Genomic DNA, 72,089 nt, shown 5'->3' with positions numbered 1-72,089 from the left:
GCAAACGGACGGCCATGGTTCCATGATATCTTAGAATATATCAAGAATCAAAGCTATCCTGAACAAGCGAATGAGAACGACAAAAGAACAATCAGAAGAATGGCAGCGAGATTTGTTCTTGATGGGGATATCCTGTATAAAAGAGGAAATGATCAAGTACTTTTGAGATGCGTGGATGATGTTGAAGCCAGAAAGATACTTGAAGATGTCCATGAAGGAATCTGTGGGACACATGCCAATGGTTTCAGTATGGCCAGAAAGACTATGAGACTTGGTTACTACTGGTTGACTGTAATGCCCCCTTACCCGAGACCGTCGCCGGAGTCGAGCACGAGGCATTACTAAACTTATTTGAGCACTTAAACAAATTTGGACAAGCTGTCCAACTGCGTCATAGTTTCTTAAAAATTCATATCTCGAGTTTCGAAACTCGAAATCCAATTCCGTAAATTTTTCCTGAAACTAGACTCATATATCTATCTACTAATTTTTTTCTAGAATTTTTGGTTGGGCCAATTAGTACAGTTTATTAGTTAAAGTCTCCCCTGTTTCAGGGTTCAACTACTCTGACCTCTGTGTATTACAAATCAGATATCTCCCTGTACAGAGCTTAAATGACTATGCCATTTTTTTCTAATAAAATTAGACTCAATAAAGAATCTTTACATATAAAGCAGGACTTCTAATTATCTTTTTAAAATTTATGGTGAATTTCCAAATTTAGAACAGGGGATCCAGAAATTGCTCTGGCCCTGTTTCACAAAAATTTAAACATCTCATAAAATATAGATCATATACCTGTTTCGCTTCTTCCATATGAAAATAGACTCATCAAGCTTCGATTCCATAACTTATTCATTATTTAATTCCATTTCTACTATTTTTAGTTATTTTTCAAATTCTCATCTCTACTGCTGTCTGAATCTATTTTATGGTAAATTTTACCTATTTCATGGTTTCCATGGATTAGCTAGCAATTTGACATACATAACACCAAATATGATCATGATTAGCCATTCCAATGGCTAATCATTACCAAGCATTTCCATACCACTCAATAACCATATCATAAGACCATATATACAAAATGATTATAATGCTATACATGCCATACTCAAAATATACAAGCCATTATGCCAAGATGGTATACGGATAGTGTGAGTGGGCCTCCGACCGTTCCCGATTTCCGAGCTAGCTTGTCAAAACTATAAGGAATGAAAAGGAGGGAGTAAGCATAAATGCTTAGTAAGTCCATATGAAATTAATAAGCAATTACCAACATGCTTTTAAGATAAAACACCACAATTGTACAATTTTTAATGATTTTCTAAAATCAGAATAGGGGATCTCGAAGTCATTCAAACTCTGTCTCACAACAATTTAAATATCTTATAACATAAAATCCAATTGCATGCACCGTTTCCTCTATATGAAACTAGACTCATCAGGCTTTAATCTCATATTTTATTCAGCCCTTAACTCAATTTCCACAATTTATGGTGAATTTCAAAAGTTACACTACTGTAGTAATCCAAAACTGCCAAGGCCATATTTATTCATTCACCACTATTATTCACTAAATCCATACAATATCATTTCATCCATCATGGTAAGAACACATAATTATGCTTCATAAGCATAGATCCATAATCTCAATGTCATCAAGTATCAAGAACTTATTCCAAATCGTGTCATTTTCATAGTATTCATCAATTCTTAATCTTTTCGGGCCATTTTACATTTTCGTTCATAATCAAATTAGGGAACAACTACGGAATTGAGTACCTCATTATCACAATGCCATAGTAAAATTATGGTCTTGCACATAGTCACATATCACATACCGAGGCCATAGCCCAGCCATGGTCTTATATGGATCACATATCACACTGATACCATATCCCAGATATGGTCTTATACAGTAGCACATATCACATTTCTCTGAAGCCATAGCCCAGCTATGGTCTTATACGGAAGCACAAATCACATTTCTCCGAAGCCATAGCCCAGCTATGGTCTTATACGGAAATCACATTTCACATGCTGCCATGGTCCAACCATGGTCTTTTCCGTCGATTCGTCTTAGCCACTGAATGAAAGTACTCAAGTCCGTTCTTCCATTTAATTTGTACTTTTATTCAAATATCATTTTACAATTATCACAGTTTAATGACATTTTATATACAATAATATACTATATCATTCATGAAATTTTCATTTCAAAACATTAAATTACACATTGCATTATTAAAAATCATATGAACTTACCTCGATATAAAATATTAGCAATCGAGCCTATTCCTCGTAAACTTTATTTTTCCCTCGATCACGACTTGAATCTCGTTTCTCTTGATCTATAATATAAATTATTTCTACTCATTAGCATTTATTTGATTTCTACTTCACTTCACAATTTATGCTGTTCAAATTTTGAAATTACACTTTTACCCTAAAATTTACAGTTTTTACAATTTAGTCCCTTCTCAATTCACCCATCAATTGAACTAATTTTTTCTCAATTAACACTTTATTTTATCATTATAAATTATTTCAAAACCTTTGATATTCTCAATTTCAACACCAACATCTAATTCACAACTTTTTCACAATCAGGTCCTAAATACCATTTTCTATCAAAATGACTTAATAAAACAACCTTAATATGAAATTAGAACTTCAATTTCATAATAATTCATCATATACTACCCTTACTCAGCCAGGGTAACTTCCAATTTCACCCATCAAATCAAAAACTAATGAATTAGATGATTGGAGCTAATTGTAAAAGTCACCAAAACATAAAAATTACTAAGAAATAGTAAAAATTGAACTTACATGGTGTAAAAATATGAAAAACCAGCATAGGAGACCTGGTACGACGTTTCTGGCTGAGAAAGATGAAGAAAATGTCTAGATTTTTCAATTACATCATTATTTAATTACTAACTTTTATGCTATTTCCAATTTTGCCCCTTGTTCACATTGTTTTCTTGCTTATTTCATACCCAAACCGTCCAGCCATTAACCTTTGGGTCTAATTGCTCTTTAAATCCATCTTTTTAAATACTTAAGCTATTTAATCACATCTCACAATTTTACAATTAGTTCAATTTAGTCCTTTTCACCTAATTAACTACCGAAATCTTAAAATTTCTTGACGAAACTTTAATACTAACTTATTTACACTCCATAAATATTTTTAAAAATATTTATGGCTCGGTTTATGAATTCGAGGTCTCGATACCTCGTTTTAGACCCAATTTACTTATTAAATTCTTTTCTCTCTTTTTTTTACACAAAATTCACTAATTCAAAATTCTTCTAAATTCACACTTGACTCATAAGTATTAATTTATTAAATTTTTAAACATACTTGTCGGATTTAGTGATCTCAAATCACTGTTCCGATATCACTGAAATTTGGGCCGTTACATTGACGATGGAAAGCGACTGCATTAGTTTTGCCAGAAAATGCCACAAATGTCAAATCTACGGCGATAAAATTCATGTAGCCCCTTCGCCCCTTCACGTTATGACTTCTCCGTGGCCTTTTTCTATGTGGGGCATGGATGTCTAGGGCCTATTTTCCCGAAAGCTTCTAATGGACATCGATTCATTTTTGTGGTCATTGATTACTTCACAAAATGGATAGAAGCCGTTTCGTTTGCAAATGTGACCAAGACTGTAGTTTACAGGTTTTTGAAGAAGGAAATCATTTGTCGATATGGTTTGCCTGAAAGAATCATTTCAGATAACGCCATGAATCTGAATAACAAGATGATGAAGGAAGTATGCGAGCAATTCCAAATAAAGCATCATAACTCCTCGCCCTATCGCCCAAAGATGAACGGGGCTGTTGAAGCAGCCAATAAAAATATTAAGAGGATCATTGGGAAAATAACTGAGACATATAAAGACTGGCACGAGAAGCTATCATTTGCTTTGTATGCATATCGCACATCTGTACGGACATCTACGGGGGCAACTCCTTTCTCTCTGGTTTATGGAATGGAAGCTGTGCTACCTATCGAGGTTGAGATCCCTTCTCTACGAGTCTTAATGGAATCAAAGTTAGAAGAAGCAGAATGGGTACAAGCTCGATATGATCAGCTGAACCTCATTGAAGAAAAGCGTCTCAGGGCAATTTGTCACGGGCAGATGTACCAAAAAAGAATGATAGCAGCCCATGACAAGAAGGTACGACCAAGAGAATTCCATGAAGGAGAACTCGTGCTGAGAAAAATTCTCCCAATACAAAAAGATCTGCGAGGGAAATGGGCACCAAACTGGGAAGGACCGTACGTCGTAAAGAAGGCATTCTCAAGAGGAGCTTTGATCCTTACCGAGATGAATGGGAAAGAGTTGTCGAATCCAGTGAACTCAGATGCTGTGAAGAAATATTATGCTTAAGATGAAAACCCGAAAAGGGCATCTTAAAAAAAAAAGGGGGATCAAGGTGAAAACCCGAAAAGGGTGTCTTGTTTAGTACAAAAAGATTAGGATGAAAACCCGAGAGGGCGTCCTAATGAAACAAACCTGGCGGTCGAACGATAGGTCAAGCAGTGAGGCTACAGTATTTGAAGCATTTCTGAAAGCTCGAAATCTTCTACGCAAGAAGCCGCGCTCGAAAAGATTTTTGATTGAGGAACGGGGAAGAGTTCATGTGTTGAATATCTAGAGCATTTGTATCCGTTGAATACGATCCTTTCTTTCTTTTTGACATTTTCTACTCTCATTGTTTAACTTGCTTTGTTTGCCACATTTGAAATAGATGAATATGAAATATCATTTTTGTCCCTATCTGACATTTTTCATGCATCTCATTATTTACATGATAAATGGTGAAATGACATACTCTAAACAAAAGAAATGTTAAGCATTACCTGGATGAAAATTTGATAAGCACAAGAGTCTCAAAGTAAGAACAAAGTTCAATCGGGGGCAGAAGAGTGGTATCTGAGAAACGTCGATTACTCGTGAAGCTTGAAGACAGGTATAAGGCCTGAAGAGAAAGTCGAGAATCAAAGCAATGAACACAGATCCTCAACAAAATCGTGGCTAAATGGACATACGACAAACATGCTTAAGAAGCACTGCATAATCATGTAGGCATAAAAGCATTTAAAACAAACATGTGCATATCATGATAACATCATGCATGACATATACAGGTACTCCAGTAGAGCAAGAAGATGTGATGATAGCTGAAAAGACACATGAGTTCCACCAGATGACATGTTCTGGTATTCTGATGTTTTATTTCAAAATTCAATTCATATTGCGAGAGGTGAGTTGAGCCTCGGGACACGCTAAGGTATTGTCAATTTTTCGTATGTTTCAAAAATCAACTCATATTGCGAGAGGTAAGTTGAGCCTCAGGACGCACTGAGGTATTTTAAAAAATCAACTCATATTGCGAGAGGTGAGTTGAGCCTCAGGACACGCTGAGGTAATTTCAATTTCTGTTGTAAAAAAAAAATCAACTCGTATTGCGAGCGGCGAGTTGAGCATCAGGTCACACGCCGAGGTATTTTCAATTTCCGTTTTTCAATTTCTGCCTTTCAAAAAAAAATCGACTCATATTGCGAGGGGTGAGTTAAGCCTTGGCTCACGCACTGAGCTATTTTCAATTTCTGTCTTTCAAAAAAATCAACTCATATTGCGAGAGGTGAGTTGAGCCTCAGATCACACGCCGAGGTATTTTCAATTTCCGTTTTTCAATTTCTACCTTTCAAAAAAAATCGACTCATATTACGAGAGGTGAGTTGAGCTTTGGCTCACGCGCTGAGCTATTTTCAATTTCTGTCTTTCAAAAAATCAACTCATATTGCGAGAGGTGAGTTGAGCTTCAGATCACACACTGAGGTATTTTTTTTTTCAATTTATATTTTTCAAAAATCAACTCATATTGCGAGAGGTGAGTTGAGCCTTGAGTCACATATCGAGGTATTTTCAAAATCTGCTTTTCAAGTTAAGTTTCAAAAATCAACTCATATTGCGAGAGGTGAGTTGAGCCTCAAGACACGTTGAGGTATTTTCAATTTCTGTCTTTCAAAAAAAATCAGCTCATATTGCGAGAGGTGAGTTGAACCTCAAGACGTTGAGGTGTTTTCCATTTCTGTTCTTCAATTTCTGTGTTTCAAAAAAATCAGCTCATATTGCGAGTGGTGAGTTGAGCCTCAGGCCACACGCCGAGGTATTTTCAATTGATGTTTTTTTTTTAATTTATGCTTTGCAAAAATCAACTCATATTACGAGAGGTGAGTTGAGCTTCGGGTCACATATCGAGGTATTTTCATAATCTGTTTTACAAATTTTGTTTTAAAAATCAACTCATATTGCGAGAAGTGAGTTGAGCCTTGGCTCACGTGCTGAGCTATTTTCAATTTATGTTTTTAATGTCTAGTTTTAAAGAGTCAATTCATATTGCGAGAAATGAGTTAAGCTCAGGATCACATGCCGAGTAAAGAATAAAGACTGGAATTAATCGAAGACACAGATTTTATATCCCTAAAGTTACAGTGAAGCTAATTGAAGTTGCAGTGGAGCTGATCGAGGATATCAGATATTGCCTTTCTAAAGTGGCAGAAGAGAAAACCAAAACCTTATCTCACTGAAGCGATAGAAGAGCATATTGAAGTTGTAGATCTTATCTTTCTGAAGTTACAGTGAAGCGGATCAAAGCCACAAATCTCATATCCTTGAAGTTACATTGGAACAGATTGAAGCTACAAGGCATATCTCCGAATTTGCAGTGGATTGAACCAAAGCTACAAGATGCGGTGGACTGAAAAGGGACTAACTAAACAAGAAGAGTTCCAAAGCAAGTCAAGACCTAGCAAGACCGGGCAAATTTGGTCTTCCTTGAAATTCTTTACTCTATTATCGTTGCACGACAATGAGCAAAGAGGGGCAGCTGTAGAAGCCCAAATTGCCCGGGCCCGATTATATCAAAACCCAACCAAACCTCTAAACCCATTAAAACCCTTAATCCATGACCCATTTACATCTACCCAAACCCATTACAAAACCCAAATATTAAACCCAACTCAAAAGCCCATTAAGTCCCCCAAAAGAAAAAACCTAACCCCCCCCAAAAAAAAGGAAAAACCTAACCCCCCCCAAAAAACCAAGAAACCCTAGTCACCTAGCCACTTTCCCACTTGCCCCATTTTTCCTCCCATTTTTGATATCTATTGTCTACCACCACCACCTACAAAATAGAAAAAAAAATAGAAAATCATGTAAAAGATGGCTATAAAAAGCCATTCAAAAATCATGTCAAGGGGGGAAATTTTGATCAATACAAAGAATTTATCTTCAAAAAATACCTAAAGGTGATTTTATCTTCTTTATTATTTTACTCTTATTTTTATTTTTATTTTTTATTTTTTTCGTTTTTTCGAATCTATTAATCTATATATATACATCATAATAAAAAATATAATAAAAATATATATACAAAACAAATATAAAAAAAATTACATTTTTCGGCCATCGCGTGCGGTGGCAGGCGACGGCGACGGACGGCGGCCGACGGTCGGCCGTTGACCGGCCCCTGGCCTGATTCCCCTTCCCCCCTCCCTTCTCTCTTCCCTCTTTCTTCTTTTTCATTTATTTTTCGTATTTATCTTGGATTTCATATTATTTTGCTATTTAATTTAGCTTTAAATATTAATCATGTTATATATGTAATATTGTTATCACTATTATTTTTATATATTGTTATTATTATATTATATTTAGCTATATATATATTTTCTTTATGTTCCGTTTCTTACTATTATATGCATATATATCTATTATTATATTTATTATTAGTATTGTTAGCATTAGTACTTTTACTTAATGTGTATGTAGATATACATGTACATATTAATAGTTTTTTATCATATGTGTATATTGTATATATTATATTTATATTATATATATATTCTTAATGTTATTAGTTGTATACTTCTTGTATATTTCCATGTATATATTTTATATTGTCTCATGTACATACTCCGAAATACTATTATATATATACGTATTTTTAATACCATATTGAGTATATATTATTGTATTTATTTTTATTCCGATTATACTTATTATTAATGTTAGTACATATATTTCACCATAAGTGTATATATACCTTTTTGTGTATATAATATTATTTTCGTATATTTAATTATTATTCTAAAAAGGGTTATAATATGTACATATTTATGAAGTATTATTAATAGTATTATTTTTAAACATCATTGTTATTTCTAATATATATATATTATGTACACTTTTTATTTCTATTTTATTTTTTTATTTGTCAATATTAATTATTATTCTAATATTTTGATATTTTAATATTTTATATTATTCACATCACTATTCGCATTTTTTACAATAATATTCTTAGATTTTTTTTACTATCATTTTAGAAACTTTTTACATTTTAATTTTAAGAATAAGGCAATGTACCGATTTTAACATTAAGTCATTGATTTCATCGCTATGTTGGGTGAAGTTAGTCGGCTCATGTTAAAAACGGGATATCCTTCTAAAAAACCAAAAACTTACAACTTCTCATTTCCTTCAATCGGATCACACTTAAATGTCAAATTGAATTCATATTGTTGAAAATTAAGACAACACGTGTTTAATAAGATACCCATTTTGGGCATCGCGAGGGTGCTAATACCTTCCTCGCGTGTAACCGACTCCCGAACCCAACTTTACTTTGCCTTTTGACGTAGACCTAAATTCGGCCTTCATTTTTGTGCAAGAATAAGTTTTCTTTTCTAAAAAAAGATGATTTATTAGGTGTCCGGTCACACCTAGAAAAAAGATCGGTGGCGACTCCTTTTTTAATAAAATCGAAAGTCGATTTTTAAATTTTCAAATAATCGCCTCAATTAGCGACCGAAAGAGAATTTTTTACGTCGCTACAATTTCAACCATAAATAAAACAATTAATAGATGTGTAATGTATTTATTTTAAAAGCTGAAAGCTTTAGTTAGGAAATTTGAGGATCACATTAAAAGAGTTTGTAAATGTGAAGAGTTAAATTTATTGAATTATTTAGAATTAAGATCAATTTGATAGAATATGTAAGGATTGAGGGCCAAATGTGTTATGATACCAGTTAGAAAAAGGTTTTTTGTTATCAATTTAATAGCGGATGACCAAAACAGGAACAAATTCAAACATTAGTGCCTAAATTGAATTTTTTTAAAGTTTGGTGACCAAAACAGAAACACGGGCATCTGACATGACAGCCGGCAATTAAAAGGAAATATTTTCTCAATTTTTGTTATAGCTATTGCAGCCGCTGAAGCAGCTATTAGATCAGCTATTGTGTCATCGATTTATCGTAATAAAAAATCAACGCGTATCAATCAATCAACTTTGTTGAATAAGTAATATTAATAATATTAAATTATAAGATTCACCAATTTGAATTAGCATGTACAATATGTTGGAATTTACATCATGTTTTCGAAAACGTAAGAAATCAAAGTATCTTGGTCCTTTCTTATGAGTTGATCCCGAAGGAAATTGATTAGAAAATATCTGGTAAATAGTTGATTCATCTGGTGTTTAACTATATTTATTTACAAGTTTACTAGATTGAAATTTTATGATGTTAAAAAATTTATAGATCCGATGTCACATTCAGTAAAAATTTATGATACATGTATTGGGTGTACTCAATGTGTCCGAGTCTGCCTCACCGATGTGTTAGAAATGATACCTTGAGATGGATGTAAAGCTAAGCAAATTGCTTCCGCTTCAAGAACAGAAGATTGTGTTGGTTGTAAGATATGTGAATCCGCTTGTCCAACGGATTTCTTGAGCTTTCGAGTTTATTTATGGCATGAAACAACTCGAAATATAGGTCTATCTTATTAATACGGTCCAGAAAACCCTAGTTGAATATATTTTGAATCCATTTGATTTTTTTTTTACTGAAAAAGCCCATGCTCAAAAATCATTTCAAACTAAAATTTTAGGTTAAATTATACTATTGGTCCAATATTTTTTCTTTTTGAGCAATTTAATTTTTTTTCTTTTATGTTCTTTTAACTTTCTTTTTTTTTTCATTCTCTTTTGCTTCTTTCTCTGTTTTCCTCCCTTCTTCATCTCTTTTAATATAGTTTTTCTATATTTTCCTTTTGTTAAAATTTTTTTATGTTTATGAAAAAAGAAAAGACGAAAACTGAAACCAAAATAAAACTTGTTTCGCATGTTCTCACCCCACAAGTACAAACTCTCATCATCTATCATAGTTTTAACGAACTAATTTGGATCTCGATCTCAATGACCTAGTCCCCAAGCTTGCCTCATTCGAAGACCTCGTCAGTCATGACTTATGGTAGTCCACCCTCAACAAAACTTCCTGAGCCCTTTCCTTTAACCTCCTAACCAACCCCCACGACCAACTTATTTATCTTACCTACAACATTCTTGCCCTCTTGAAACTACATTATTTCACAAATTCTTCAAATGAGCTCTACACGCTCAATGACTAAAATGACCACCATACGAAACTTTCTCCCAACTTTACCCAAACCAATTTGGTTCCGTACTCCCTTTCTCTCTTCGGTTCATACATGCTCTGCTTCAAATAAAGCTTGCTTGTGATATTCAAGAAAGTTTAGATCAATTTTATCATTTGCTTAATTTTATTCATTAGAAAATAAAAGAAAATGAAAGAAATAATCTATACGATTTTGTAAAAGTTTAGAAATGGAAAAAAAATTGTTTTGAATATAAAGAATTTAACTTATGTTTAGATTTGCTTAAGGATGTGGTTTTTTATATTGATTAGTTAGATCCAGTTTTATTTTTAAAATTAGGTTATATTCAAGTCGAGATTTAATTAAGAATGATTGATATTCGGTTTTAAGTGAAATTCAATTTAGGAATCATGTGAAAGAAATAAGGACTTGATTTATTTGTTGGGCAAATATTTTGTTTCTGCACTGAAGAATATGAGGAGAGAGAAAAATAAAAGGAAAGAAAAAAAGGAAAATAAAGAAATAAAAAAGAAAAAAATTAAATTGCTGAAAAAATAAAAGTATATAGACTAGTTTTAGCAAATGAAAAACATAGAAAAATTACGTTAAAAGAAATGAAGAAGGGAGGAAAATAGCGGGAGAAAGAGAAGAGAATGGAAGATAAAGAAAAAAAAGTTCAAAGAAAACAAATAAAATTACTCAAAACGAAAAAAAATATAGGGACCAATTGTATAATTTAACCTAAAATTTTTATTTAGAACGATGATTTAATGTGTCACGTCAACTTAATGTTACACTACTAACGATAATTAATTCTCAATGATTAAATGTTACAATACGATAATGTAAGTAATTAAAACGTAACATTTTAAGCATTAATAAAATCATTAATAAAATAAAAATAATTAATAAAATATTTTTTAACTTTGATTCTTTTATTAGGTTAGATATAAATTTTAAATGGACTCTTGAGTTATCATATAGATAACTATAAAATTTAAATACAGCAGTCAAACATCTTAAAAAGTAAAAATTAATCATATAAATAAAATAACTAATCAATAAAATAATATTTTAGAATGTTCTAATAATACATATCTTAATCAACTCATAAGTTAACATCTTTTAAAAACATCATTTAAAAATTAAATAAAATAGTTGAAAACTTTTTAAAAGATAAAATACTTAGAATCTTCTAAATTAAAAAAAATAGTTAATAAAATAAAACAATTTAATTTAATTTTCTAGGTCAAATACCATACTCAACAATCCAATTAGAAACACCAAGTAATAATAAATTAACAATTATTCTTTTTATTTTATTTTCAGTCAAATTAAATATGAATCTTATAAGATAACATATAAATAATTCTTTTTAAATACCATAAAAAGTAAAATAAATTATTAAAACTTAAAATTTAAAGTAAAAACTAAAAAGTAGTAATTTAGGTAATAAAAAAAGTCATGTATTTAGCGAGTAATGTGTTTTTCATGTTTGTTGCAACACCTCCTACCAGTATTCCGAGCTTAGAATAGGGTACGAGGCATTACCGAACTTAATATGATCAATCATGTAAAAATCAGCCATAAAATTTTTTCTAAATTAAAAACTTTCATACATATGTTTAACGTCCTTTATATGGGCCTATGTGGCCCAAAACATACATTCAGGGTGGTTCGGGACCAAACCGTAAACATATGAAACTTTTGCAACATTTAGAAAATCTTCACACTTTGGAGAGTCACACGCCCGTGTTTTCAACCCGTGTAACTCTCTGTTTATAACTTCATCACCCTTGTCAGTCGTACACTTCATATAAATAACAAGAAACGTGTATGGGCTCATTTCTCATTAAATTTCTCATATATATACACAATTTCACGTTATGTAATCATACAACATATGTCAGCCATAGCTCTGTAATCTAAATATATTTTTATAACAACTTATCTTGATTTCATACTGTTTCATATTTAAGCTTAAATAACCAAAGTATTTGAAATATCATCTTTATGCAAATAGTACACATGAGGTATATAATTCCATAATTATGAATAAACACATTTATCAAACATTTTCCATATTCATATACCAATGTCTCATGTCTCCATATATCAATAACCGTCATTTTCATGAGTTCCGAGTTCAATTTCATAATTATTTGTCTCGTGTTCAATTTATTCCATGTCGGAACTTTATTCATTAATACGTTTGAATTATCAATACATATGGACAGTACATTCAAGATGAACAATTATATAATAACAAATGAATTCATTTATCAACCAAGTTCTATACTCATATCTTATCAACTCGTACTTCCTGTATCACATAATTCCATGTAACACTTACCAAACTTTGTCAAATTAGTGAACGTCTTACGGAATTGAGTACTTCGTTTACTCGATGTCATAGTTCAACTATGGTCTTACACATCTTCATTTATCGATGTCATAGCCCAGTCATGGTCTTACACGAATCACATATCTCAATGATGCCATATCCCAGACATGGTCTTATACAGTAGCATATATCACACCGATGCCATATCCCAGATATGGTCTTATACGGAAATCACTTGTCACTTGTAGCCGAAGCTACCACTATTCATTGATCATGTAGTTGGAGCTACCATTTTTCACTGATCAGGTAGTCGGAGCTACCATTTTTCACTGATCAGGTAGCAGAAGCTACCACTTTTCACTGATCAGGTAGCTGAAACTACCACTTTCACTTGTCATTTGTCCTTGATCAGATAAGTGTAGCCGAAGCTATTACTTATCACTTTCACTTATCCTTGATCAGATAAGTGTAGCCGAAGCTATCACTTATCACTTGTTGCCATGGTCCAACTATGGTCTTTTCCTTCAATTCTTCTTGTCACTGAACTGAAATGCTCAATTTATCATTTATTCAATTTTCATGCTTTTACATTATTCACGATTTTATCATCAATACATATGAAATAACACATCATGAAATTCATAAAATTAACAAATAATCACTAAAATTTAGCCATATAAACTCACAAGTACAAATTTTGTATTATAACGATAATCATAATTTCATAATAAATATTCCACATAAAACATTATATCATTTCTAATCCAACACTTATCGATTATAATCGGGCATGTGTTTAATTTATAAACGAGTCATTCATATATTTTTTGTATATTTTCCTCCTCCTCCTCTCCATCCACATCCTTAGTAAAAACAGCACACTTGTAGGTAACATTATCCATAATTTTCACTATCTACTTATGTGAATATTCAAGCTGTCCATCTGTGTCATAGTCACTAAATTATTTTTATCTTGAGCTAAAGAACTCAAAATTAAGATCCATAAATTTTCCCAGAAACTAGACTCATATGTCTTCTTATCATAAAAATTTAATAATTTTTGGTTGGGCCAATTAATACAGTTTATTCATTGAAGTCTCCCCTATTCTGCTGTCTGACAGTTCCGACCCTTCTTCACTAAAATTTAATTATCTCCTCGTACAGGATTCAAATGATATTCTCGTTTGTTTCTCTTGAAAATAGACTCATTCAGGATTCTAAAAATATAAATTTAAGCCCCTAATTATTTTTATCCAATTTTATATGATTTTATAAAGTCAGAACAGGGGAACCCGAAATCATTTTGACCTTGTCTCACAAAATTTATCATATCTCATGATTTACAATTCCATTGCTTACATCATTTCTTCTATAAGAAACTAGACTCAATAAGATTTAATTTCATATTTCATTCATCCTCCAATTCTATTTCTACAATTTTTGGTGATTTTTTCAAAGTTAGACTACTGCTGCTGTCCAAAACAGTTTTAGTGCAAAATGTTTATTTCCATTTTTCCCCAAAGTTCACAATTCATACAATTCAGTCCTTGCTCAATTAACCCCTCAATTAAGATAATTTTCTCAATTAATACTTTTCCTAGACATTATAAGTTATTTTATAACTATTGAAATTCATAATTTCTACATACAACTCTAACTTCAAACTCTTTTACAATTAGGTCCCAAACATTCACTTTCTATTCAATTCTTTCAATAAAATCAGCATATAAACAATATAAAGCTATAATTCGATGCCAAATCATCATATAATTCCAGCACATATTCATAGCAACTTTCAATTTCTTTCATAGAATCAAAAACTAATGAATTTAACAAGTGGACCTAGTTGTAAAAGTCACAAAAACACAAAAAATTCAAGAATAATCAAGAATTGAACTTACCTGAAGTAAAAATATGAAAAACCAGCTTAAGGGAACTCTTCCATGGTGTTTTTTCTGATGAGAATGCAGAAAAATAAAGAGAAATCTAGATAATTCCACTTTAGTCCTAGCTTTATTAAGTAAATTTTGCAATTTTATAATTTTGCCCTTAATTCTCCTTATTTTCTTGCTGATTTCATGCCATTTCCGTCCAGCCCAAAGAGACCTTGGGTCTATTTTTCTTTTAAACCCTCTTTCTTTTATCATTTAAGCTATTTAATCATTTCTCATAATTTTGCATTTAATACAATTTAGTCCTTTTTGTTCAATTAACTATCAGAACTTTAAAATTTCTTGACGAAACTTTAATACTGACTTATTAACACTCCATAAATATTTATAAAAATATTTATGGCTCGATTTAAAATTCTCGAGGTCTCGATACCTCGTTTTCGATTCTAATTATTTTAATATTTATTTTTAGTACACTATTCACTACTTCAAAATTTTTCCTAACTTCACATTTAACTTATACTCACTAAATTAATAATATTTCCGACTCATTTTTCTAATTTAGTGATCTCGAATCACTGTCCCGACACCACTGAAAATTAGGCTGTTACATTTGTTTTATAGTTCAGGAAGATATGGTTGTTGTTTTTTTTGGTGGTTTGTGGTCGTACCCTCCCAACAATGTCATTTTTTAAGTTTAAATTTAAATTTTTTTTCTTGAAAATGCAAATTAATTTATCATTATACTCACCATTTTTATAAAAATAATTTTTAATATATAATATAAATATAAATTATTTAACTATGTATAACACAAACCACAATGCTAAAAAGAAAACAATATAGGGTGAATGAAAATCATGTTCTAATTTAAATTAAACATTGTTGCACTTTTATCTAACTTAACTACAAAACATTAATCAATGACACTGCTTACTTGTACTAATATCATCATTTCAAATTTTAAATCAAGCAACCCCGATGCTTGAGGATAGCTTTTAATTATACTTATAGATTATAAACAAATTTAAGGGATAAATATTACAATTATATGTGATTTTGATTCAATATGTAATGTTATATATGGATTTTGATTTTGTACAATTTTATGCATGAAATTTTGATTTAATTCAATTTTCAAAAATTACCAACAACAATGTCGAATCGGCACCATTTTATATTGGATAATACATACATAAACAATTATATTAATCCAATATGAAAATAAATGTATGGTACACCTCATGAATCTCCCAATAGACCCATATGTGACTAGACACCTGTTTTCCAATGAAATCAATGACACTATAAACCTTGGGTTAGTTCACGAACCTCAACTCAACGAACTTTAACAAGAGACACCTCTATTAAGAATATATAAGGACCACGAGGATGTCAGGGAATTAATCGCTAATCACCCTAAAATGTCTCATCCTATGACGTAGCATCACTGTCACTACCAAAAGTATCAAATCAAACTTCCAAGTCAGTGACATTAGGACATGTATCCAAACCCCACTATAAAAGGACCATGCAAATAGCTTATATAGACACATGTAAACACTCATTCTTTCTGATCCCCCCAACTCTTCCCAAAACCAAAATTTCTCCCTAGCCTTCTCTCCACTCTCCTCCGTTCAGTCACCATCTTCCTCATTTCTTCACCTTACTGGTTAACAATATATGTATTCATGTAACGCCCCAAAAAATTTGAGTGTTTGATTGTTGGATTCTATTGTAATTGAGTCTCTATATCTGTGGGTATGTGCTCTGCTTATGTGTTTGAGGTCAAGGGTTCAAAATGTGGTTTTAGAGGTTTTGCTATTTAATTTGAACTAACCTTTATTCTTGAGCCATTGACTTAGATTTAATTTTGTCTTAATTGGTGTTAAGAATGAGATTGTTGGTTCAATGGTTAAGCATTTGTATACCCTATGGTCTTGAGTTCAAGTCTTAGTGTGTTCCTTCTTCTCCCTACCTTTCTATTTCTTTTCTTCTTTCTTTCTTCGCCTCTTTCTTTGAGTTCTTTTTCTATTTCATTCAATCATTACTTAGATTCATACATATTGTTTGCTACCATTTTCGGGTAAGTTTGCGTTCTGTTAATTTTATGCGCTCGGTTGTTCAACTTTGGAAAACATTAGTTGTTGCCTTCCTTGGCCAAGTGTAGTTTCTGCGTAAATGGTTCGAAACTTTTGATTATATGTTCGGTTGGTTGTCCTTAGAGGAAGGTCTAAAAAATAACGATCCCACTAATGTCCTAGATTCGTAATTATGGTGGTGCGTAGGTAATTTTACGCAATTTAGGATTTTCTTATGTCGAAATGTTTCAACGAGGTTGGTTGTGTGATGATCTTAGTATTTTTTTGAATTATTGCTTAATTGGTTATGGATTATTCATTTTAGGTCTCGGGAATCTTTTACGTTGTTCTGACTTCGAAACTACTTCAGGTGTGTACCGAAAACCCAAGTTTTTATGAATTTCAGACGCCAAAAAATATATGACTATCGACACCACACTGCCGTGTGGCTCAGACGGTCATGTGCCAGGGCGTGTGGTAGGCCATGTAACTCACTGTTCACCAGGTAAGAGCCACACAGGCAAGGGACACGGACGTATGTCCAAACCGTGTGTCGCCTTAATAGTGTAGGGTTCACATGAGCCAAGGACATGGGTGTGTGTCCAGACAGTATAGCTCACTGTTTACAAAATAATGAGCACACGGGCGGATGACACAGCCATGTGTTAGGCCATGTGAGACACACAGGCGTGTGCAGGCTGTGTGGGGTGAACGGACCTACTACCCAAGCCTTTTGAGACCACACGGGCATGTGGGCCAGTTCATGAAAATTTTCCATATCCCAAGCATCGCTCGAACCAAATACAAGCCTTCTATGAGGTTGTTTGAACTGAATTAGACTATATAAACTGATATTCTGTGATCTAAAACTTGAGTAATGATTATCAATGTGGGTATTTTGTTTGACTAATGTTAATGGAATTGATTTATTGTATTCGAGTATGAGCAGTATTTGAGTATTTGCATAAAACTCTGTATTAACTTTCATGTGAAGTTTGCATATACATTGGGTGGGAATTGAATCAGGAGGAAGTATTCTATTCTGAAATAGTGGTTAAATCACTGGTATTTGTGTTCTGATCTGGCAGCTAGACTACATTCTCTGAAACGTGTTAGACCGACACTGTGTGGTGTGTAGGGCTAGAAGGGTAATAAATACCTTATTTGATATGTTGGGTTGGTCAGAGATGGTGTGTAGCGACTGGTATTAAGTAATTGCACCTGTTCTGTTCTGCTCTACATCTGACTACAGTTTAAATTGTTATATGTCTGTATGATTCTGATCTGTAACTGAATGAACTGTTTCTTGATTCTGAGTCAACATCTGCACTTAGATATCTTGGTTTTACTGATATCCTATTGAATATGTACATAGTTGGTTCCTTTATGATATATTAATTCAATTATTGTTGAATGAATTTCAGGTAAATCACAGACTTGAACGGGTCGGTAGATGGGGAGCTCGGTTATGCATTTTACACCATTTAGTATTATTAATAATGTTAGTTGTTTCGTAGTTCTAGTTAGTTGAATGACAATCATGAATTACTGGTTTGTCTTTATTAAAACTTGATATGACTTTAAAAGAGTTTTCATATAAATTGTAGAGTGTGTTTTGATTGTTATTCGTTGTAACTCTTTAGGCTTGGCCTTGTTGTCTAGGTCAGTTATGGGGTATTACAATTCATTTTTTTAAATGTGTACGATTGAATCAAAATCAAAGTTTTATATATAAATATGAACAACAATACAAGTTTTATTTATAAAATTACACTAAATAAAAATTCATGTATCAAATTATACACTAAAAGAAAGTTCATATATAGATTTAATGTTTATCTCTATTTTTAATTAGATTGGTTTTATATTATTATATTCAATTTTATTTTAAACTTTTATATATTGAAAAGAAGTATAAAATCCTATCTTCATTTTGCAAAATATTAATAAAATATGTCGAACATCAAACATATGTAATAAATTACCAAAAAGAAAAAGTTTATATCATAAATTTTAAAATTTTCAGAAAGTAGCTTAATACTTTTAATAAGAGCACGCAAGAAGGATTGTCCAAACTCCAAATCATGCTTAATTATGAATAATCATTCCTTCCATTAATATTTATAGTTTTTGCCAAAGCCTTTTCTGTGTTATTGTTCTATTGAAGTAATTAAAAGAGATAATTTTCTTATTGGTCCCTATTGCATAATTTACTTGATATTGAGAAGATTTGAGAAAAAAATTTAAACCCGAAAAATAGACTTAGATAAAAAATTTAAACCTATTTAAAATATGGGGCAAATTTAAGCTTGAACATTCAAGATTTTGAGCTTGGCCCGGCCCAATCCATTTTTAAGTTAGTAATATTTTATGTTATGCTATTTTTATATATTATAAAAATTATAATACATAAAAGTTATCACTACTATGATGTAAACATTAAAATTTGTTAAAATCACTATATTTTAATAAATAAAAGTATACAGAATTATTAAATATTAAATTAAAAATAATATATATTTAAAATTTTTAAAAATAATATGAGGATGTTAACTATTTACAAATATAAATAAACTTTGACAAAATTTTATACCCGTAATTTAAATCTAACCGAACTTAAATAAATATAAAATACATAAATCCGAACCAAACCCACTCCTCTATTCCATTAATTTGCCTTTCCTTAACGTTGGGTAATTAAAATGATTGTAACGTATAAAATAAAATATTCACTAGTATCTTCCTTCTATGCCATGTATTACACTACTGGTTTAACAACCAGGGAAATTCTCCTACAAGAAAAAGAAGAACAAAACACTATATTTTTCCAACTAAAACCTGATAGAAACGTATATATGATTTATGAAATAAATATGAAAAAGAGAGGTCGTCAAGGGTTTGCTTTCTGGGTGTAGATATAATCAACGTGAGCTGCAAGTGTTCTTCTCATCAAGCATTCTTCTCCTTCTTCTTTAATTCCTCGGCAGATATCATCATCCACGTCACCCCTCTTTGTTTCCGTATCCTGACATGTTTTCACAAGCAATTCATGAGAAAAATGATATTATGAACCGAATCAAACTGAAAAAAAGGGTTTCTTTTAAAGCAGATTAAAAGATAAAAACATAGATACCGGATTCTGGGTTTGGATTGGGGTATTGGGATTGGGATGCTGAAGTGGGCGAGCGGCAGCAGCTGCAGAAGATAGTGTGAAGAAGAGAAGGAAGAGGATCATGCAGAAGGCGCTGACCTTGCAACTCATATTTTCTTTTCCTGCTTTGTTTCTCAGGTGAGTTTTTGGGGGAGAAAAGGATGGGTTGAAACGACTGTGCAGGGGTGGGTTAATTTATATACACAATCTCAACTTTCAAAGGCAAATAAGAAATGAAGGTTGAAGGGCAAGTGGGTAATAAAATACAATTATCAATATTATTATAGAAGATTCCCATTTGTACTTTGATAAAAATATTAAAAAATAATCATTTATTCTGGAAAAAGGTATCCTCATCTTAATTACTTAAATTTATGCATCCTTGAAAACTTTGGCACTTGCAGTTCTAGAAACTCCAATTTTCTTTTCTTTTCTTTTAAATATAAATATTCCGAATCAAGCGATACATATTATTATAATCTTAAACCGATATCAAATAGTCTATATTCTATTTTGATCAAAATTTCAATGTGTTTTGACCATTTCGGTGTGGTTCAACCCATTTTAGTCAATACCAACTTATACTAATACATACGGGTTGATACAAAGTTCTTTTTTTAAATCAGTTTTAAAATCTTTTATCTTAACCATTTTAATTTTTCTATAATTACATTTAAAACTAATAATTATTAAATGAAATTATTGAACAATTAATAATTTTAAAATATATATTTACATATAAATATATATTTATATTAATATAATTGAGATATATTTACATGTATATATAATATATAATTTATTTTTCGACCAAAAATATATAATATATTAAAAACTAAAAATTAAACTATGAATATATATTTGAAAATATTTAAAAACATCGTTAACTTAAAATAATACATTGAAACATATTGATACTAATATGTACAAGTATTAAACTAATACGATACTTACTACCTTAGTTTGGGTAAATAATATTTTTTAAAAAGTTTAAGCTAAATTTCATGAAAGTAATTATAAAAGAAGAATAATGATATTAAAATAAATCATATAAAAATATGTAATATAAATATGATTAGATTTGTAAAAATATATAAATATTTTTAACAATATAAAATATAATATTGGAATTAGAAAATTTTACATTTTGGAGTTTGTGTATTTTTATTGTATAGCAGGACTATATGTATTTAATGGAAGGTAATCCACCTTTTTAGGTGGAATTTAAATAAGGATTTAAAGATTATGTAAATGTTAATAAGGCATTGACTTGTTGGTTAATGCGAATATTTTGGATTATTGAGTACTTAAATTCGGGTCTTATTATATGCAATTATGATGTGTGATTTTAAATTTTACTATGTGCATATATTATGTTTGGGTTTAATCTAGTTCTTCCTAATTTAGTGTGGTTCCTATCGGTTATTCGTACGTTATGCTTTATATTAATTTGATTTTATATTATAATTGGTGAACTATATATATATTTGTATTGTACTTATGCATGCATTATATTTATAATAATAATAAATTCAAAAATAAATATGTAAATAAATAAAAGTGAAATTTTTTCTATAATAGCTCTTTTCATCTTAATACTACTATATTTTTCATGCTACAAATCTTGCTTTAGTTTATCCGTCAAGGAATTTTAATTGGCTAAATTAGTCATATATGTAAAAAAAAGATGTTAATTGACCAAATATGTCGTTTTTAGAGAATGTATGTGAAAGTGTGTCCAGTTGCATGTGCTTTCTTCACAATAGTGTAAAAACGCGTCTAGTTAGACGAACTTTTCTACTGACATGTCAAGGTAAGTGTGCTCAACTGAATGCGCTTTCTTTATAATTATCAAAAAACGTGTCCAACAAAAACACTCTTCCAGCTAAATTAAAAGAAAAACAATCTATTTAGCCAATTAACTTTTGTTTTGGGCATATTCAATTAATTTAACCCAATTAGTTTGGTTGTAATTATCTTAAATTAAACACAATCAAACCAATTGGCTGGAAAGAAGAAGCAATCAAAGGTTGACCAAATGATGATTAAAAAAAAAAACATGTAGTAGCTTTAGAAACATGTTTTGTTGAACGCCTTTTTTTTTCCTTTTCTTTTGTCTTATTGTCAACGCCTAGTTATTATTCTGAGGATTGTATCATTACACATGTGAAGGAGCATAATTATTAATCACTAAAGAATACTAAGATATTAAGGAAAAAAGAGTTGACTTTGCTCATTAATCATCTTCATTTATCTTTGGTTTAATTTTTAATTATACTTAGTTTTACTTATATTACCAGCTGCCATAGATATTTTTCTTTGGATGAAATTAGAATCTCAATAATAAATAATTTTTTTAAAAAATAAAAAATGTATCTTATATATTTATATTTTGTATAATGTATATGCAAAACCCAAACTAAAAAATATAGCTTAAAATGTAGCTTAAAATACGTATAAGAATCACAAATCTAGAATACAAAAATATCTGTTTAAAAATAAGATATAATAAATAATGAAACATATGGTTTAAAACTAATTAATAATAACATATGAAATATTTATGTTATTAAAATGAAAAAATAGATTAAATTGTTAATTATGGTGTTGTCATAAGTCTTGAGTTGATGTCGAGTTAACTTGTGACACCAGCTCAATCAAATACATTATTAATATATACAATTGATAGATATAGTAAAGTATGCATGATAAAATTAAAATGTATAGAAACGTCAAAATAAAACTTTAATTGAGTGATAAATTATAGGTTTTACTAATGTACTTGACGTGAGTTCAAATCCCATAATATATATTTTTCTTGGTTTTTTTAAAGTAAAAAAACTAAAATATCCTTGAATAATATTACTTATTTTAATTATAGAAAAAAATTCTCATAACTTCCTAACTAAGTTGGTAATCCAGTTGAGGGTGACACCAACTTAGTCAATGATTTTATTAATAGTGTATATATATATAGTATCTTACTTGACTCTGAAAATGATAAAATTATCAATTAAATCATTAAAATTTTTAAAAATTACATGATAATATAAAGGTGAAATTACATTTTAACTCTTTTAAAAAATTATAATTTATTTTTAATTCTCCTAATGTAATTTCCCTATCAAATTCTATACCTAATAAAATTAAATTTTCCCTAATCCTTAGCAAACTAAAGATAATCGTAAGGATATTATTAATATTTAGTCATTTTATAGAAATGAGATGATGAGGTGCATCAAACTAAGGGGACAAACTTGTAATGCAAAATTATGATGACTTTATATGGCATGCCCATAACGCATAGAATAGTAGTGAGTGGTAGGTTTGTTTACAAGTTAAGTTATATGTTTAAGTTGTGGATTGAGTCTTAACTCGATCAGTATGTGTATTGTTGTTCATATAAGAATATATGTGTTCGAGTAATGACGGAGCCAAGAAAATTCTTTTTTTTTTGGGGGGGGGAGGGGCCGGAATTAAATTGTATATTTTTATGACAATAAAAATGTAATTTCATCGCCATTTTAATTGTCTAGATCTTTATAATTTTTAAAGGATTAAATTAAATTTTTATTATTTTGGGGGGTAAAAGTACAATTTGACTATTACTAATTCAAAATTTTATAAATTATAAAGGGCCTAAATATAATTTTTCCCATTTTAGGGGGGGCCAGGCCCCCGCTTGCCCCTTGGCTTCACTGGGTTGAGGAGGGGTTATAGGTAATTTTAGGTATTGTGCTAGAAAGAATAAATATTATCAGAACCTATAATGAGATCTATAAAATAAGTTTCAACTCTAATATTTAAGATTTGAACTTGATCTATCATATTTTGTAGTTTTATAATAAGTTAAAAATATGCTATAAACTTTTGTACTCTTTGAAAATTTGGAATTTAGTCCTCGTACTTTTATTTCTAAGAATTTAGTCCCTATATTTTTCATATTTTAAAATTTAGGTCAAACTATTATACTGTTAATTTTTTTTGTCAGATTTAGGTTAATTACATAGCTACCAAGTGAGTCTTTTTTTTTAATTTTAAAATGTAACGCAAACAAACTCAACAAAAATAATTTAACGTTGTCAATCGTTGGATCTAAAATTTAAAAATTGAAAAGTAAGAACACTAAATTCTTAGAAATAAAAGTATAGGGACTAAATTACTAAAAATTTGAAAAGTACAAGAACTAATGACATATTTTAATGTTTATAATAATATAATATAGTATTTTATTTTATATATTATATTGCAAAAAGATCAACTATAAATAATATAAAATACTGAATTTTAAATATTAAAAAAAGGCTGGACTAAATTTTAATAAAAGAGAATATATAAATTTATTAAATGTTAATCAGAAATAACATTTAAAAAAATTAACAAAATAATAAGGTGATTTTGATAAACTATTGAAAATTTACATTTCATTGAAAATAAAAACTTCAATTTTTAATTTTTTAAATATGTTTGATATTTTTTAATTAATAGAAATTTTTAACAAAAAGTGTTCAACAATATAAGTAGTTAAATAGTTACTTTTTCAGTTGAAAATATTATATTAAGTTGACTTTATTTAAAATATGTATTTGAAATAAATAATTTTTTTTGAAAAAAGTAAAATATTTAAATTAATATATGTACTTTTATTTAAAATTATTCAAAATTATAAAATAAATTATATTAATAAGATTAAATTTAAGAAATAAATAATTTTAAAAACAAAATTTAATTTTATCAAACAACATAAATATATTTGGTACTTATTTTTTTAATATATCAAAACAACTTTCTAGTATAAATTTAGTACCGGTAAAAATTTAATATAAAAAATTCAACTATTAAATTTTTAACAATTTTTTTTAATTTATCGAATAATACCTTAAGTTAATCATTTATAAATACGTAGACTTATAGAGGAATTAATATTACATGGATACAAGGCATAAGGAAACTTAACCTAGTGATAACAACATTTAGTGACTGGTCCTAGGTCATGGCCGTGGCATGCCATATATGGGTCTTTCAAGAATGATGTAGCTTCTGATAATTAAACGTGCTTTTCTTTTTAATAAAAAAACACGGCTTTCTTTGAATGGAAAAAGTTAGGTAAAATAATTGTTGAAAAAATTGTAATTTTTTGAAAACATTGTAATTTTTTGAAAACATTGAGGTATATTTTTTATTGGTGAAGGGAAGAGTTGAATCATAAAATTATAATATTCTACTCTATGAGACCTTTACAACAGTATATCATATGTTCAAAATGGTTGAGTTATGAATGAGAAATTGATGCTCAAAGTAAGCTACTTGTGAATATTTGTTGATGAAAAGAAAAATTTATATTTCACTTTGGTTAAATTCAGATATATATACACATATATATATATATATATGAGAATCCATTTAAAAGTTATTGAATAACTAAGTTTGAAGTCTTACCTTGTGAGCAGAGGGCATAGATTTATACCCACGGGCAATGCATTATGTTTAGATTGTTTAGACAAATATCTCTATTTTATTTGATTCCAACTAAATTAATTTTCAATTTGATTTGATTTTATTCAAATTGATTTAAAGTCGATTCCCTTATTCCATTTTTGGTATTTCAAAAGATCTTGTTTATTTAATAGTTTTCAAATCTGAAGTTTTAAATAAATTTAAATATTTATTTAATTTTTTTTTGTTTTTGTTTTAGATTTGGTGCTTTTACATAAATTTAAATATTTATTTATATTATTTGTTTAGATCTTGTATATGATATAAATATTTATATTTGTTTGTTAATGTGCAATCTTAAGACATATCCTTTATTATTTTACAATTCTCTAATCCGAGTCGAATGAGACACCAAGGCGAAGAAAAAAAAAGTATTCTACTTGAGAATAAAAATTAAAATTAAATAAAATCTGTTTCGGGGTTTATTCTCACCGTTTAACAGATTGTATTCCATTTTGATTTTGTTTTCAAGCAAGAATTAATTGAATAATTCTATTTTGGGATTTATTCTCCCCATTTAATAGATTTTGATTTTATTTCCAAACGAAGATTTAATTAAATAATTTTGTTTAGGGATTTATTCCCGCTGTTTAACAGATTTTATTTTGATTTTGTTTCCAAACAATATTTAATCAAATAATTTTGTTTTGTGATTTATTCCCACCGTTTAACATATTTTATTTTGATTTTGTTTCCAAACAAGATTTAGTTAAATAATTCTGTTTCAGGATTTATTCCCTTCGTTTAACAGATTTTATTTTGATTTTGTTTCCAAATAAGATTTAATTAAATAAATTTGTTTCGGGTTTTAATCCTGATGTTTAACAGAATTGATCTTAATTTTGTTTTAGAATTTTAATTCTATCGTTTAACAAAATCAAAGGGTAATATAAATTGGAAACTAAAATTTCTATTTATTGTGGCCTTAGTTATGGCTTTAAATTGTGAAACTTTAAATTGTAGCTTTAAAATTGTGACATCAAAGAAAAAAATATTATCAACGGTGAATTAAAAAGAATATATGAAAGTGCATGTCTAAGATTGGTTCTTTAAAAGGCTTGGTATTTAAGCGTGCCAAGTGCACCACCTCTCTTTCAGGGTTACTTACCTGGTGTATTTTTTTATTGTGTCTTTCTATTAGATCGTGTAAACTTTGTTTCGGGTTTTATTAAATTCCTACCTTCTAACAAAAGTTGATAATTTTTCTAATTCTGGTTTCGTTTCTGAACTCTTAACAAAAATTGGAAGCTCCCACCAATGCTATGAAAGATATGGACTTATGTGTTGTGATTTTTGAAGTCAACATGGTTGACTCAAATCCAAGAGAATGGTGACTTGATACTAATACCACACGTCATATTTGTTGTGACAAAGACTCATTTTCTGAGTTGGAGCCTTGTGAAAATGGGGAAAAACTATTTGTTAAATATGACTCCTATTTTCAGTCAAATTTGAAAAATAATCTTTCAGTTAAACTCTGTTTACTTGTTTCAATCAAACACTGATTAGTTTAGATTATCTTATTATTATTTGATCTATGAATTTAGCCTATAAATAGGCTCTTTTACAACCTTAGAAAATATGCCCATTAAAGATTAGAACTCATAACACATTTAGAGAATTTTGTGTTTACGTTTTACGGGTTCTTTGTTTTCGGGTTTTCGGGGTTTAGTTTTTATCTCCATCTTTTTTTGTACTATTCGTTCTTTTGCCATTATAGTAAAATTATCTTTGCCCGTGGTTTTTTATCCTCTTTGGAGGGGTTTTTCCACGTTAAATTTGTGTGTTCAATTTCTCAATTTATTCTGCTATTTTCTTGTTCGTTGCTTAATTGGGTCGAAATCTTAACAAGTGGTATCAGAGCTAGTTCAATTTTCATAGATCAACCCGTTCAAAGATGGCAACAACAATATTTGAAATTGAGAAGTTTGATGGTGAGACAAATTTCAATCTGTGGCAAGTTCGGATAATGGCAATTCTAGTTCAATCCGGTTTGAAAAAGGTTGTTACTGGGAAAAAGCCTGAGAATCTAAATAAAACAGAATAGGAAGAGCTTGATGAAAAGGCTTTGTCTGCATCCAGTTGTGCCTCGCGAATACGGTATTGCAGGAGGTATTGGTGGAGAAGACCTCATCTGCTTTGTGGAAAAGGTTAGAAACTCTTTATGCGACTAAGTCTCTGGCTAATCGTTTAGTGTTGAAACAACGTCTATTTACGTTTCGCATGAACGAAGGTGAGCTTCTTAGAGATCACATCAGTCAATTTATTACTCTTTTAAATGATTTAAAGAATGTTGAGGTTCATATTGACGATGAAGATTAGGCTATGCTATTATTGTGCTCTTTAACCCCTTCATACAAGTCTTTCAGGGAAACCCTGATTTATAGCAGAGACAAACTCTCGTTCGAAGATGTGAAGGGTCATTTGTTGAGTAGAGACAAACTCGACAATGAGATTCATTTGGATAGCAAAACAGATAGGCAAGCTTCCGTTTTGGTAGCATCAAAGAAACGAGATAAAAGGTCTTGCTATTGTAAAAAGTTAGGTCACGTCAAAGCAGATTGTTATAAACTGTGAAATAAAAAAGCTACTGAGAGTAACGAGGAAGATGTAGCTAGTGCTAATTTGGCCGATGAAAATGATGATGATTTCTTGTTAGAGTCAACAAGCGATAACACCAAGCTTATGTCCGAGTGGATCCTAGATTCAGGATGTTCTTTCCACATGTGTCTTAATAGAGAATGGTTCTCCACATACAATTCGATTGAAGGTGGAGTTGTGCGCATGGGAAACGATTCATCTAGTAAGGTAATTGGTATTGGTACTGTTAAAATTAAGATGCACGATGGGACGATTAGGACACTCTCAGATGTCAGGTATGTACCTGATTTACGAAAGAATCTCATCACCTTAAGTATTTTAGACTTGAAAGGACGCAAAATCAACATCGAGTAGAGCGGCATTAAAGTATCTCATGGAGCTCTCGTTTTGTTAAAAGGTAAAAGAACTGGCAGTCTTTATATTCTGGAAGGTTCCATAGTGACCGGTGAAATAGGACATCCCTCGTCTGTTACAGAGTTGAAGTCAACTTGTTTGGAGTGGAGGCAACTTGGTCATAGGAGGGAAAAAGGTATGACCGTTTTGTTGAAGAGAGGTTCTTTTTTGGATGCAGATTTTGAAAAGTTAGGGCACTGTGTTCGTGAAAATCAGACCCGGGTTAGTTTTGATTTTATAGTGTACAAGTTGAAGGCTAGAATTCTTCCAGTTTTTAAGCACAAATTCGACTCAGTTAATTCCCTGCATAGTTCAAGATAGGCTCCTGACGGGCTTTGGCAAAGATGACATTGTGGAAATATGAGTCAAGGTGGAGATTTGTTAAATATGACTCCTATTTTCAGTCAAATTTGAAAAATAATCTTTCAGTTAAACTCTGTTTACTTGTTTCAATCAAACACTGATTAGTTTAGATTATTTTATTATTATTTGATCTATGAATTTAGCCTATAAATAGGCTCTTTTACAACCTTAGAAAATATGCCCATTAAAGATTAGAACTCATAACACATTTAGAGAATTTTGTGTTTACGTTTTGTGGGTTCTTTGTTTTCGGGTTTTCGGGGTTTAGTTTTTATCTCCATCTTTTTTTGTACTATTCGTTCTTTTGCCATTATAGTAAAATTATCTTTGCCCGTGGTTTTTTATCCTCTTTAGAGGGGTTTTTCCACGTTAAATTTGTATGTTTAATTTTTCAATTTATTCCACTATTTTCTTGTTCGTTGCTTAATCGGGTCGAAATCCTAACACTCTAAATGTAACACCCTCTAACCCCAAACCGTCCCCGGAATAGGGTTACAGGGCATTACTGAAAACAGACAAACTTTATTATTACAAATCGAAAATAACCACAAAATTATACTCAAAATAAGGTTAATTACCCTTATCGAGGTTCTACGGACCTAATATGAACCTTGCGTGGGGTTAGGATTCGAATCCTAACTCTACAGGCCTCCCTGAAACACTAAACACAATTATACAAACCAATCCAATTCACTTCCACATAACATGTAACTATATACCATTCATTTCATAAACTTAGGAATCATCCCTTTATACGTCAAACTCCTTAAAGTTTATACACCATCTTTTACATTTAAAACATTAAATATATACAAATGACCACCTAAAACCTAGTACATGCCACATTACCAAAAGATAAGATTTTTACCACAAAATGAGCTGGAGTCGGAGATGATTTTGAATGCAGAACCGGACTCTATTTTACCTAACCTGCGCACGGAAAACAACCGTACGCTGAGCATTGAAAATACCCAGTGGTATTATCATAATTCAATTCATAACATCAAATCAAGTTCAAAACATAAATGCACAAGTAATCAATTGAATATGCCAATTCATGTCATATTAATGTCATTCAAATGATTATAAAATTTTCACCAACATGTAAACACTTAATTCATAACACTTTCATGTATACATAATTCATAAACATAAAGTTCATGCTTTCAACTTCACAACACAATTTCTTTTCACATTTCGTATCATCATTTTCTTTCACCTTTCATTCGATAATTCAGATAATCAGATTCAGATAATTTTGCTCATTTCACTTATAGGCCCTATTAACCTGACTCGGACCAAGGTGGGTACGCGGATCCAACCAAACACACCAGAGTGGCGACCAACGCCTCATCGGATAGTTCGAAGTAAATCAGATCTATGGCACACCAAGTACCTCATCGGCCAAGCTGAAGCAATGTGGCTACCAAAGCCTTATCAAAACTATCCGAAGTAAATCTATGGCACACCTAGTGCCTCATCGACTCGAGGTCGAAGAATCCCTGAACACTTCCAATCCTATGGCATGCCAATTATATCCACTAAGCCCAACTAGTTAATAGGGTTTCGATCATATTTCCATTTCCGAAACATTTTCACATTTCAATCAATTCTCTTATATTTCTCAATGTAATCACAACTAATCAACAATTCACATTCTAGTCATTTTCACGCACATTCATATATATATTACAATTAAATATGCAATAATAAATACTTTGAATTATGATAATACAAACCGATTTTCCCCGAGCTATTCCTCGACTACTTTCTCTTTCCCCTTTGTATTGGATGCCTCGGTTCCTTTGTTTGCTACGAAAATTAGCATAATTATAATTAATTAATATAATACAATCCAATTTAATTCATGAGTATAAACATGCAAATTTGACCATTTTTTTTAAGATATATAATTTCACCATTAAGCTGTCTGTTTGAGTCATTGTTACTAAATTATTTATATCTTGAGCTACGAAACTCCAAATTAATATCTGTAAATTTTCCTTGAAACTAGACTCATATATCTTCTCACCATAAAATTTTCAGAATTTTTGGTCCAGCCAATTAGTACAGTTTATTCATTAAATACTCCCCTGTTACTCCATTTGACAGTTCTGACCTCTCTCTACTAAAAATCAATTATCTCATTGTACAGAACTCGAATAAGGTTATTATTTATTTATTTTAAAACTAGATTCATTAACGAGTTCACAAATATAAATTACACTCCATAATAATTTTTTTACAATTTTTAATGGTTTTCCAAAGTCAAAACAGAGTGTCTCGAAATCACCCTGAACCAGTCTTACAAAATTTCAAATATCTCTTGATTAATAAATTCATTGCTTACATTGTTTCCACTATAAGAAACTAGACTCAATAAGATTTAATTTCATATCTTATTCATCCTCTAATTCAATTCCTAAATTTTTTAGTGAATTTTCAAAGTCAGACCATTGCTACTTCCCAAAACTGTTTTGATGTAAAATGCTAATAACCAAGTTTATAACACCAATTCACACCTTATTTCTATTCAATTTCCATCAAAATATTCATATAACTATCAAATTTTCATCATTTTTCTATAATTCCGAATTTCTTTCAATTTAATTCCTAAAACTCAAAACTTATGGCTTCTTTTACAATTAAGTCCCTAATTCAATTCAAATTCAGAATTTTATCAAATTAATCCCTAATTTCATCATTTCTTCAACATAAACCCTAATCAAACCTTCATTAATTTTCAATATTTTCTCATGAATTCAAGAAAATCTTTCTCTAAAGCTTTAAAATACCAAAATTAGAAAGGAAAGGGCTTAATTAACTTACCAATTCAACTTTCAAGCTTCAATTCTCCAATTTTTCCTTTTTCTTTCTTTCTTTCCTTTCTTTCTCTGTTTCGTGAGCTTCTCTGTTCTTTTCTATCTTTCTTTTTCTTTTATTTCCTTTTATTTAATTTACTTTTGATAATAATAATTTAATATATATTTTAACACATAAAAATCTCAGATTTTTATGTTTATGCCGCCTCACTTAGGACAAATGGCACAATTGCCATTTTGGTCATTTTTATTTAATTACTCTTAATTAAATTAAATTCACTTAATTAAACTCTAATTTAACTCATAATTATCCTCATAAATATTTTTTTAATAAATATTTATGGACTTAATTTCCTAAGACGGAGGCCCTACGACTCGTTTTTCCGGTGCTCGGGAATTTGGGTCATTACACTATATGAGCAATGCTGCGACTTCCAATATCAAGGGGAAGGGTACTATGGTCTTGAAAATGACTTCTGGCAAAGAACTCAAGTTTCAAAATATGTTGTATGTGCCTAACATATGCAAGAACCTTGTTTTTGGGACACTCCTTAGTGTACACGGCTTTAAAATGATGTTTGAATCCCAGAAGCTAGTTTTGTCTAAAGGGGGTATGTTTGTGGGAAGGGGATATGCATTGAATGACATGTGGAAACTTAATGCAATCTCTGTAAGAGCAAAGACAATAAATAAGAATGTCGCTTCTTCCTCTGTTTATATGCTTGAGTCATTTGATTTATGACATGGTAGGCTCAGACATGTTAATTACGATACTTTACGAACATTAATTAACTTACAACACATTCCTTCGTTTCACATTAATTATAATCATAAATGTGAAACATGTGTTGAGGCAAAATTAACAAGGTCTTCATTTCAAACTGTTGAAAGAAGTATAGAGCCACTTGATCTAATACATAGCGATATTTGTGACTTAAATTTTATTCAAATGAGAGGAGGGAATAAATATTTTATTACCTTCATTGATGATAGCACAAAATATTGCTACATATATTTGCTTAAGAGCAGAGACGAAGCTATAGGGAAATCTATTCTCTATAAACAAGAAGTTGAAAACCAACTTAATAAAAAGGATTAAGATGATGAGAAGTGATCGTGGTGGTGAATATGTTGAACCATTTTATGAATATTGTACGCAACATGACATTATTCATGAAGTAACACCACTATACTATCCTCAATCAAATAGAGTAGCCGAACGGAAAAATCAGACTCTAAAGGAAATGATAAACGCCTTGCTAGAAAGCTCTGGGTTATCACAGAAAATGTGGGGGGAAGCTTTTCTATCAACTAATTACCTTTTAAATAAGGTGCCCCGCAAGAAAAGGGACAAGACACCATATGAGTTATGAAAAAGTAGAAAACCATCCTACAATCACTTGAAAGTGTAAGGGTGTCTTGCTAACGTAATGTATAATGGTAAGTCGAGACATATATGTCGTCGACACAATATCGTTAAACAACAGATCTCAAACGGAGTTATCTCTATTAATTTTGTAAAAAAAAAAGATAACATTATGGATCTGCTAATTAAAGGATTAAATCGAGATCATGTTGACAAAACATCGAAAGGAATGAGACTAAAGCTCATAAAAATAAAAGACGCTATGTGAAAGAAAACCCAACTTAGTTGACTGGAGATGTCAAGATCTAAATTCAAAGGGACAAACTAATTGCATAGACCTTGTAAGGTCACTGTGGGGGTTCTTATCCCAAGTCCGTTCCTATGATATAAACAATGATTTAAAGGGAGATAGGTTAAGTAAAGTTTTTAATGACCATTGTGTGTTTTAGTGAGCCAAGCAACATAAGTCACTTATGTGAGAGTGAAGTGGAGCTGCTTCGAGGAGACTATTGCGGTTTAATATCCCTAAACCGAGTCTAGTAGTTTCGAGTATATTTTTCTGGTTCTAAGCGTAAATTTAGGAATTTATTGGATTAATAGTAAATTTTTAATTTATTTTAGGAGGTGAATTTCATTTAAAATAGATTAAACAATAATTCAAAAAAATAAAAATATTTTTGGAAAATTAATTTTAAAGTAATTAAATAATTAATTAGTGAAAATAATTAATTTGGGTCAAAAAAGAATTTTAAAATAATTTTTATTGGGGGTTAATTTGAGTTAAATTTAAATATTAATTAAATTAGATTTAATTGTAAAATAAGGGAAATTTTGGAGTATTTATTTGACAAATAAACCTTTAAATTTAGAATTTTAGAGGGAAATGATCAATTGGTAAAGTAATGGAGATGTGGGAGTGACCATTGGGCAAATTTCCCAATTTTTATATTTCTTGTGGGTTGTTTCAGTTTTAAACACAATGCATCTAGCCTATTTTTCATACCATTTACATCAGATTAGAGTGTTATAAAATTCATTTTCTTTATATGATTTTAAATATCTATCATCAGAGAATAGATTTAACAAATTTTCTTCTTAAAATACTCTCTTTTCACCCAAAATTATTCACAAAAGTAGCCAAAAATGTTCTGAAATTTCTTAAGATTCTTAAATCAAGATTTTTAATCAAAGGATTTAGAACGAATCAAAGTTAATTATTATTTCTGAACTTATTTTTATGATGATTAGAAGCATATTTACATGATTTGAGTGATAATTAAATGATTTTTTATCAATATCATCTTCTTTAAAAACTTAAGGTGCTTTAATGGTGGATTTTGAATTTTGAGTAGAAATCCACAAATAAATGGATTTTCCAACTCAAAATGGATCTATTAGAAGGTTTTTGATCTTATTTATCAAGATTAAACATGTTTTGTAAGGTAATTTAAAGAAATTCAAATTTCATCATCTTCATGAACCGATTTTTCGGATTTTTGTGAAATTGATTTAAATATGAAATTGATGCTTAGTATATGTTTATTTGGCCTAGTATTGATCTTTGGAAGTGACTAGAAGGGCTGGAGTGATCGATTTTGTGAGGAATCAAGTTTTCGACTTAATGATTCAAATTCGGTAAGGTAAATTTGAGTGAGAATTTCGTGTAGCCTAGTTGATGAAAATTTGTGTTTATTATATCTTTTGAAAGGTGGTGATATCTATTTTATCTCTGTTGAAGCTCCAAATCTTGAAGAGAATCGAGCTAATTTAAATTGAAGCTTGGATTAGCTTGGTTGATCACTTGGTTGTGGTTGAGTTAGTTGTGTGGTGAGTGTTATTAAAGGGCGATTTGGTAAATTGACCCTTAATTACGCTTAATTGGATGATTACTTACTGATTACAAATATTTAATTGAGTTTTGGTTGGTTAATTTTGCAATATCATTGATATATGTTTAAGGGATGAAATTTTTGTTAAGTGTTGATAAGTGAGCATCTAGTTATTTTATGTGCTTGATTTAATTGATTATAATGGTGAACTAAGCAAGCATGTTGGAGTTTTTGGTTCATGGTATGTTAATATTTCAATTGATGAAAATTGACAATAGGTAATTGGTATGCTAGATTTAATTTGATATTAAAATGGCTATGTTACATGATTCACATATGCATTTTAGCACTTTAAATTATGCACATTATTGACTGAAATTATGTTATGATTGATTGGTTATATTCGCAATATAGCATGGTGGATCTATTGGATATAGTTGCCATGCCATAGGATTTGTGAGTATTCGCCATATTGATATGTTAATTGTGAGTAATGAGGCTCTAGGTGGACTGATTTGGAGTAGATAAGGGAGTGTTGAGCTTGTGTCTTCACTCAATGGGATTGATTTGAGGTGATATAAGGGAGGTGTGGCCTCGGCACGCTCAATCCGGGACTGATTCTGATTCTAATTGGGAGTAAGGAGATCCGTTTATCCGATGTATAATCACCCGATTAAGCCATGATTGTATATGCCAATATAAATGTATAAATTGTTATATGCTAAATTGATGATTATATGCCATGATTAATTATGATTTTTGATACATGGTTGAGCATATTGTGATTGAAAATTTGTATTTGATTGGTTTCAATTTAAGCGTGATTTCGGTGTTAATTTACTCGTTGTTTTATTAACATTCATTGAGCTTTTTAAGCTCACACCCTCACATTCGTGCAGTTAACAGACAAGATTAAGGAGTTGAGGAGCCGAACAAGAGAGTTTCAAGAGATTAAGGCTCAGTAGAGATTTAGTTACATGTTTAAGATATGTTAATCGGGCATTGTGGAACTTTCGAGACTTAGTTTAATTTTGGTTGTAAATGGGCTTGGACATTAGACATTTTTAATTTTGGATGGTTTATAATATCATATATGCATGTTTGGGTTTGATTATTGAATAATTTACGATTTATTATTACTTGATAACATGGTGATTGGTAACACAGTGTGTGAGGCATGATGTTTTCATTAACCATTGTTTGAATGAAGCTTCCATGGAGTGGTTTACTAGCGACTAAGATACGCCATTTGTTTGAATTAACCAGTGGGTGATATGCATGAAATTGAATGTTTAATTCTATTTAATTGAGGCTTAACTGTAGTGGGCTGTTGGGGGTTTGAATTCTTGGTTTTCTAGTTCGTTTAAATTACAAATTAGTCTTGTAATTGATAAGTCTAATTAGAGCCTTAACTGATAAGGAAACTTGATAAAATTTTAGGATTAGACTTGTAATTGTAAAATTTGTTAGAAACGCACTCAATTTAATATTCGAGTATAGTACCGATAGTTTGAAATTGTTACGATTTAGTCCTTAATGATAAAACTTGATTTAGACATAGAAAATAAACTCAGATTAAGCTGAAATTTTTAGGGTTTACATAAATTGACTAAAAGAGGGTTGATAAATTTATAGATTTAAATTCAGGTTAATTTAACCGTAGGTGGTAAAAAGATAAAAATACCCTTAGGTTAAATTATTTATAAAAAGTTTAAAATTGGTTCACAAATTGCTTCTGCATTAATCAATAACTAATAAATGGATAAAATTGAGGTCGTTAGCCGGAGAGTCACTTAAGTGGCTAATGTAACGCGTCGAATTCGGGCTAGTCCGTCCCGGTCGAGTTTGGGGTGTCAGATGGGGCATAGTTCTCTCAAATTCTTGTAGAACTAGGAAGATGTTCACAGCCATATGAACATACCCATGAGAACTAAAAACCTTACCAATGAAGTAGTTGTGTGAGGTATATCATCGTTTACACAAATGACAAAATAGTTCAAGAACATCACGTCTACTAGTCAGTTAATAAAGTAAATATACTTTCAGAAGAAAAGGTCAAGGGTGGATGCCTACCTATCCTATACAACTATTGATCGTAGATTTTATCACCACATCAAGTCAATGTTTTTTGTTAAAACTATCAATTTTCATTCATGTGAGGGATTGTCGGAAAAATTGTAATTTTTTGGAAACTTTGAGGCATATTCTTGATTGGTAAAAGTGGAGAGTTGAATCATAAAAATATAGTTCTATATTCTACTCCATGAGACCTTTACAATGGTATATTATATGCTCAAAATGGTTGAGTGATGAATGAGAAATTGATGCTCAAAATAAGCCACTTGTGAATAATTATTGAGGAAAAAAAGCTTAGATCATATATTGGTTAAATACCAAGTGTGAGATATGTATATATATGAGAACCCGCTTGAAATTATTGAATGATTAGGCTTGAAACATTTCCTTGCGTGCAGGGGATGCAAATTTAAACGCACGTGGGCAAAATTTTGTTCATTAATTTCTGGAAAGATACTATTGCTGTGATCATTTATTTTATTTATTTAATTGTTTTTAAATATGAAGTTTTAAATAAATATAAATATTTATTTATATTATTTATTCAAACTTTATATTATTTATATTTATTTGCTAACATGTTTAAAAATTAAAGGGTAAATTACACCAACAGTCACTTAACTTTGAGGTAGCTAACAAAACAGTCACCTAGGTTTCATTTCAGTCACTCAACTTTTGAAAAATAACAAAACTGTCACTAACGTTATAAAAAAGTGACAAAACAGTCACTAATTAACAGTTTTCGTTAGTGTTTTAACAAAACTGCTGATGTGGCCAGTTAACTTGCCACGTAGGATGTCCACATCAGAAATTGAAAAAAAACCCTAAAAAAACCCTTAACAGAGAAGAAGAAGAAGAAGCAGCAGAAGAAGACTGTAAAAAAAAGCCTTATTTGCCTAATTTGTCTAGGTCTGATTCTTTGCCATTGAAATACCATGTCTTTGCTCTTCTTCTTCTTCTTCTTGGCTCTCTTCCTCTGTAACTCTGTAACCTTTCGCCATTGTTGGCGAGGTCTTATGATTTTTCCAGATTGGGATGTGGTTTACTGTTCGAATCTCATGTGACCAGGAGGCGGCTACAGAAGTACATTGGGGCGCATTTTCTTCAAGACCAATACGAAACAAAGTCTCCTTCTTTATTTTTGGGTTTCTTGATAGAGAGGTCTCCATGAAAGCTAAGGCCACTCCCACCCTACGTTAACCTCACTAGTCATCACTTGATATAATGTTAGCATGTTTATCTTTAATTGGCAGTACCATGTTGCCACATTGTAATTTTATGACTAATAACCAAAATTGACTTATGGGTTTGTTCATACATTAGCACCTAGAATCCAATTTATTCATCTTTTCTGTGAAACTCAATTAATGTGATGTGAGATTGTGAATGTCATCTCCACTGATACATGTTCCTTCATGCATTGTGCAGGAAAGCTGAAGGTCTTGGATCATCAATGGATTCAAGTCATTTTTGAGCCACCTTAATTCTTTATACTGAACTCTTTCATGCATAATTTGTTGTCCATTGTATCTATTTCTGTACAATCATTGGTTTATTTTATGGAAGGAAGGCTCATGCTTCTTTCCTCTGTATTTTCATGTTCGAATCTCAAATATAAGGTACAATTATCAAGTGGAAAAAGTTACCCGGTACCAGACAAATCAACTCTAGTTTACATCACTAACGGAGATGGTGGAAATCAAGCAGGTCTAGTTGGAATGTTAGTTTGATGGCATATTGCAACAAATACAAGAATGATATTTAGATACTTGTTTACAGTTAATCTATTACAAACTAAATACCTAGCTAAATTAAGCAAATGGTTTTTTGATTCTGCAGATTTTTAGATCCCCAACCAGAGTATTCTGCATTCCGAGAAACTAGTTATGGTCATTCGACACTGGAAATCTAAAATAGGACCCATGCATTCTACCATTAGAACCGCAATAATGATGGGAAAAAAGTGGCAACTAACTCATTTGTATTTCACAATCAGTACTGGTGAGCACAACCAACCTTAATCTGCATAAGACTGTATGTTAAATGAGGAAGCATCAAAGTCTGTAGTGAAACAACTAATGATAATTTCCAATAATTTTGCTAAAATTACCCTAGTGAACGAAGCATTTTTAGAGTGTTTGAATGATATTATTAGCAAAATTTTTAGAACAAAATATGCAGTGAGCAGTATATGTTGTAGGAGAATTGATTCACTTGAAGATATGGTTGTGTTTCGTTGAAGGTCAAGCAATCTGAGATGAAGAAAACCGAAGAGGCATCATTTGAGTAGCGTGTTTAAGTGTACTGCTTCTTATTGAGAAGATAAACTTTCGACTAAAGCATTTCATCTTTGGTACGATTTGGTTGATTAAATTTCAATATGAAGATGAAAATGCCAAAATTAATCAAATCGAGTAAGCAAATATACAAATTCCTAAGCGTGAAGCTTCCCTTCGGTGTATCTTTTTCTTCAAAATCCTGCTTTTTTTTGGCTAAACCACAAGACCCCGCCAACAATGGCGGAAGGTTACAGAGTTACAGAGGAAGAGAGCTAAGAAAAAGAAAAAGAAGAGCAAAGACATGGTATTTCAATGGCAAAGAATTAAACCCAGACAAATTAGGCAAATAAGACTTTTTTTTTACAGTCTTCTTCTGCTACTGCTGTTTCTTCTTTTTCTTCTCTGTTAAGGGTTTTTTTAGGTTTTTTTTTTCAATCTTTGATGTGGACATCCTACGTGGCAAGTTAACTGGCCACATCAGCTAGTTAACTTGCCACATTAGTAGTTCTGTTAAAGCACTAAGGGAAACTGTTAATCAGTGCCTGTTTTATCACTTTTTTATAACGTTAGTGACAGTTTTGTTATTTTTCAAAAGTTGAGTGACTGAAATGAAACGTAGGTGACTGTTTTATTAACTACCTCAAAGTTAAGTGACTGTTGGTGTAATTTACCCAAAATTAAATTGCAAAGCAAGTGGCTTGAACAATAAGCAATCCTCGATTTCATGGAGGCAAGCAAAATGAGTTGAAGACTGCAGAAACAATTGGTTTCACCAAGTGAAAGTTCCTTGAGCTTATGTCAATGGTGATAAATTATCATATGACGAAGGTTATTTATTTTGTTTTTATTATGAAGAGATTGATCACAGACATGATAGCGTGTCAAGTAGGATCTAACCCAAAATGCTTTATGGCAACTTGATGGGTTACTGCCGCCGCGTAAAATGGAGGAAACGATACAAATGAAGTTACAGATTCTTGAATAAAAAATATGAAAAAGAGAGGTGGTCACGGCCGAGGCGTCTGGTGTCTAACAGCTCCATAATCAAGGGAAGCTACAATTAGTGTTCTTCTCATCAAGCAATCTTCTTCTTCTGTATTCCCTTGGCAGCTACCATCCATTTCATCCCTCTCCTTTTCATTACCCTGAAATGTTCAAAACACAAATCATTAGAAAAATAAAAAAAACCAAGACCTCCATCCATTAATATCTTCACGCTTGCTAATGATAACATATATACCAGATCTTGAGATGCGGCAGCCGCAGAGTATAATGTGAAGAAGAGAAGAAAGATGATAATGCAAAAGGCGCTGACCTTGCTACTCATTTCACCCCCCTCTTTTTTCAGTTTTGTTTCTTCCGGAGGTTTTTTTTTTTGGCAAAGAGAAGGATGGTTTAAACTGTGTGGGGTGTGGGTCAATTTATAGACATCGTCACGTCAACATTCAAGGGCAAAAAAGGAAAAGAAGTTAAAGATTGAAGGGCATGTGGGTTATGGTATACTCATCAATATCATAGAAGATTCCCCATTCGTATCAAAATCAAAGATGTCTACAAATGGCTAAATTTTTAATTGAGTCACCAATTATCATAATTATTTTAATCAAAATTTTTTTGTTAATTATTCCATTGACTTTTAAAACAAAGTAACATGAAGTTCATGTTTTAAAAGTTAGATTCTATTTTGATCCTTTTATTTAAAAAATAGATAAATTAGTTTTTATATGTTTAATTAAAGAACAAATTAATCTTTTTGTTAAAAATTATATATATTTGTATTGTTAAAAACTAATGTAATTGACAGAATAATCAAGTAGTAACATGTGGCATGCCGCTTATACCTCATGTTGATATACATGGATTAATTTTTAACAGTAAAAATAGGTAAATTTTTTAATAGAAATACCAATTTGTTCTTTGATCTAATGTGTAGGGACTACTTTGCCCATTTTTGAGAAGAGCAAAATGCAATCTAACTTTTAGTACAAAGGCCTCCAAAGTACTTTTCCGCAAAATTTGTCTTTTTCATACTTCACTTTTCTTCTATTTCTTCATTATTCCATTGTTTTTTTTTCTTTTTCATAAAAATGCAAATAAAAAAATAATAGTTATTGATGAGAAGTATCGACAAAAGAAGAGACTCAGAGGAAAAGATGGTGATGCAAAAGAAATCGATTTACCTAAATAGGCAGAGAGCCAAAGAAAAAAGAAGAGGAAAAAGGTTATTGTGAAGGTAAAGGAGACCGAGTGCAAGGAGTGAGTACTTGGGGTTACTAATGGGAAGCAAATCCTTTTCTTATTGTCATGGAAGATATTTATAGAAAAAGTTTCTTTGTCTAGTGGTGACGTGTCAGGTAGTTACCAATGGATTGTCATTATAAAATTCGTTGGAGACTTATTCTATTATTCCTTTTGACACGGTACGAGATTGTAATGCTCAAGTAGATCCCAATGATCCCTCAAAAAGAATGTTTACACTTGGAGCCAGAGGAATATTCATGTTGAAAAGCAGGTGGTCTGACCCTAGCAATGAGTGGCTTAATGTTGGATACATTCCCATTCCCGTTGCTAGGGTTAGACCCCTAGCCCCTCCCTTTTTCAAATTCAACATCCATCCCTCTAAATTTAATATGGAACCTAAAGATCAAATAAAAATAAACTTGTTTTGCTCATATCAGTTGACCGGCCCCTCCCTTTTTCAAATTCAACATCATTCCCTCTAAATTTCCCACAATAGCATGCTAATTAATAAGAAACATAAAATATAACCATTTATATTTGAAGCTAATTTGGCAAACAAATTGGATAATGGAACAGTATGAAAGACACGGAGCTTTCAATTGGAGTGAAAAGATCCTACCAATATACGAGGATTTTACAAAGACAACAAAATTACAGGAGGTGAAAGAAATATGCTACATAAACCTGTAATCTTTTAAGTCCGAGGAACTTTCCTGTATGTTGTTGTTCTTCAATTTAAACGAGGGGCTGTTTCAGAAATCCTTTCATCTTCCAGAAGTTCGTAAGGGTCGATGTATTGCGGCAGGGAAATTGATGTCTTATTTCCGTAATGAATGAATGATGGTCCAAAATACTGCACAAGGCAAAAGTATCAGTATATAGCCTTCATAACAAGCAAAATCCAGACGAAGAGCATCGGCAACACTTCAAATGCAAATCCGCAAAAGAAGTAGCAAGGCTTTAGCATATAAGAGAGATACGACAAACCAAAAGTATAACCAAACTTTTAAAGGAAGAGACAATGAAGAACAAGGTGATTCTTGAGGGTAATGAGAAGAGTCCATGATACTAATCAATGCAATAATATAAGCTGGTCAAATAAACATGGAGATAGTGTATACAAAAATTTCCAACCTTAGATTAAAACAATGGAAAATACAATATGAGAGATTTAAGAATGGTTTTTTCCTCTAAGCCCACTGGAACCACTGCTATATTCTTTAATGATAGCAAAATCCAAGAGTGAAAGAAAGGGAGCTTACAAGGTAGAGGGCGGAAAAGAATGCGATAGTTAAAAGGATCAAAGGCCAAAAGGCAAGGAAGAAAGTTCCTCCAAGTGTTAGCAACAGTTTAGCCCGCGGAACTAGCCCCTGAACAAAGAAAACAGAAGTTCATGTTTTGACAGTTTATATAAAGAAATTAAAATAAAACTGGGTCAACAGCAAAATTGCTCAACTAAACAGCACATGAGTAAATAAAGTTGTTTTTGGTTCTACAACAATCCCCAAAGGAACATAAGAGAAAATTGGTCACTTTTTCTAAATGTTTAATAAGCAATTACAACACCGGAACTGTGAAGAACCCGAGGCTTAGGTTAGTTAGTTCATGAAGTCACCCGTAAAAGCTAGCATCTAGCATATCTAACTTCAACCCTCAGCACCCACAATCCCTTTTGTTATCCTTGACCACGGCTTCTTTTGACCAAATAAAAACACTGAAAATGTAGTGAAGTCAGGTTCTCGTTTTTCCTCAAAACTCTGAAAATCTAGCTACCATTCCAATTCAGAATGTATATAATTGTGGTAAATTTACAATTTATGTAGTCAAATCACATTAGCAAGATGAACCATATTAGTGTGCAAGAAAGAAAATCTTTAAAAAAGATACTCATGAAGATCCTGTAAGGCAATGAAAATGCAAGAGGGTTATCAGTGCAGACAACGCAAAATCATTAATAAAAATTCAGCGAACCTCAAGGCCTTCACTGTTCAATTCCATGGATCGCTCCCTTTGATTAGATAAGCTTTTCTCGTATTCAGTTGAGACAGCATTCCTTGTAGTGGAACTCCCCATTTCTTTCCCTATTTTCATATCCTCGTTCAATTCATAATTGGATCTTTTGGCATCCTCCAGCAGTGAAGTGGGCGTCATCCCCCTCCTTTTCAACTCCTTCATAAACAGCGACTCAGGAGGCTCTTCCCCTATTACAAAAACACCACACCCCAACTTATGAGCACGTAAAGATATTGAAGCACCCACTTCAAACAAATTTCAAACCCCCGTGAATTATTTATGTTCATCTTTTTTTGAATGTATTCTTCGTTAGTTTCCTCAAAGCTTTCAATTTCTTTGTGAAGGGCTTAACTCGGCTTAGTTTCAATTTTCTCTAAATAAAAAAAAAAAGAGAGAGTAAAGGTTTAGAAATTGAGGAACATACCATTGCTTTTGTTGTCACCTTCTTGAGTAGCACAATAGATTCTAGATCTTTGCCTATGCAAGGACCTGAAGCTTCTACAGCTATTAAAGTTGAGAATTTTCTTCCTGAAATCAGATTTTCCAGGACAACTTGATTGGGAAATCGAAATGGAAGAGAAGACAGGGTTCAGAATCTGTAGAGAAACCATTTCAATTTGCCTTTATTTCTCAGCATTAAACCTTTAAATAATTTTTTTTTGTAAAAAAATTGGAAATATTAAAAATTTTAAACTAAAGAAAATAGAAATAAAAGGAAGTTGAACAGCTTTTCTAGCAAAAGAATGGGAAAGGAGTTTCTTTTTTACAAAGAGGTTGATGGAAATTAAGGTGTGGCGGTGGAGAGAAAGGAGGTACGTAGGAAGTAAGGAGAAGCAGCTGGTTGTTTGGTAGCGAAACCAATGGAGCGCAAATTAGAGCGGGAGGGCTTTGGGTTACTAAAATGCGCGGGAGAAAGAGTTGGACTTTGTGGCTATGGATTGTGGTTTGTAAATGATCGTAAACACCTATCTCCTATGCTATGACCCACACACACACCCACACACACACACACACACACACACACACCCACCCACCTTCACATTGCTCCATTCTATCAAAAAAACATAAAATATCAGATTAAATTTAATTCCTTTTTTTTTAAAGGAAAAGGACAAAAAGTAATCAATATCGAAATTTGAGACGGATCTTGATTGAAGATTGATTTTTTAATAAAATCACAATTAATTCTGTGAGTAGAAGAGAGTAGGAAATTTTCAATTTCAGTTAAGGCATCCAAAATCCACAGATTTAAATCAAAGTCCAAACATTTTAAATTGAATCATAACAATGAATAGCAACTGGAAAACGTATGTGAAAGCAAACAAACTTATGAACATAAGCCAAAAGGATCAACATGTAGCTACAGTAGCAATGTAGTTTCCTCAAACAACCGTCTTCACTTGGATGGATTGAAATGCGGTGGAATTTATATGGGTTGGCGTTAAATCTGAGACCACCATAACCACATCTCCAGGTTTCAACATACCTTTTCTTCTTATAAGCTCAATGGTCGCTGAAATGTTCGCTTCCATGTCGTCATCTGACAGTTCAACAAGGAGGGGAATTACTCCCCATTGAAGATTCAGAGCCATACGGGTGCCGTTGTCGCTTGTGAATGCAAATATGGGAGGGTATGGACGGTTACGAGAGAGGAGTGATGCCATTTGTCCATGCTTCGTGTACACAAAGATGGCATCGACTCCAAGATTATTAGCTGCACAAAATGATTGTGCACGATTAGAATCAGAGCTTTCCTAAATTCAAACAAGTCTAATGAAGAACCATATATGCAAACGAGTCTAACTTCATAACAGCATAAAATGGTTCGAGTAAGGCTAATGAAGATAAAATTAAATACCCATTTCAACAGCACAATTGCAGATCTGCTCAGCAATGCGATCAGGCAATGACACACCAAGCCGGCGCTGATGAAGAATACTTTGTCGGTTTTCCTCCCGACTCCATAGTTCCATTCGACTACTAGCCATCTGCAAGATAGAAAGTGCCTTCTGCCCATATGGTCCGATAGCCGACTCACCAGATAACATTAAGGCATCTGCATATTGCCTAACTACTTCAGAAACATCTGCAACCTAAATGGGCACCGCAGAAGAATATATTTACAAAGAAATTTCTCCAAAATACCAGTTACCTATGATGTTTCTTTTATAAGCAAATACCAACAGTAACATCAACTGGAGTATGATATTACCTCGGCCCGTGTTGGAGTAGGGTATTCAACCATCGATTCAAGAAGTTGAGAAGCTACAATAACAGGCTTGTTCATTTCTCGGCAAACACGAGTTATTTCCTCTTGAACTGTCGGAATCTGTTCATAAGGGATTTCAACTCCAAGATCACCACGAGCCACCATGATTCCATCGGAAGCCTCCACAATCTCTTTCAATTTCTGTAGTGATTCCAAGCTCTCAACCTTTGCCAATACCCTTGTGGATCTGCACCCAGAAAAGTTCACTTTCATAAACTTTGAGAAGCATATAGAAGAAACCCTTTTTACTTTTAGTCTGAAAAATAAATTTTACAACTTTTCTTATTCGATACTAACACAAGTGAAAAAAAAATGCAGACACATTGTAAATATATAGACAAGATGATATTTGAAAATGTTGACCTGGATGACCTCATGTATAGATAGTTCTTCAACTGCCTAACAGGATCAGCATCATTGACGAAAGAGAGGGCAATGAAGTCGACACCTTCAGAAACTCCAAACTCAATGTCAGCCCAATCCTGTAGATTTGATGAAATATCATTTATGTTTATGAGCACTAAAAGGAATTATATTGCTTCCCAAAGCATGGCAGGACTAAAAATTATATGCTACTATAGCTTTTAGCAGGTTAAGACCAATATGAGAAGCAGTCTGACTTCCATGAACTCAATTTGGCTAAACTAAATTCAATATCTAAGAGACATTCCAAAATCAAAGCAGGAAAGCAATCATAATGAATTGAACCTTCTTGGATAGTGTAGGAAGCTCAGAATTTCTTGCTACAAGCTTTCCATTCCTCCAAAAGCTAAATTTGGCTCGAGGAAGAAACAGACCGGAGTCCGTACACTTACAACGCAAATCATTCCCAACTTTCTCAATTACTTGAAAGCTAGCCATTCCACCATCAATCACAAGTTCATCACCCACTTCAATACCTGCCATCCATACACAATACATTGATAGAGAACTAATCTGAAATAAATATATCACCATTAGTATTTAGTTGAAATGATTATTAACACCAAAGGATAGTACCTTCTGAAAAACCTTCATGGTTAGCCTGAATTGCAAATGGAGGGGAGCCCTCAAGCTTTTGAGCAGTAAATAACCAGGTGGAACCTTCCTGGTATCCCAACATGGAATCAAGCCATCAAAATTGTTTCACTCTTCTCATAAAAGGGTATTTCCCACAATTAGAGCAAACTATAACAGATTCTAAGGTCGTAGAAAATAAAAGAAGGGGGGAAGAAAGGAATACATACCTCTGCTTTCACAGAAGAAGGAGCACCATGATCAAGCACATGGATCTGACTACCTTCAGTATCGATCATAACGGAAACACAGAACCCCTTTTCTTCATTCAACTGGTTGATCTTCTTAATCACATCACGGTGCCAATCCCGGGTGTTATGACACATATTAAACCTAGCCACATTCATTCCTCCCAATGCCAACTTCTCCAAATCCTGCAGTGAACAACAAGCCGGCCCTATGGTGCAAACAAGCTTTGTCTTCCTCATCCCCAAGAAACCCTTTTCTCGCAACTCCTCCTCCGATACTACATCCAAACCCATTTCATCTTTTGCTTTCTTTACTTCCTCTAAACCACCAATTTGCACTACTGCTTTGACTTCCACCCTACCCTTTCCCTTGCCCTTGACTTTACCTCCAGCCCTGCAAGGTACGACCTTGCCCCTACAAACTTCATTTTTTAGACCAAAATTTGTGGATCTTCTATCAGTTATAAGACTACGAGCAAGAATTGAATCGCTGGTGGCTACCGCCATGGCTTGAAATGGCCAAAAGCAGGCTCAAATATATCACACAGTGGATCTATATGTAAAACTAAAGCTTTGATCAATTAGTGTATAGCATGGGGAAAGTGGTTAATTGGATACAGCGGAACGAAGTCATCTTCGAATTATTTCATAGAAATCTCAGATGAAATCTGTTTACTTGTTTTAGCTAATGAGCGGCGTTTACGAAGGGAGATTAGAATGTCTCAACTCAAATGGAGATCGGAGTAGTTATTTATTTATTTATTTTTAATGAAAGAAATAAGATAGGGACAAAAGTAAAAACAGTGCGATTGCCTCGTGTTCCTCGTAGCCTGTTTTGACGCATTAAATTATTTGAAAAAAAGAATGGTAGAGAGAGAGGGGGAGCGCCTGGCATTTAACAGGAGCGGAAAATCTCAACGGTCAACTACCAGGTGACAGGGTACATGCGACACGACACAAGCCACTTTCCTGCACAGAAACAACAGAGAAAGTTGTCGTCAAGTGGAGTGGTTGGGTTGGGTACAGCAAACAAGCTGAACGGGATCGGCCTTTGGTGATGAGTGGCTCACTTTTAAATCTGCATCATTAACAAACTGACAATGGGAGGCAGCAACTGGTACGAATCCATCTACCCAATTTCGCTGTATTAAGTCTAGTTGGATGGGAGTGAGATTCAAAATAACAGAGACGGTAAGATTAGTTATCGTGAGAGTAAGTTTAAGTATTATAGCAGCAAGAATAGAAATATATTTAGATTTAAATATAATTGTAACAATGAGATAGAATGAAAAATAATCATTAACAACATTAAGTTAAATCTTATTTATATTTAAAATAAATCATTAAAAATATTTTTCATAATAAAATATGTTAGATAATATTTTTTAATAAATAATTTAAATTTTATAAAAAAATCATTATGTTTGTATTTATTTATTATTATATAAAAATTTCTAAATTTAATTAATTAATATTAATATTGATTCATATACGTGTATATTTATTAAATTATTATAAAAATAAAAATTATATATGAAAGTGAAAATAATAACAAAAACAACTTTGTTTATGTATTTAATTTTTAATTGATAGGAAAAAGTTCCGCTCAATATGAAGGTAACACGTGCGAATACAAGGGGTTAAAACTTAATACTGTACTCCACTGGGGAGTGTGAGTACTTTTACCAACAAGATGTTTCTATTCCATTGAGAATTAGGAAGTGTGGTGAGGTAAACCAATCTCACCGCTTAGTATCCAACCGTGTTTAAACATCAGCGAGCAATAATATAAATATATATTATCTAAATTCCATTTCACCATCGAAGCGGTTAGATCCGAAGGGCATACACTGGAGGTCGGTTCGAATTTGTGATTTAATTTTGATTTTAGATAAATTTAAAATACTTTTTTTTAATTCAAATAAATTCTTTATCTAAAAAACTGGAATTAAATTCAATTTTTTTAAATTTTATAAACAAAATTAAAAATTTAAATGTAACCTTTGTAAAATGTAAAATCTTTTTATCTATGACCAAATAAAAATGTAACCAAAAAAAAAAATCCTTTATCGAAATAAGTAGATTTTGATTAACCTCACGGAGGCGTATGTAGTCGATGAGAATAAACGTGAGAACACTGCAAAAAATTATTAATTTAAAATAATGCGTATGCAATACATGGCCAGAAAGAGACGAGATATTTGTAATCTATACTTTATATACACATAAATTACAGATGTATACAAAATGTTATGCACAAATATACCATTTCTTTTTTGTTCTTGAGATCACCAAAAAGGACACCACCTGCAGCAAATGAGCATGGAAATATCAAGATTAGTGAGTGAGTTCATTAACTTTATCAATGGGCTCTACCCATCCACAGAAAGCATAAAATTTATATATCATATGTGAATAAGTCTAATGGACACCAACTGGACTTGCCCCATACTTGACAAAGATTGAACAGAATATCAAACCTAAAAAAGAAAAAGAGAAGAATAGGTACACACTCAAAATATGTTGAGGTGCCTTCCTGTTTGTCATTTAAATATCGTACTATGCAAATAAAAATCCAACATATACCTTTTAACAAAATTCTAGAACACATATATAGACAGACATGCACCAAAAATATAAACAAGGAAAGAAGAGAAATAGCAGAGCATCATACCCAACATAGTTCTGGCACAAATTTTCATGTGATGTAGCTTGGAGAATTAACTTTTGAACTTGCAATTTTACGGACAAACCATGTTCCACTTCTCGGTTATCTCCAGAAGTTAATGTGCTGTGATCAACTACGTTTTGCATGGAACATGCAGGTATTGATGAGCATGAAGATGAAAAATCACGTCCGGTCAGTTTGTTACTCATGCGAGCCATAACCACCACAGCCCGCTCATTCAATACCTCATTAGCATCACCAAGTTGATTGACAGCCTAGAGACAGAGAGCAATTTGGTTTTTAAGCACCATCATGTGACATAAACATTAAATAATAAAAAAGGAAATAGCAAAACTTGGGACATCATAAAACCTGAAGAAGTTCCCTTTCACGTGCCCCCCGCTGAGGTTGACCAAGCTCTTTGCTTTGAGCAGTTTCTTCTGTGTTTATAACAGCAGGGGCATGATTACTGGCAAACATTGAGATTTGAGGGACTTCATTGAAATTGAAAAGACGCCAATTAATGAGAGGATCATGAACAAATGCCTGAAGAAGATTCGATTTGAGAGTCAACTGCCTCTAACTTGCACATGAAGCCAAAAACAGAAGTATATATATAAAATATTTCCATCATAGTGATCGATTTCAACATAGCACAATCAGCATATATATATGCATATATTTATAGAGAGAGAGAGAGAGACATCATCTGATAAATTATATATATCTGTTGTAAAATACCCGCAGCCCCACATCGGAACCATAATTGCTTCTTTTCATTTTTTTTCTTAGTAAAATTGCAAAGTTCTCCACAGTATGATTAACAATCAATAATCTTTACCCCTGTTCAAAAGCTTTATAGGAGCAAAAAGAGCACAAATTTAAAATCTAGAGGTTCATACCTCCATCATAGCCATAACACTATCCTTATTTGTGCGGAGAACTTGCATCACATTTTCACATGTTGAACGGAAATTTCCCTCAATACCACTGACCTCCATAGCTTTCACAAGCATTCTAGTCAAGCGGAAAGGAACCTGAATGAAAAGAATTAAACTCAGCATACACAAACAATTGTACAGAGAGAAGATACAGAACCCGTTCCCCCACCCCTCAACCCAAAATAATGACAAAATTAACTTGGTAGTCGTTTCACTGGACATGCCTTTTCAGGGAACTTTTCCCGGTTCATAGAGGCTTCAAAACAGTCTCCGAAATCTATGTGTAGAATCTTCCCACTGCAAAACAGTATCAAGATTCAAGACTATGAAGTACATAAATCCTTGATAACTAAAACACAACTTCCTGTAATTTTTATACCTATAGCGATGCAGCATGAGATTACTTGGGTGACGATCACCTAAGCCAAGAAGGTAACCAACCTGCGAAAAGCCATTCATCATCAACTTATTTCAAAATCACAATGAAATTGTAAGTTTAGACAATGAAGTTCAACATATAAAATAACATCTACTTTCTAGGTGTTTTGGGGCAAATAATTGACCTGCAATATAAGATCTCCAAAGTTATCTGTAGCCTTGAGATATCACCGTACTACATTAAAAGTAATAATGGATAAAGCTCCAGTTTTATGCTAAAAGTGAACAACTCTGCTAATTCTTTTAATCGTACAAGTTTCTTAAAAGGTAGAATTGTGTGATTGCATGCCATGTTACTAGCATAGATAAGCAGGCATAGAAGTCTATAGCAAATTCTTTCTGCATAAACCATGAGGAATACATTGAGTTATCTTGATTTTTGCCAAAGTGGGATAATTTACTTAATAATCAAGCAATTGAATGGAAAAACAAATGAAGAAACTAAACATCGTAGATTATATTTCCAGTAGATATCAGGGTCAATATGGCTTCAAACAAGTGGCAATCCAAACCTTTTACCATTAATCACCATCATAAGAACGGACAATATGATTGCATAGTGGGACCCAGTGCTTAATAAATTTAATTTAAAATGTGAAGAGTGCCAGCTCCTTTTACAGCCAGAACCTTACAGTTATTATGGACTAAGAAGGTAAGCACATACCATGCTCATTACAGCTAAACTTCGGGTATAATTTGTCCTCCTCTCTAGCCACACCTCAGAAGTACGACTTTTTAACCAAAGAACCTAGCCAATCCAGATGTATATAGTCGAAAGTCAATCAATGTTACTGGAAAAATGATATGATAAATATGACAATCAAGATCACGTACTCTGGACAGATCATTTCCTTCAGTATTTAGTAGAGCATATTCGAATACTTCTACTTTAGAAATGAGTGGTAAATGATCATAATCCGGTGCAAAACTTAGCATATATTTGTGCTCCTGATTTAGAGTGATCTGAAACCATGAATTACATGTAAAGTTAAATGTGATTTTTATGCCATAACACCATCAGCTATGAACAAACACAATTCTAGCTGAGCAATAGAACTAAAAGGAGGTATCTGAAAATCTTCAACCCACCCTTCTGGCATCTCTGTATTCCCTTATGAGGTGGTGCAAGGTATCACAATTAGGGACCCATCCAATCAACCCACTGTTTGGAGATAGTGGAATCACAGCATATTGCTGAATAGATAGATCTTTCTCTGCAGTTTTTCTAGAGTTCTCCAGCAGAGTGTTCACTAAGCCAAAAAGCTGACAATTTGACCATCAAAAGATATCAGCCCCATACATGAAGTATGAAAACAGTAAATTAAAGTTCTGTTTAGGACAGCAGAATCAATGAAAGCCTCCAAACGCCAGCACATGAACCATAGAATCAACAAGCATGAATCTGAAATACAAAAAGGGACATAAAAGAAACTTGATAATACCTGCATGACACGTTCATCCTGGCGAAGATCTTCATGTCCTTTTAGTAAGAAGGCATAATCTTCACCATCACTCCCATGAATAGTCAATTTCCGAGGACGTTGTTTGGAAGTTATGACATCAAGCTGATGTGCAAATGATGCAATGGTTACCACTGGTGATTCTGAAAATAAGAAATGGATTTTTCCAGTTAGCCGACTTAGATTTATACCAAGACATCCATGTAAAACAACCATTGAGCTTACCTGCACGATATGTCCCAGGAACTGCAAGCTCCAAGTCACGACATTCCACCAACTCAGGAGAAACAGACTGCAGCACGTAAAATGAAAAGTTAGTGTCATTGCGTTAGTTGTGAACAAATTAAGAAAGAAATACTTGCCTGCAGGTCCAGGGTAGTAAGAATTTGAAGTTGTTTGTCTATCCTCTTGAAAACATGATAATATAGATCCCATGCCTGATGAATTCAATAAATAATTAGGAGATATCTCATGCTTCTGGTAACCCATGGGCAAAAAGGAACAGATGAACCACCAATATATTCTAACCAGCATCCTTATTTGACAGATGAGTGTTTATAAATACCTTGAAGGACATGCCTAAAGCTAGATAGATTCAAGGAAGAGGTTCCACATAAGTAGGTGGCAAATCAGGTCACACTACAAGCAAAGGTACGGACAACTGGTTTTATTGCCAAAATTAGGCAATTAATCAGCCCTGGTAACAACAATATTGCTCACTGGGCAAGTAGAATAGTTTCTCATACCCCAAAATCACCTAGGCAAAGACTCCAATATTTTTATACTCTAGTAATCTAGTCATCAAACATTTCATACCTGCGTAAGCTCGGCATCCTTTCCAGTTCTCTTATATTTCATGCAGCATTCATAGGCCTGTGACAAGTCATGGTGGAATGCCTACAATACGATGAAAATAAATTGAATTAAATGAACACACAATCTCAAAATCTCCTAAAATGGAAGGTGGATTTCAATATATCAGGAAAAATATGACTCATAGCACCAAAGTATACGACAAGGTCTGGAGTATTCACTATTAAAAACAATACAGAATTCCATTGATTGAGCTGAATACACATAAGTTACAGATAAAATCCCTAGTGTGGAAAAACTTGCTAACAGCAAGAAACAATAAGAAACCTCGATGAATGCTCTCTCTTTTATGGTGGTATTGTCCCTCATTGCCCCTTCCTCAAGCATCTCATGTAATGGCTCCAAGACTTTCAGCATCCCTTCAATGTTATGTTCACCGAAGTATAGACGACTAGCTTCTTCTAGTGCCTCATGCCATGACTCATGCCAAAGTATTGCAACCCTGATTAGTTCCTTGGATACCAGTTGTGCCTGTGTATAGATGAAATCTAGTTATGAAGAAAATAACTAAGGGAAAAACAATGAAGCAAAATAAAACATAAACTAATTTTAATTATTTAACCTGATCCACAAGTACACCACTGTGCTGACGTACTTTGTCAACCACTTCTTGAGCTGCTGCTTTACGTAAATTGCTTATGGACTTGCACGCAACAAGAAGAGGGTACATAAGAGCCTGTAACAAGAATTAAATCAGCCGAGCAAATAAAGAGGCTCAAAACAATTTGAATCGAGGTAGCTACAGCACCAAGAGCTCCAATTAAGTTACGGAAAGTTATTCTGAGCATTTAGTTTTTTTCTTGCATTATACTATGCAACAGAATAACAGATATATTCAATTCAAAATTGGTGATTTCAAGTCGTTGACTAGAGTTCTGGAAGAAGTTCAAGACCCTCATGAGATTCAAAAAAAAGGTAATTCGCACTGCCTAACTGTAAATACTGAAAAAGGAACACTGCCCAAAGGTTAGTGCAGACAGGCCAGTTTTCAATAGGTGATCAACTCTCAATTTCAATACTTTGCATGACATACTATATTCATCAGGTATCCATCCAACTAAGACTAAAAGGGTTATTAGCTGAGCACGACAGGTGGCAATAATCCCAAATTTAGAGGAATGACACTCTCATGAGATCAATAGCAGTATCAGATTTATTACTATTATTAATTAATGTTGTAAACATGATTAGGCTATGTCAGCAGGCTATATTAACGAAGCCCTATGAGGATACTAAGATTTCCCTTCTGTAACTAAACTTGGGCATCTATTGTAAGTTTAGAGGTCAGTAGAAAAAGTTTTGATTGCCATGGTAGTTGTGACTGTCAAATTTTAAGTATAACAAGATCGTCCCTTTTTCTTGATTAATTCTAGATACTTGGCACAATTTTGTAAGTCTAGCTACAGACATTTCATTAGTTACAACATCCTCTCAACTTATACTACCATAAAAGAACCAGAACTCTTCATTTTCATACTTACTAGCCAACAACCAGAACTCTCCATTTTCACACAGACTCAGGGTTGTATTGCATCCTATTCTCTTATCCTGCTTATCCACATGAATGTACTCCACATTGCCTCTTCCTCATGGGTATCTCAAATTCCATTCATTACTTGTGAGCAACATTTTAATCCCAAAAATACAATTTCCCATGAAAAGAACTCTTCCTATAACTTTCTATAACATACTTTTCACTTGAAGCATATATAAATGCAAATTAACATCTGTTACTTGGACTAACAAATAGTAAGATAAACACAAAAAAGGAGGATTTTAAGTTTTCAAAGCATTCATACACTACTTGACTAACATTCTTAAATGATAAATTTTGAAGAAGAACATAAATAATCAAGACAAACCTGAGGATGACTTTGCCCAATTCGCACCAAAAGTGATTGTATGAGTTCTCTCACAGCATGGTTGTTTGAATGGATTCTAGCAATTATTTGAGGTAAAACAACTAGCCAAGTGTTGATATTAACAAGGGAAAATCCTATCTGTAGGGCCATTTGCACTTCTGAGGTAGCTCCATGGTTAAACCACAAGGTAAGAAGGCGAAGTATATCCTGAAAAATAATAGAGTTTAAGAAAAATGCTTAGAAAGGCCCCACCAAGTTATCAAAGTAGAAGTTGATAAGGTAATAGAAAATAGGTAAGATCCCAAAGAAAAAAAAATTGCGATCATTGAAGAATTTGTATAATTATTAAGCCTAAATTTTGCTAAAACATAATTTTGAAATGATCTTTTATACAGTCAACATACCTGTAGACTGTCATTGACACCTTTGGTGTTTGCTGCACATGCTATTGAATGGAAATATCCAGTGACAGCTGCAACAACGAACTGAGAGGCAATAGTTGGAAAACCTCTTAAAGTATAATGAGACATGACAGCTGTATTGAACAACGCCCATGCATGCCATGCTTTTGCCCATTTTGTCGCACATTGAGTGGCATTCCTAAATGCTGTCAGGATCTCTATGGGACCAAAAAAAAAAACATTTACCAAGAGGGAAAAAAAAAGATAAAAATTTCAAGCATTTATGAACCAATAAAAAATGCTTCTTTTATTTGGTTCCATAACAAGTAATCTGATGAAAATGAGGAAAATATACTGCAAAAGAAGTAACATCAAGCTATTAGCTACCTTGTATGGAATCGTCATCCAATCCAGGTGATAGTGACCACTGCCAAGCTCCAAGTTTATGATACATGCGAGCCAGGAGTGGAACATTTGCATTTGTACCACTCGTTGAAGCAGTTGATGCAATAGATTGGATATTTAGGGAAATTGAAAACTCTCTAGCCAAATTCTGCAATGGTGATGTGAATCATGTAACTGCTAAGAACTTAGAAATAAGTAGTAAATGCTCACAGAAGGTGTACTCATTATAGTAGATTATGGAAGACAAGCTAGAACAAAGATAAGTGCACTTGATGGAAAGAGGATACCTGCAGTCTGGCAAATGCTTCCTTTCGCTTATGATCATCACCAAGCGACCATTGATATTTCAAGTAAGCCAGCATAACTTGAGGAGGCCCGTGATATCTTACATTTTCAGGAGAAGCTTCTGGATCATACTATGCAACATCCAAAATAAGGTCAAAGTAAGAATATAAGCACACTTTCATATTCTGGCAGGTTTAGAAAATGCAAGAAGTAGAGACCTGTAAAAGCTTAATTAAGGTAGACCTAGCTTGACTTATCCTTCCATTCTTCCGACAGAGAGAAGCAAACTTGAGCCAGGTTTCAATATCTTCAGTTGGAGGTAAAACAAGAGCTCTAACAGCCAAAAGAACTTGCCAGACCTGCATATTTGAAAATATAATCAACTAACAAGCATAATGATAATGAGACACATAGCAGGGGAAAGAGTACAAACAGCACTAAACTCATTCCACTTAAGAAAATGCGAATACTTAGAGAACAACAGCTCTAACAGCCAAAAGAGGCTGATCTACAAGGATAGCCCTTTCAATTGCCTATAAGATTAGCACCGTAATACAAACTTGTTAGATAGTAAACATGCATCATAAGACAACCGTCAGCAAGTACAGATTAAGCTGCCATCCAAACTGAAATCTGAAGTATTAAATCTTTCCATTCTGACCTATGCAGACCTCAAATAATGTTTTGTTAAGAAAGTTACTAAACAATGTTAAGCTAAAGCAAAATACAAGTGCTACAGTGAAAAAAGGCATGGCAGTAGGGAGGAAAGCTTGGCAGGGAGGATAAAGAGACTTCTAGAGAAATAAAAGAGGCAGCTGGGATCCCATAGAAAATAAAGCTCAATCTTGTATCACGTTGAAAAAGATACTTGAAGTAAATATTGGAACATCCTTACATTAAAGGAAAAGATAAAAAATGAAAGAGGAAATCAAAGAATGGGGACACCAAATAAGCACTTAAAACTATTATTTATTATATAAAAATAAAGGTAGAAAGAATTTCTCTCTATTTCAGTCTGCCAATTATAACTTCATAGTATTAGATACAGAAAAACTACCCACTGAATATAGGTTAACGATAGCAATACTAATAGACAGAGTGGAAAACACTTTGCCAATGTTATTGTTTACCTCAACATTACATTTTGCACCTTGTATCCTCTCAGTCCACATATTGCGAATTAGGGCACGCCGGCCTTCAGCAACTGGATTTCCCACAGGGAGCGTGCAATAATCTATGACCTGCAATAAATGATGGCTTCCCTTGAGTATCATTCTTGCTTACCGAAAAGAACTAAAAAGCAACAAACTGAATCCAAAAATATAAGTAGAATAAACCTCCTCTAGTTCTGAAAGCTGCTGAACACGGACCATATTGCTGTAAGCACGCTCATAGCTTTCCAAAACCTTTAGAAGAAGGTATTAAAAATCATGAAGTCAGTGTAAAAGAATTTGTAAACTTTCTTAACTAGAAATCACAATGGTACCTTTCAAGGAACTGCTACAAAAAATTAGAAATAAACTCCTATTCATCCAGTAACCTAAACCGTTTTTTTTTTCTTTTTTTTTTTTTTTTTGGGGGGGGGTAGAGATCCTAAAGTTGTATTATGTAATTTCATCATTTTTATTACATTCAAAGAAAGAACCTTATAATAGTCACTCCAACAAAGAATAAAGAATGAAATGAATGATGCCAAAGAAAACAAGTAAACAGTACCCCAGAAGACAATCTACTAAGCAGTTTAAAAATTTTAAGGACTGGGGAGACTAACCAAAGCAGCAAGCTCTGTTGCTAGGCACTTTCTAGCTCTCTCAACATATTCGCGTGCCTCATCATACTGAGAAATGTTATAGAGAAGTAAATGATAGCATTCACAAGAAATAATAGAAAAAAGGAAGAGTACGGATAGAAAACTTACCTTTCCCCTCCGAACTAATAGAACAGCTCTAAAGAATGTACCATTGCTGCTTCCATCACCACTAGCAGCAGTGTTCCCTAAACCCCGAAGTTTGGTTTCATCACCATCATCTAATCGAGAGACATACTCCGCCATTTGATCCCATTCTCCCATATTCCAAGCAGCATTTGCAGCCTAGAAGAATAAACTCATAAATACAAGCATGATATGGAATATCTTGGCATCTACAACAACATAAACAACCAACCATTGGTGCCATTTCCAATCGAGCAGAGGGCTCAGCTGGAGTCCAATACTCTTTACACAAGTTGTTAAGCTCTTCCCATCGAGCCAAAGCAGCAAGGCATCGCATCCGTCCTGTAACATACACAGTGCATTAAAATGTTTCAAGAAACTATAGGAAGTAAAATATATTTTCTAAGCTCAAATTACTATGAGGTACAAAAACTATATGGGAAATTTTTACTTCAGCAAATGAAAACCAAAATAACTGTTGATAATTTGATAGATTTACACAACCTTACTACTGCAACCAACAATAATTTCCAGAGTGGAAAACACACTCATTTCTTATGAAAAAAAAAAAAAGGTGAAGAGAAACATAAACTTCAATAGAACAAGTGAGGTGCTTTGTCTATCGTAAGACCTTCAAAGAAAAAAGAAAACTCTGATCCCTAAATATTTCCATACACATTTATTTACCATTTGAAAAAAAAAAAAGAAAGAGAAAGGGTGCTAAACCATCGGTGTCTGTTTTGCTATAGTAAAGTGCTTCACAGTGTGACTACTGATGCTTTTCTTGCACTAATAATATATAATTTTTAATTCAAGAAGACTTTTGCTCCTGTATCACATATTCTTTTCATTTCTGATAAAGATCCACACCCGTTCTAAGTTGGACAATGTGTAAACAATAAGCGTTGCAAAAACTCTTTTCTCCTAAATAAGAATGGTGAAAAAATAACTCAAATATGTCATAAAACCTTAAACATACAACTGTCCCACATAAACAAAGAGAATTTTGAAGTTCTCAGATTACAATATGCCCTCCTAGTTAGATAAACCTGCAGCGATCTTTATTTGCATTCTTTTAGAGAAATTAAGATAATTCCTTTCCTTCATTTTGAAGAATACAGTAATCAAGAGCATGCAAGCATTAAAAGAAATAAGAATATAACCAATAATTAAACAAGTCATCGTGCTAAAGTTGATACCTAGTGTAGCCTCTAGAACAAGATGTGGGCTTGATGCTTGAGTGGCTTTGGCAGTGTATGCCTTGAGAGCATCATCCCATCTCTGCAGCTTCTCATACCTAATAAACACAAACATGTAATTACATTTTCTTCTTTTCCCCCATTTTGACAAGCCTTCATATTTGAGTAAGGCAGTATGAAACAGTAATTATGGGAACGACAAGCAGAAAACTATAGCAACATAAAAGCTCTAGAGAATCACGTAAAGCAATAGGAAAATCAAATGTCCAATACCATGACTCCTTCAACTGAACATCCAGATTTTGTAGGGCATAGGTCAATATTCCAACAGCAGCCTAAAAAGGTTAAAAAAAATACATTTAGACCTAATACATAGACAAAATATTAGGGACAAGGCAAGTAGATAGAAAAACCACACACAGGATATATGTTTATTCACCTCATGCTGGTGTAACTGATTATTTATGTGTATGAGGGCTTCAACTACTGAAACAGGGTTAGCATCCATCTTTTTTGAGAAGGCACCTTCGAATTCCATTTCTTTGTAATGTAGAGCCTTGGCAAAAGCTCGACACTGATATTTGATAAGGAAGATAAATATTTCACTGTACAAAGTACATAAAGAATCATAATGCAGCAAAGCCTTTCTCAAAGAACACATACCTTTTCAGCAAGTGCACCAAGTAGACGGATGTCTATAGGAAGAGGTCTTTCATCATGTTCCATGAATTCAGCCTGAAACACATTTGTTGTTTTAAAGAAAGAAATTTGTAGATGACCAAAGAAGGGCACTAAGTTGTTTGAGTGAAATGTATTTTAAAGTTTGACAAACATTAGATTCTCTATTAAATGTATGGTATCCAGATTCACCCAGCAAATAGGTGATGTGTGTTACAAATGCTTTTGAATACAGCAAAGGGGCTTCATTATCACACGATTGCTTATATTTTTCTCAAGTTGATTTTTACTATAAAATTTCTAATATTGTGCATGGAACAGTTATATTATATCAACTCTTTAAACTCTGCAGAGAGCAAGAATCAAAAACAACAAAATAGTATTTGATCGCATGCAGATTAGTATGCCACCATTAAAGTGAATCCTATAAAGGACACTCTCCTATAAACAGAGTTGAAAAGAAGATCACGCATGAACAAATCTAATAGCTTAGTAAAATAAAATAGAAGGAAAAAGGAATCAGACAGCTTAGGTAAAAAAGGGAACAGAGATTGGCTGAATGGAGATACCAAGTTAAGAAGAGTGGCCAAAGTTTCAGGAGGAATATTAGGAGAAGAAAATGCCATCTCTAAACTTCGAACTAACTGCCTCTGACTAGATTCATTCAGTTGAGACCAGCAACTAACAAAACCAGCGGCAAACAATTCACGACCAACAAAAGGCTGCAAAAGGAACAGATTACGAACCTAACCCCAAAGTAAAGGATATACAAACATATACTTCATAACATACCTGTAATTGCGCTAGCCGAACACAGGTTCGTAATGCTGGCGAAGGAGATTCTTTTAAAAGTTCAATGCTGAAATGCCTCATCCATTCTGCCCAATCTTCTTTGGTACTGCGCTGAGAAGCCTCTCCAGCAGTGCGCAACCGACCATCATTGACCTATAAACAGACTTTTACATCAGACAAGCCTCTAAATTACATGAAATAATGTACATGAAACAAATATAACATCACTTGTAACTTGAAAGGACAATTATATCAATAAAGAGCATAAGGTGAAAGGCAGAAATGCCAAATTCTGTGTGTCCAACAAGCATACACCATAGAGAAACTACACAAGATTAAGAATGATGTATACACATTGTTGATGCTCACATCCACAGTAGAAAAACCAACAGCCCAGAAATTCATGTAAAACCACTGCAACATAAGCCCTTCCACTTCAGAAGCTCACAGCAGGAACAGCAAAAAAAGCCCAGGAACAAGTTACATAGCAGATTACTTGTATGTTGAGGTGGCAAATGAAGGGGCTGGATTCGGGTTTAGGTCATGTCAGGTTTGAGTCATTTCAAGATAGGGTTCAGGCTAGTCAAGTTGTTTTTAGACTTTATGGAAGATGAAACCATTTCATAACAACTTTTAGAGCTTGGCTTTTCATACTCAAATCATTCAGGTTCATGTTTTGCAGGTTCAGGCCATTTTGTTTTTTGAACTTCCTCAGGTTCAATTCCTTAGGATTTTCTATATGATCATTTCTGGTTCAGCTTAAGCAGGTTAAGTTAACTTTTCTTTTCACAGTAATTATGTTCCCACCAATTTGGATTCAGGCTTCTGAATGATTTTGGTCAAAGCTTATTTTGCCACTCCTACCGGCTACCGCATTAAATTTGATATTCCCAATTCCAAATTAGAGATTGGTTGACCATGCATTCAATTTTATCCAACTTCTCCATGTAAACTGTGAGACTACTACAGTGCCATCTTATCTTTTTCTAAAACAAAGTAGTCTAGCCAATTCACTTAACTAGATACCTCGTCCAACCAACAACTTAGAGATAGCCTAAGACATCCTTAGGGTAAATCAATATCAAATTTATACTCAAGGATATATTTAATAAGTTTTACGGATAAGCAGAGAAGATAATCTCCAAACTTCCTCCCCTAACAAGCACCAGACAGTCTTGACATGTTTAGAAATTAACGACTAAGCTATGCAGAAAACAAAAAATATAAGCAGCCCATCATAAAATCAGAAAAGGAGGATACCTGGTGACCTCTAGAATGTCTTTGCACATCACTGACATCTTCATAAGGATCATTTTCCACATCATCTAATGGGTCACTAACAACCTCCACTGGCAGTTGTCGACTCAATCGTTGTGCAGCCGAGCTCCCCACAATTAATGGCTCGCGCCGCCTTAAACGACCTTCAATTTCCTCAAATTCCTTATGCTGAAAATTTATTTTTGATTAAATTCGACAATGTAAAGGAGCAGAGAACAAGTATTCCAAGCAAATAATGACAGTAATGACATGGTAAGAAGCAATACCCGCAAGCAATGTCTCAACAGAAGTTTGTGTATTGAAGGGATAAAAATAGTGAAGTCTTCTCCAAGGGCATGAGCCAAACAACAAAGTGCGTCAACAGCATCCTTACGGAGCTCATCATTTTTCCTACAAACAAATTAATTACAGGTATAATCTATAAAAATAGAAAGGTGGCTTCCATGGAGCCTCCTTTAACATTCTCAGCTCTTGCAATGTTCCAACCCATTAGAACCATCCATCAGTTATGATGGTTAGTATAAAATTTCCTAATGTTTGAAACATATTATTTGGCTGACCAATTATTACTTTCCATACAAAGTATCACAAAGATTTAAAATTACAAGAAAAAATGATTTGATACGAGTTTCTTCATCAAAAATTGTCATTTGATTGTAGCATATGACATGATCTTCAAAGATGCATGCACACTAATACTCAAGACAAAAGGCAAGTGATGGACCACAAATATGTCAGAAAAGGCAATCTTTCTGGATGCATACGTGTTAAATCAAGGAACAGATGACTCATCCATCTAAAACTAGCTTCAAGTGATGAACAAGAGAAGATATGTGACCTGTAACCTGATTTACAAAAATGAAAACATAAACAAGATAAATGGTGGTTGGATAAAACATAAATCCATAGGTATTAACAAAAAACTAAATAACTGATTCTTCAATGTTACTAAAGTTGTTGCTACCTACCTGAACACGAGGTATCAACCTTGTCAAAGTTTTGATAGCAGCACGTCTTATCTCGACTGAAGCATCCACTTTGAACAAACGAATAAGGGCAGGAAGAAGTAGATGCATATGTTCATCCAATGTCCCTACATGGTAATCATAATAACAAATCATTTACAGATTATCAATTAAGATTCTTAAAATTGGAAACATAGAGCAAAACAAGAAGCTCCAGTTCTTCAAAACTGACAAATTAGTTGGGATAGGAAACTAAAAGCTTAATCAATGAGATCAACTAGAATAAAAAATGAAAATTTCACTGCCATAATTTTTGTAACTTACAAAGAAGAGATTTATAAAGCTACATTCAGATATTTATTCTTCTTACAAAATACATAACCCACACAGTTGACAGGTAACATGCAGCTTTAAAATGCAAAAAGTTCACTCAAGTCCCATAAGTGAAGAAAACTAACCGCCAAACCCTTCTAGGGTATGGAGAATGTCAAGAACATAGGTGTAATCATTGCAACGTTCAGCATCACTCAAAACTTGAATGCAACATGGAAGAATAGCAGGAAGATACTTCCGGAATTCATCATTGAGAGCTAAGCAAAGCTGTTCAACAAGATGCAGCACCTAACAAGAGAGGTAGGGAAAGTTTAAGAGATAAGATCATGACATAACAATAATAACGAAAATAATCTATCTAATTATTTCTACCAGTTAACTAAAAAATAAACATACCGGAAAACCACGTGAAGGACGATTACTAGCTGGCAAGCTGAATGATGACCATAATTCAGAAATTAAAGATAGCAGCTCTGGTAAATATTTACGAATATGCTGCATGAGAACATCAAAACTTCAAAATCAAATGGCAAAAGAAAGCAAATGTCAATTATACAGAAAATCTTCAACACCTAAAAATATACCTGTCGCACAATTGACACAAGGGTACCCAGCTTCCATGTTATAAAATCCTTCAGATGATCATCACATGTACGAACAATCTGAAAGAGATCCGGTAAAACCTACAGAAAAGAGAATTTAGTAATCAACCAACGGAAAGACAAGCATAAAGCTAAACTAAGCTAAAAATTAATAGATAACAAACCTTCGGCAAGTATGGAACACAACCCAGACCCATTGACTAACCTCGCAGAAAACAAAGTCAATGATTTCAAGAAATTTTTAACAAATTTTTAAAAACATAAGGATTAAGATAAATAAGTACAACATTTTTTAAAAGGCACATATACAGAACACACCTTGAATATAAACATAAGAGATCCAACCACCTTTTGGTGATAACTAGCAAGAGAAGGATCCCTAAGAATGCGCATGAGAGAGTTTATAGCAACCTGGGTTCATTTATTTTAGCAAAAAAATTAAAAGGATCATCAGAAATGGATAAAAAAGTTTAAAAAGCAAGCTAGAAAGAAGAATAAATTAGGCTGAGGGCTACGGTGGAGTAATAATCTTCAGATGTAGCAAATGATGGCCAAAGGTCCATGGATAGTTCATCCATTGAAGATGGAATATGTTGACCTGAATCACTGGCAGCACGGGTAACATCTCCATGTGACCCAGAAAGGCTTTGTTGATTTTTTTTATGCGCATGAGGATCCAAAGCACCCATGATACCAAGAACCTGGAGACAACCGAAGTGAACTGAGCATCACAAAGAGGCTAAAGAGTTAACTCGATGTGAAGTGCTAGAACAATTACCTTTAGTACTTCTCGTCTGGTAGACCACACTAACTCACCATTCAACAACTTCAAAAGCAAGCCAAGTAATTGCGGGTATTCATTATATGGAGCAATAACATACCTGAAAATTCCATAGAGGAAAACCTCATAACACCAGAAACCCAAAAAAAGCAAGCATTGTAACATAATACATTCATAAGTTACATAATGTGAATCTGTCTCAAAGTTCCTACAACAATTCCATTAACAAGCATCAAATAGTAAGATGGGAACTCTTTAACCCTAACGTCAATGATAATGTGCTCCAAAAGATGCTGTAAAAGAAACACTACTTATAGATATGGCATCATAAGGCAAAATCTAAGTTTCCTCAAGAAATTTTCCATGAGCAACTATTTTCAAAGGAAGTAACATCTCCCTCTTCTTTAAGTTCTGCTTTGCCAATTTCCTCAAGAAACACCTTTTCTATGTAGCCAAGGAATGGTTTTTCCAGCACAAACACAAGGCAGTTAAACCTACTAGGCCAATGATCAGATGGGAGACTAGGTAATATCTACATAGTGTAGGAGGGAAAAAAACATCCCAGTGCTACCTGATGAAAGAACTAGAATAAAGTGTCAAAATCAGGAAGGAAAAATTAACAGAAATATAATAGTTCAAAGATTGGCCACTGAATAATGAACAATATAGAGTGTGCATGGCCTAATCCTAAGCTAAGACAAAAGACTATAATCTCTTTTTTTTTCTTTTTCTTTTTTTTATTTAGTTTGTGTCATTTGAGCATCTCCATGGTACAGAGATAACATAACAACTAGAAAATAAAATAAAGCATGATAATGTCAATGTTTTGCATAACATGCAATGTTCATTAAACATGAAATTTCTAGCATATCATGTGATCAAAGTAGATACTGATTTTGGAAAGAAATACATCAACAAGACATACAGAAGACACGGAATGGCTTTCAAAACTTGGAAACAAGTGTTGGCCATCATGCTTCTTCTTAATCTGCCATGTTGAAATCTTAAAAACAGAGAACTTTGGATATAAGCATGCCATGATCATTTACTATACATCTGACCTAAAATGCATAATGTTTCAATGCATGCTCCACAAGAGACAGCCCTAGTGATAAAAGGTGATCAGCATGTGCATTCGGAGAAACTGGAAAAGATAGCATTCGAACATGAGACAACATAACAATCAATATGGTCATACAGAAAGCAAAGCAACATAAAATGTCCTACATACCCAGTGCTCTGTACAACGTGACCAAGAGTAGCAACAGCTACTTCACGTTTTGAGACAGCTGCCCCATCCAATAGTGCCTCAACTATTAAAGGCATAAGTTCCGGAATATATTCTCTCATTGCAAAACCACCCTAAAATAAGTCGCATCCCAAAAATAATAGTAAGAAAACAAGTTACAGAAGGAAACTTGCAATTTGTTACACAGCAAGCTAGGATACCAAACAGAGGGAATATCAGCAACTTATAAATTCACAATTGATGCAATTATGACTTCTTTCCTAGGTATATTAAGCCAAATAATTTCCTACAAGAATGGTGTTATGTGTTAAAACTAAAGAAACAGAAATTGACCCACCACTCTAGCAAGATCTCCAACAGTTACAAGAACTCCACTGATGATACCATTATTGGCGTTGACTCCAGTGCCCTCAAGTAGTCGAGCCACAAGAGCCTAAAAAATAAAATATTTAATATAATGAAGAACGAATCACAAATAAGGAGGGGAGGAAGCTATAAGAAAAGTGGAAAGCAGAATTAAAAGAACTAAATAAAACCAGGTGAAAAATTAAACCTTGTGGACCGGGGCAATATATGGCAGTATTAGACGTTCACAGTTGCGTATTAAACAACCAAGCAACTTGGCACTCTCTTCTTTGCATTTGTTATCTGCACTGCTGACAATGCAAGAGAAGTGAATAACTGATGCCACATAAAAAGGGCAGAAGTTCTTTTTGTTTACCTTTGCCCTAAATATGTCAATAACTGTATGAGATGACGACGGAGAGCCGGAAGGACATATGCAGGATTTTTCTCAGATAATCTCCCAGCCACTGATATAGCATATTCTCGCACATCAAAATCCTATAGCAAGAGAAACGTTCAAGTGTTCATGAAAGTGCAAAACAAAGTAACACTTGGAACAAAAAGCACCGCATTTTTAACACATTGTAAATACTGCCCATAGCCAATAACTGACTTAAATGAGATTGTTCTTGATCTAAGCAATTTCATGTCTCCACACTTTTTGCAAAACTCATTTCGAAAACAAAAGTGATTTAGAAAAATATTAATTTGTTGGGGAATAACAGCATTAAGAAAGTTGATTCAAGTAGACCTTAAGGAAAGATAAAGCAAGTCAGTGGATATTAGACACCACGTAAATTTAATGATGATAGAAACAGAAAATCTGACAAAGATAAGATTTACACAGTCAGGAAATATCAAGTCTTCTTTATCTGTGGGGAAAAATAGTAGACAAACCCTATTTTTCAAATTGGAGCAAGAAAATGCATACCCTTATTAATTTCCTAATTTCTTTTGTAAAAAACAGCACTGCCCCATTCATGCCAAGCATATGTTACCCCATCATTTTTTAGTTCTTTTCTAAAAATCCAGCAATTCAATATTTAAGAAAAGACAAGCAACATCAAGACAATTAATATGCCTATATAGCAATGATAATTGATAGGCATATAAAGATGAAATTTTCTAGACAAAATAAAATTAGATTTAATTGCACCTCATCATTTAAAGCAGCAAAAACTGCACTCAGACAATCAGCCTGTGCTAAAAAATCATCAAAACCTCTATTTCCATGGAGAGAGGTAAATATTGAATGGCGAACAGTAACATCAGCATCAGCAACAGCTGCAATGAGAAGCTTCTCTACAAGCTGCAGAAGACCCAAATCAATTTATAAAAATACAAAATGCATCAGAAAGATACTGAAACAGGTAAATTAGATTACATAAATCTCATGACCATTAATAACTACTAATTAGAACAGGCCAACAAACCTCCTCAACAAGATTCCTCCGTTTTCCTCCAGCTCGGTTTGAACGACTGGAACCAAATTGTGCTGATGCAATACCAGAAAAAGAATTTGCAACTAATTTGCAACAGCATAAGGCAGCATCTTTTCGAGTGGTTCCATCCTCATCATCAAGATACACAACAACTGATTCTCTTGCAAACTCAAGAAGTTCATGCCCCTAAACCAAAGAATATTTTAGTACTTAGCACAGTCTCCACAAGAAAACCTGTATAATATAGATGTGCAAACCTTGAAATTAAAACGAGCAAGAGTCTGCAAAGCAAGCTGAACAAAGGCAGAACCACTAAGCTCAGACACTGGCTGGGGAATATTTGCAGCAGTCCCACGAACCAAGGCAGCAGCTGGCCTTGCATGAAAATAATGGGACTTCGAAAGAACCAAGGAAATGCAATCAAGAAGCCGATCTTGAATAGTGGGAAGCAGGGATGGAATACTGAAACAGAACCAATTAGTTGTGAGATTAATATCCCTCAGTCTTTGAGGGCATCTGAGTACAGGGCCATGGCTACCCACATACCTGACAGTAATTTGCTCAAGTGATTCAACAAGTGTAGGAGAAAGACCAGCAGCAAACATAACATCAAGGAGACTACGAACATGGGACTCCATTGCAGGTCCCATGGCTTTTGCAATATTTCCAACACAAGCCAAAGCTTCAAGCGAGGGCCTACCCCTGCGTGGAGCAATCTACAGATAAAGCATATGGAAGCAAACACAAATGAGAATACCATAAACTTAAAACTCTAAATAAAAAATACACACACAAAAGAATGCAACAAAAAGACAAACCATAAATCATGAGACTATGAGACTCACTGCATCACGTAAGTGAGAAGTAATTGTCGGCAAATAGTGGACAAGTTCTCCATCCAAAGCACCAGCCATCTCTCCAAGAGCAATAAACCCACTGGCACGTTCAGCCGGTATTCTTAGAACTGCAAGGATATGGTTCATGCATATCTGCAAGATATCATATAACCAAATGCATATAATTTAAGTAAAACTTGCCAGAGAAAAAGGTTTACATGCCATTTAATAATAATCTAATTATTAAGGAGCAACACTCACTAACCGTCAGGTAGTTTGTTACAAATCTATCACGCAGGAAATGAGCAATTCGAGGTAGCAATGAAGTTATGCTAAGCCGAACAAGCCGATCACGATGCTCTAAGTATCTAAGCACAATTTCAGCAACTTCTCTATACCTTGACATCATAAATTCCCCAGTGTTCCTGAACAGATTAAGTTCATCCACGTCAAACACCAACATGAATTGGATAACAGAGGTAAATGATGGACACTTGGCTAAAACACTGTATGCCAATGGCACACAAGCAGAATACTCTTTCCAGCGTACCAATAAACAACACATATACAATCATATATCATTTCAAGTGGCACTGATGTAACATATAAGACTATAACACTGACCTCAAAAGCTCTCCAACTGCAAGCAAAGAACCATGTATACTATGAATAGGAGCATTTTTTCCCAATCCATCTTGCGTAGCCTCAAACATCCTATAATACCTGTTGAAACACCAACAGTTTAACACAGAAAAGAACACCAAAAACACACTTGAAAATTTTAGTTCACAAGTTCTTAAGTTGCAATAATAAGAATCACAAAAAAGGAAACAACAAACCCTGACTCATCCACACACACACACACAAAAGTAGACAAACAAACAAACAAAAGGATAAGGAATGTAACAACGGCAAACAAGCCTGAACTCACCAAGATTAGCCCACACTAAGAACCATGAAGAAAATCTTATACGTATGTTCATATAAGAAAATCTTAGAGCTAGGAGTGCTAATGTTCTGTTCAGTTGAAATTTATCAAAAGAAAAAGAGTAAGATGCCAAAATTTAAAAATTAATAAACTAACCACTGCACACGCCAGCGTGTCTCACGTTTTTCAATAACACGAAGGCACGCTCGCAATGCCTCCACAGCATGTTCACGAACAGCCAATGTTGGATCCCTCAATGCAACCCAAATAGCATCCACAAATTCAGGTACATGAACATTGAATACAGTGGAAGCATTTTCTGCCATTTCCTATAGTAATAACAATGCAATGCTTCAATAGAATTATTTTTTCAGCAAAAATAAACTAAAAGTCACTAAACAATAGAGCAATTTACCCTATAAAATCAACAAATAATCCTTTACAAGAATCCGTTCCTATATAACAACAAAAACTCCACATCCCACGCACCTTCAAAATTAAGACAGCACCAAAACGGTGATACTCTATTCTCTCCCCACGAAGCCACTCCAGGGCAGTTTTGACCTGAGAAATAAGATCCGTATACTTGATAATTTTCCCTAATTACACTACGAAAATTAGGGATATACCAACAAACCTGAAACTCCACTTCATCTGCAGTCATTGCACCCCCAGCTCTAGCTAGATGGCCAAGCACTTTACTAGCAAGGATGAGTATTTCAGGATCACGCTTAACCTCAAACACAGTCCGCATATAATTAGAAAACTTGGAAACCTTGGAGGCATTCTCCCCAAGTGCCACATCTATCAACTCATCGATTGCTCTTAAAGCTCCCATGTTTTGTGCAACATCGTTACTTTCCAATAAGCTTGAAATTCGATCATATAACTGGTCCATAAAACGGGAGAATGCTTCCCCGCTAAGCTCACGAGCTTCTTCTTCCAAGTGCTTCTTCAATGCTAAAGGAGCTCCCTCCTGTTCGCAATAATGCAGAGCGAAAATTAGAACTCCATTCGATGAAAATATAATCAATTATATATTGTTGAAGTGATCTTATTGTTAATAGCTAAGGGGTTTAGTAGTACCTAGCCAAAATCCCAAGAATCAAGAAAACGGAATTACGAATTGTATACACTTTCAAAGGAGAGAAAAAGCAAGGGAGTAAAGCGGAAACAGATTACCTTAGGGTTGCCACGGGTGCAGAGGTCGGCCAGTATACGGTTGAGCGTTTCGAAGCTTCCGCCAGGCGGAACAGAGGAGGCGGGCCCACAGAAGCGGAGGCTCTGTAAAGTTGCCGCCATGTAAGACCTCCCTAAAACCCCAATCTACTGTATTTATTGTTCCAAGTGCCTCAGATCTTCGCTGAAAACATTGAACCCAACGACACTCGAAGAGACAACAACTGAAGAGGATTGCAGTTTAAACTAACGATAATAATTTTTTACTAATTATTAACAATAATGACGTTAAAATTAAGCGTTCTATGTGCACACCGCACACCACCAAGCTTTCACTTGACAAAACAGGCAGAGAGCCCTTCACGACGGCCGCACTACACTTTCTTGAATTTCTGCAGCTTTTTTTTTAATTTTAGCGACAAATAAAAAAGGTTAAACCACAAAATAGTCACTTTTATTTAACTCAGATTACATTTTAGTCACTTATATGAAATATTACATTTTAGTCATTTATATTCATTTACGAAGTGATCACTTTACCATTAAACTAGGTTACCTCCCTAATTACGGTCTTACGTGACAGTCCAAATAGATTTTAAATACTAACTTAAATATCTTACATGGCAATCTAAATTAAATTTATTTAATTAAAAACTTATTTTCATCTTAACGATTGGATATCCAAGTTGACAATTAAACTTCATTTGAGCTGCCACGTAGGATTACAATTAGGAAGGTAATAGAGTTTAAAAACGATAATATAAATAACTAAAACATAACATTTCAAACATAAATAACTAAAATATAATATTAAAAAAACAAAAATAACTATTTTTAAAGTTTACCCATCACAAAATTACTGATACTAGCATTTAGTTACGATCGTTGAAACAACTTACAACCGCGCACAGAACAACCGACTCCAGTTAAAAATAATAATAATTTAATAATTTATGTTTACCGTAAGCAATCCATGAAATAATAATAATATTAACTACTTTACGTATCGGAAAATCGAACAATAATTGTATGTTTATAAAATCCACATTTTTAAATTAAAGAATATTATAAATTTTATTGTGAGCAGCACTTGATGACTTATTTTGTTGTACTTGCATAAAGAATTCGACTTATAATGACATTATTTTTTTTAACATTAATATAATTATAAGTTTTTATTACATTTATTCTTAAATAATAAGATAATGTGCTTTAGCACGCTTAAATCCACGTCCTCCTGCACTGGCAACAATGCCGTA

At 33.0% G+C, this 72,089-nt stretch overlaps 4 protein-coding genes across 8 annotated transcripts; all 4 read right to left on the bottom strand.

Annotated features, from left to right (window-relative positions):
• Window positions 1-19,458: 19,458 nt before the first annotated feature.
• On the bottom strand, window positions 19,459-20,236 carry LOC121210816 (phytosulfokines). The gene is made up of 2 exons (XM_041082469.1): window positions 19,948-20,236; window positions 19,459-19,839 (listed from the first exon to the last, which is right to left on the bottom strand). Exons 1-2 carry the CDS (start codon window positions 20,074-20,076, stop codon window positions 19,705-19,707), a joined length of 264 nt encoding a protein of 87 aa, XP_040938403.1. The 5' UTR covers window positions 20,077-20,236; the 3' UTR covers window positions 19,459-19,704.
• Window positions 20,237-41,935: 21,699 nt separating this feature from the next.
• Window positions 41,936-44,471, bottom strand: LOC107947399 (uncharacterized). Its single transcript, XM_041082468.1, has 4 exons — window positions 43,869-44,471; window positions 43,403-43,632; window positions 42,694-42,801; window positions 41,936-42,284 (listed from the first exon to the last, which is right to left on the bottom strand). The coding sequence occupies exons 1-4, from the start codon at window positions 44,053-44,055 to the stop codon at window positions 42,162-42,164; spliced, it is 648 nt and encodes a 215-aa protein (XP_040938402.1). The 5' UTR covers window positions 44,056-44,471; the 3' UTR covers window positions 41,936-42,161.
• A 220-nt stretch (window positions 44,472-44,691) lies between these two features.
• LOC107947398 (pyruvate kinase isozyme A, chloroplastic) lies at window positions 44,692-47,995 on the bottom strand. 2 transcript variants are annotated; one of them, XM_016882064.2, is made up of 7 exons: window positions 46,940-47,995; window positions 46,713-46,800; window positions 46,422-46,612; window positions 46,077-46,195; window positions 45,657-45,900; window positions 45,303-45,537; window positions 44,692-45,158 (listed from the first exon to the last, which is right to left on the bottom strand). In XM_016882064.2, exons 1-7 carry the CDS (start codon window positions 47,462-47,464, stop codon window positions 44,827-44,829), a joined length of 1,734 nt encoding a protein of 577 aa, XP_016737553.2. In that variant the 5' UTR covers window positions 47,465-47,995; the 3' UTR covers window positions 44,692-44,826. The 2 variants fall into 2 exon arrangements, with proteins under 2 accessions (XP_016737553.2, XP_016737554.2); XM_016882065.2 differs by having other exon boundaries at window positions 46,086-46,195; window positions 46,940-47,807.
• Window positions 47,996-49,080: 1,085 nt separating this feature from the next.
• Window positions 49,081-71,221, bottom strand: LOC107947397 (serine/threonine-protein kinase TOR). Of its 4 annotated transcripts, none has more exons than XM_016882061.2 (57): window positions 70,834-71,221; window positions 70,289-70,627; window positions 70,141-70,215; window positions 69,808-69,980; window positions 69,348-69,446; window positions 68,989-69,148; window positions 68,733-68,876; window positions 68,434-68,603; window positions 68,145-68,349; window positions 67,879-68,073; window positions 67,602-67,754; window positions 66,822-66,943; window positions 66,654-66,756; window positions 66,438-66,533; window positions 66,083-66,213; window positions 64,849-64,951; window positions 64,586-64,771; window positions 64,389-64,481; window positions 64,235-64,270; window positions 64,053-64,151; window positions 63,865-63,963; window positions 63,594-63,756; window positions 63,139-63,263; window positions 62,963-63,015; window positions 62,437-62,560; window positions 62,153-62,338; window positions 60,893-61,045; window positions 60,670-60,822; window positions 60,086-60,157; window positions 59,862-59,996; window positions 59,696-59,757; window positions 59,423-59,520; window positions 58,456-58,565; window positions 58,209-58,382; window positions 58,062-58,127; window positions 57,628-57,696; window positions 57,421-57,531; window positions 56,509-56,649; window positions 56,293-56,421; window positions 55,988-56,153; window positions 55,604-55,818; window positions 55,200-55,406; window positions 53,900-54,013; window positions 53,605-53,808; window positions 53,281-53,361; window positions 52,827-52,901; window positions 52,690-52,756; window positions 52,447-52,607; window positions 52,094-52,267; window positions 51,839-51,967; window positions 51,669-51,752; window positions 50,946-51,007; window positions 50,791-50,863; window positions 50,528-50,662; window positions 49,998-50,171; window positions 49,632-49,900; window positions 49,081-49,264 (listed from the first exon to the last, which is right to left on the bottom strand). In XM_016882061.2, the coding sequence occupies exons 1-57, from the start codon at window positions 70,951-70,953 to the stop codon at window positions 49,246-49,248; spliced, it is 7,434 nt and encodes a 2,477-aa protein (XP_016737550.2). In that variant the 5' UTR covers window positions 70,954-71,221; the 3' UTR covers window positions 49,081-49,245. The 4 variants fall into 4 exon arrangements, 3 of the variants coding, with proteins under 3 accessions (XP_016737550.2, XP_016737551.2, XP_016737552.2); XM_016882062.2 differs by having other exon boundaries at window positions 66,654-66,753; XR_005906010.1 differs by lacking the exons at window positions 49,081-49,264; window positions 49,632-49,900; window positions 49,998-50,171 and adding an exon at window positions 51,130-51,179 and having other exon boundaries at window positions 50,537-50,662.
• Window positions 71,222-72,089: the final 868 nt, after the last annotated feature.

The sequence above is a fragment of the Gossypium hirsutum genome, chromosome A12, assembly GCF_007990345.1.
Source record: "Gossypium hirsutum isolate 1008001.06 chromosome A12, Gossypium_hirsutum_v2.1, whole genome shotgun sequence".
NCBI classification, from domain to species: domain Eukaryota; kingdom Viridiplantae; phylum Streptophyta; class Magnoliopsida; order Malvales; family Malvaceae; genus Gossypium; species Gossypium hirsutum.
This window is presented reverse-complemented; position numbering and strand designations above follow the sequence as displayed.

What these genes read in the sequence shown, in the direction of transcription:
- LOC121210816 (XM_041082469.1), bottom strand. Translation starts at nt 20,076, where the DNA reads ATGAGTTGCAAGGTCAGCGCCTTCTGCATGATCCTCTTCCTTCTCTTC. An exon ending in CAATCCAAACCCAGAATCCG is followed by an intron (nt 19,840 to 19,947) that starts GTATCTATGTTT and finishes AAAACATGTCAG; the next exon opens with GATACGGAAACAAAGAGGGG.
- LOC107947399 (XM_041082468.1), bottom strand. Translation starts at nt 44,055, where the DNA reads ATGGTTTCTCTACAGATTCTGAACCCTGTCTTCTCTTCCATTTCGATT. An exon ending in AGGTGACAACAAAAGCAATG is followed by an intron (nt 43,633 to 43,868) that starts GTATGTTCCTCA and finishes TTTTTGTAATAG; the next exon opens with GGGAAGAGCCTCCTGAGTCG. An exon ending in TGAACAGTGAAGGCCTTGAG is followed by an intron (nt 42,802 to 43,402) that starts GTTCGCTGAATT and finishes TTCTTTGTTCAG; the next exon opens with GGGCTAGTTCCGCGGGCTAA.
- LOC107947398 (XM_016882064.2), bottom strand. Translation starts at nt 47,464, where the DNA reads ATGGCGGTAGCCACCAGCGATTCAATTCTTGCTCGTAGTCTTATAACT. An exon ending in CCATGAAGGTTTTTCAGAAG is followed by an intron (nt 46,613 to 46,712) that starts GTACTATCCTTT and finishes TATGGATGGCAG; the next exon opens with GTATTGAAGTGGGTGATGAA. An exon ending in CAATTGTGCTGTTGAAATGG is followed by an intron (nt 45,159 to 45,302) that starts GTATTTAATTTT and finishes CATTTTGTGCAG; the next exon opens with CTAATAATCTTGGAGTCGAT.
- LOC107947397 (XM_016882061.2), bottom strand. Translation starts at nt 70,953, where the DNA reads ATGGCGGCAACTTTACAGAGCCTCCGCTTCTGTGGGCCCGCCTCCTCT. An exon ending in TGGCCACTCTTCTTAACTTG is followed by an intron (nt 60,158 to 60,669) that starts GTATCTCCATTC and finishes AATGTGTTTCAG; the next exon opens with GCTGAATTCATGGAACATGA. An exon ending in AGGATGCCGAGCTTACGCAG is followed by an intron (nt 52,902 to 53,280) that starts GTATGAAATGTT and finishes TGAATTCATCAG; the next exon opens with GCATGGGATCTATATTATCA.